Genomic DNA, 72089 nt, shown 5'->3' on the forward strand with positions numbered 1-72089 from the left:
AGATGTTAAGTAGCCTACACATTATTTATTTGAATGTAGGCTATTTAAATCTACAATATTCATTTTTTTAAATACATAAAACTGGAATTTATTTTTAGCCAATTGTTTTTTTTTGTCAAATCCCCCCCAATCTTTTAGTCTTTAAATTGATGTAAAGCCTCACTTAAAGTCAAATGCACAAGTAACACACCTAAAGTGTTATCTCCTTTACAACAAAAACATACCAAAGTGTTTTTAAAGAGCAAGCACTTAATAGTCTTGGTTTGGTAAACATACAATATTTAAAAAATGGTAAATGGACTGGACTCGCAGCACTTTTCTAGTCTTCTGACCATGAAAACACACTTTGCATGTAGCATATAACTTTCCCCACAGATTTATTGAGATTTTTTTTGTTGCCCATATTAACCCTTCCATGGATGAATTATAATATCAGGTAACCCGTTTTAAATGCAATTTGCAATTTTAGGACATGCAAGGTGACATTATTTTATCTTAAATTCATAATTCTGAAGAAGTTACAGAAATTTCCACCAGAGTGGACATGATGCAACCCTAAAATGCAAAAAAGACTTTATTTATTTTGGAGTGCATTAACTTTTCATCTCATCATTTTGACTTTTTATCTCATCATTTTGACTTTTTATCTCATCATTTTGACTTTTTATCAACGCAATGCAACGCGGTCTGCACGAACTCGTCTGCGTTGTTACAAAATCTTGGAGGTGCGCGGCTGGGTGCTCAGACCCTCCGCAGACCCTCCTCTCGCCGACCATGCGCAATATCGCCGCGCCGACCGTGAGAAGCATGAAACCTGATTCAATGAGTCGTAATGTGCAGCACATGGCTAATTTACATAACGTTATTTTCCCGTGAAAACACTGTGGGAAGATTCGAAGTCTGGCTAGCAAGCCAGCCTTTCTGTTAAACATCCTGTCTGATAATATTTACTGTTTGGTAGCCATAGGTAGGCTACAGATGTTGAGAGAAATGTGTGCTAGCTGAAGGTAACTTCATACAGCTTTCTGGTTCATTATTATCTCAGGCAACATTGACAAGTGACAGTTGGTCAACACATGTAATAAGAGAGGGAATATAAACTTAATGAGAATCAGCTGGAGCAAAACATTAGGTTCATATATTGATAATGTTGCATATTTAATGATAGAAGATACAATATTGTCATACTTGATGACTGTATTATGTTCTCTCAGACTCTTGCTCTGAGAGCTACTTGCATAGTGACTGCCCTTCACATCACCCCTTAGTGGAACATGGTAAGCCCTGTTCTGCAAATTCATCCCATTTATAAAAAGGGACTGAATGTTGGAAGCATGTGTGTTTCATGTTTCACTGAAGCTTTATCAAACAGTTAGATCAGAACATAGATATCGACAAGCACTTGTGTTTTTCTTATTGTTTGCACTGCTTCTTTAGTCTGAATGCTAAAAATCGTCTGTAAATTAACACTTTAGAGTTGATATTTAAAAAAAATCATTCCCGGGGGACCCGGGGGACCATGCCCCCGGGAAGATTTGAGTTTGCACCCCTGTATAAATATTACAAGCATTAGTTGCAACTTTAGAATAGTCATTCACATATTGTTTATGAATGGTTTACAAACCATGTATAAAACAATTGTTAGTTTTATAAACATCAATTCCAACTTTATAATAACCATCCAAATAATGTTTATAGGTGCTCTACACATTATTTATTAACCATTTACAAAGTATTATAATCTTCAGTTCCAACTTTACAATAACCATCCAGATAATGCTTGTAGATGGTTTATAAACCAATTATTAATCATTGATAAAATATTCATTATCTATCTAAAACATATTTATAGATGCTTTACAAAGTATCAGTAAGGGATTATAATCTTCAGTTCCAACTTTATAATAACCATCCAAATAATGTTAATAGATGCTTTATAAAATATTTACAAACCATGAACAAATATCTGATCCATGTGTCTCTGTAATGTTTATAGATGTTTTATAAACCATCTCTTAAAGGTTTATAAATCATTTGGTCATCATTAACAAACACTTTATAAAGTGTATGAAATGTTATAATGTGTGCATCAATAAACTGTTAACATAACAGAAATTATAGCATTACAAATCATTAGCAAACATTATTAACTATCATTTCATTGTTTGTTAACAGTAAATAACTATTAACTAATGGTTAATTTACTATCTATTTACCCTTATTTACCCTTTATAGATGATGGTTATTATAAAGTGTTACCCTGATTTTAACTGTAAGAATGCAGACATTAATACATTACATTTGGTTATTATGCATTTGTCATGATGCAGAAATAATGTATTATTATTGTTGTCACACTAAACTTCATTAGTCTCTGAGATACCTCGACGTGTTCTCTCATATTCTGATACTTTAATCTCTGTTATTGCAGAGCTGAAATATTAAGGATTTATTTATCAGATTTCTCTGATAACTCTCATAGGTTCTTCCACACCCACTCACATTCACACCTACTGGCAATTAAGAGTCCCCAATTAACCTAACGAGCATGTCTTTGGACTGCGGTAGGAAGCCGGAGTACCCGGAAAGAACCCCCGGGGATTCAACCCTGGAACCTTCTTTCTTTTTAAATATCTCTTTATTAATTTGACAAGTATCTTGATCCAATAATCATTAAGGACATTTTTTTTTTTTGGGTAACATGTCACATACCCCCCCTCCCCACCCATACATATACACACGCAGACATGCACACACACACATAGACACATAAATTACTATGGTTAGATAATCCCTGGAGCCCAAAGGCCAGTCTAAATTGAGTCCAGATTTTTAAAGTGAAAGTGACGATTGGATTACCCGTAAATTGGGTTGGTCGTATGGGAAGTTTTGATGTTAGCATAGCCAAGAGTGAGGAAGAGGGGCAGGATTTGGCTTCAAGTTCACACCAGTTTAATGTTGGTTCCTGGACGCAGAGTGAAATTTTATGAATATTAGTTGCCCAGTAATAGTTCCTTAAATCAGGTAGTGCCAATCCACCTGCAGATATCTGCCTTTGTAGGAACTCTCTCCTGATCCTGGGGGTCTTGCCTTTCCAAAGGAAGGAGGTAATTAGTTTATCTATTGCACAAAAAAAAGGATTTAGGCAAGAAGACTGGAAGACATTGGAAGAGATACAGAAAACACATTCATTTTTACACAGTTAACCCTTCCAGAAAGGGATAATTGTAAGCTGTTCCACCTTCCCAAGTCCTTTTTGAGCTGATCAATTAAGGGAGGAAAATTCCTTTTGTAAAGGTCTGGTAGTTTTCGACAAATATTCACGTAGTATGTAAGTAAGTATTTAAAACTGATTTCTAGACATCTTAAAGGGGAGGTGCCTATCAGGGATCTGAAAGGCTAGATTGTTTACAGGGAAGTATTTGCTTTTGGAAAAGTTAAGTTTATAACCTGAGAAAGATCCAAACCTATTTAGTGGCTTGATTGTCTGGGGAATCGTAGATATCGGATCAGAGATAAACAATAATAAATAATCCGCATAAAGAGAACGTGTGTGTTCCGAGCCACATCTAAGGATACCTTGACTAAAACTGGCGGATTTAAGTGCAATCCATAGGGGTTCTATCGCAGTTGCGAACAACAACGGGCTCAGAGGACACCCTTGGCGCGAACCTCTGCTGAGTTTAAAATATTGAGACTTCAGCCCATTAGTGCTTACGGAGGCCTTAGGTGATGAATATAAAAGCGTTATCCAGGATATAAATTTGGACCCGATGCAAAATCTCTTAAGCACCTCGAACAGGTACCCCCACTCCACTCTATCAAATGCTTTTTCCGCATCCAGAGAAACCACCACTTCAGCTGTCTCACTTGATGCTGGAGAGGAAAGAATATTGAGAAGTCGGCGAATGTTAGAGAAGGAGTGTCGGTTTTTTCATGAACACGGTTTGGTCTGGTGATATGATGGAACCTTCTTTCTGTGAGACAACAGCACTACACAGCATCACCGTTCAGCCCCAAGACAATAATGAGTCTGTTAAAGCAGCAAGTTTGGTACCTGTAATTTGCTCGTCTTGCCACTAGATGGAGACAGTGAGCCAAAACCTCGCTGCTCAGTGATCTGTTCATTCATTGCATGTTTTAGGATTGGAAGAGATTTTAAGCAAATGTGCAGAAACACAAAGCAGCAAAAGAGCTAAAAGCACAGTAATCAATCTTTTTCTCTGTTTGTTTTTCAGCTTGGAAAAATGGAACTAGATCTGGATCAAGTCAAAGGCTTAAAGGCTTTAAGGCTGATAACTGCAATAAGCACATTTCCTCGTCATTCGGGCTGCAGTGGATTGTTTCAGTAATGCATTTCTAAACAATAGGTCGGTTGAAATCGGACCCTTGAGCAAAATTTACCATAAGGCATTCAACCAGATGTCCTTTTTAAATTTTAGAACAATTCTAACACTGCATAAACATCAAAACAGGATTACATCCAAGTCAGCTTTCAAGAACGACTTTACTGTTTACTATTGTCTTAGGTTTAATCTTTATTGACTGTTTGTCTTTCAGAGGCTTGAGTGTTTGGGTTCATGTCTTATGTATATCCCTTTTGTCATTTTACTGTACCATCTTTTGTAATTATATCAAAGTAAATGTGCTTTAATCTTTTAAATTTTGATTGCTACGTCTCTTTTAACCACTAAGACACTCGAGAGGCCATGTATTCATCAGGCCATCTTTACAAATAATAATTGGCTGTATATTTATTCGTCTTTGTAAACAACATAAAAAAAAGTTTTTAGACAGCGAGTGATGAGTAAGTAAGAAATGCACACAATAAAAGCATAAAAAATGCTTTTTACAGTTACACAAATTTGTGAAAAAAATAAAAAGAGCAGCAACAACGTTGTTTTCTTTGTGTGTTTTTCAGGATGGATTCGCCTGGATTCAATCCAGGCCATGATAAATTTTTTTGTTAGTTCTGCATGTTGGTCCTAGTGGGACTTGATATGTTATGGTGGTATTTAATGTAGTTGTTTTGTTTGGTTGAGGAATGTAATAAACTTATATTAAAACAATGTAAAATATATTTTTCTTTCTATTCTTGTGTTATTTTTATATCTCTCAAGAATTGACAGTTTTGTAATGTTTCTAGTTGTAACACTACTCGTAAATACAGTAAAACAGAAACATCACTGATAAGTGAAGATCTGCACTGGCATCCTCCTGCTGTGTGCCCCGCCCACATATCATCCACCTGTCTTCCTATTGGTTAAAAGTCAGAGGCAAACTCCCTGAACTTAAATGCTATTGGATAACGTCGGTGTCAATCACGCGCCATGCAAATCAACGAATAGATGCGGAACAGGGAGCAGACAGAAGAGCATAGCGGGCATTCATAGATAGAGGGGGCGGACGCGCGTTGCCCTTCATCATTTCAGCACAATTTTTATACTCTTGCGGGTCCTGTTGTGTTATTTTATCGCATTGGAATAGGGACTAAACTGAAAAGCTGTGAAAATGGCGCAGCCAGACAGCAAGAAGATCTTCTTTGAGAACCTGTCGGGAGCGGGGAAAGCTATCGCGGTTCTGACGAGCGGAGGAGATGCTCAAGGTAAACAATGTTCTCAGTGTATGAGTGAGGACAGGCCCGTAGAGGGCGAAAATACCCCCTCTCCAGCTACTGGATCATGTCCTGCCACTGAGGGGATGAGGGGTTTCTTATAACAAAGTGTTTAACAGCGGGCAGAATGTATTTAAACGTGTAAGGTCGTGACAGTACGTTGAAGCCCACCAGCTAGCATGCTAACCTGATGCTAACTAGCTAGCGGCAGCATCCTTCAGTGTCATTGATCTGAAGGCAGATGTTTCAAAGAGACCGCAAGGTCGAGCTGTGGCATCTTTTTCCTGCGTAGAGGACAGAAAGTTTCAGCTTTTTTTCCATTACAACGAACACTTTTAGCCACGAGTTTAATCTCCCTTTAAGTAACTTTGATGAAAAAGTGACAGTCTGCATTGCGGGTTTTCACCGTGCAGCTGGTCGTCCACAGTTCAGCATCTTAACATGTTATTATTAATGATATACAAGTGGAGGTTGTGGTAGCAGTGAGAGGGGGTCAGAGGTGGATGTCTTGTATCCTGTGTACGTGATGAGCCGCATACAGCTCTCTGCTCCGGCTCTCCCGATCAGTACTGCGTGACGTCACGGAGGAAACCCTGGTGACGTGTTCACCGGCTCGTCTCTTCATTTGACCGACACACTACTTCACGTACAACACACACCCACCACCAACATGCCAGAGGACCACATTTCATTACCATTAAGTGCTTCATTGATTAAATGGTTTTGCTTCTGCAGAGTTGAGGAGTATTTTTTCCACAAATAAACGTAATAAAAATGTTAAAACACAAATTATTTTCACCTATAAAACCACTCAAACTAAGATGTTTGAAATATATCCTTTTCTTCATTGAATATTTGTCTATTAAACTGTAGAAAAATCTCTTGTTTTTATTTTGTTGATGTTAAACAGTTTGACTGCAGTCTCTTTTCAGAACTGCAGTTTATATACTAAGCAATTTTAATCTGTGTTCAATATGCCAAAAATACAGGAATGTTAAAATCAGGGCTGGAAATTAACTTTTTCGCCTTCCTGCCACTGACGGGTGGATTCAAAAATCTACTGGTCATTCTTTTTTTTCTTAAAAATACTGACATGCTCTTTGCAGGATTGGAAATTACCACCTGCCAAATACAGGTTTTGTTTGCGGTGACGGGTATATTTGCTCAGCTGACCAGTTCTGTTACCAGTCATGGTGGCAGGTAAATAAAAGTAACTCAACAGGAAGGGTTTGTGACGACAGTCAACGTAAACTGAATCCTGGTCTCCTGCTTGTTCCACTCTGACGTTATGAGCAGAGTCAGGCAGTCCTAAACGAGGCCCCTCCTCATGTCAGTGTTTACAGTGATAAGCTATGAGACTGAGAACCTACACACACAGTGATAGGCTGTGTGCTTAAAGTGCTTTACTCTGAGTCTCTTCAATCGAGTGTAGCATGGATTAGCATCTCTAATAAAAGTGGCAGGTAAAGAAAATGAGTGATAAATTCAGGTTGCAACATTGTGATGTTGTAGCATGTCCCCCCTTTTATGCAAACTGCATACAAAGTTAAAATATGTTCTTGGTGAGGGCAGCTGCTTCAGTGTTCACCGCAGTAAAAAAATTATGCAAACAGAAACTGCAGGAAGTGAGTCGTAATATTATAAAGTACAGGTGTTACTAATGATATTGACAGCTGTTTCCAAGGCTATGTCCGATATCACACACTACTCACTTTATGGTGCATTACATACACCAGTTTGCCGTGAGCATTATCATACCCTATATTTAGTGCACTCATTGTATCCCACAATGCATTGTGAAAATCAGTGGTAGCCAAAGGCTGATTTCCATCTGTAATCCTTTGGCAGGTTGGTGGTACACACATACAGATTTACATAAAACCACAATAAGCAAAAACTGAACATTAGCCGACAGAGACACTTATATATGAGCCTAAAAAGGGGCTGTGCATTGTTCAACACAAACCAGGATGAAGTGACCTTCAGACCATCATGCATTGCAGACCATCAAGCTTTTTGCTGGCGGAAAGTGGCGCTGGACTGCTCTCAGACGGACGAGAGGGGCAGCGTCAACACAGGAACACAGAAAAGTTTTTATTTGGGGGTAATTTTTACTGAAACCTATAAGCTGTTTTCATGAAGATTTAAGGATTTTGAACAAAGTTAGTTTTACCTCTCGATGATGAGAGGCACCGGGCCATCGTCTGTAAACACAAATCAAACTGTTTTCATGCAGAAACATTCAGGACTGACAGGTTGACAGAGGTCCTAAAAGTTTTAAAATGCATTTAAAGCTGAATTCTCGTGTGCGTGGGCCCGCCCAGGTACCCTCCATGTGTGGGAAACACTGGTGTGCGATTTCAGACACAACCCAAGCGTCCTGTTAGCTGTTTACTCGTCCCTAACTAAATCATACAAAATAGAAGCAGCTAAATGGAATTCAACCATCTTTAAGTTTATTGACTACACCTGTGTTTTCCCCTCTGTGACATGTCAAAAGGTCTAACACAAACATCCTGCAGGTTGTCGTTAACATGCATCCTCTAATTTCTGCAGTCTCTGTTAACATGAAGTTTGACTGTGATAAATGTAATTGCTACTTTCCAGAAAGCGTATGTACACTAATGCTCTCTGTGACTCACAAGAAATTAATTGGTATTCGACAGGTTCCTTTGTGGCACACACATGAACACACACACACACAGAGGAAAAAAAACACATGGAGTTGGCCCCAGAGAAAGTAATGAGGCTGTGGCATGCATGACAGGAGCTGAATGTCTGTGTCAGAGGGTATTGTGTAGCCTTGGCTTAGTCTTTTCACTACCTCTCCACGGGAAAGTGTCAGTCCTGCAGAAAGAGAGGGACGAACCTGATGACTTTCCACTAAAAAGTAGAACAAGAAACATAAAGGATGCATGTCTTTGATATTTTCTCGATGTTCTGTCTGACCCTCTCACTCTAAACTGGCTTTGTTGCCTCTGTTGGTGATAAAACCAGGCTGTTCATTTAAAGACAGTTATGTAGCCAGACAAAAGGGCCATGGGCTGTTTGTACTCGACAGTATGTTAAATAATCGGCCACTTTCAAAAGGCTATGAGTGCCCATGTTTGAAGAAATCTCAACTTAAAGGAGTTTTTACTTTCCAGTACGGTTAACCGTCTGAGTTCAGCTGTCTTTTTCACTTTCACTGCTTTCTTCTCAGCCGTGTCAGGTCCCTAAAATCTGTCTCGCTACATAACAGCACAGCTCGGCTACCACTAGAGCTTGCAGCAGTTTTTTTTGCAGAGAAAAAAGAAACTCATTCCTTTCTCTTGTTTACATCTCTTCTAGACAGCCAAGTTCCTGTCAGCCCTGTCTGTGTAAAGCGTTACCTATTATCCCTGCTGTCTGGGCTTTAGCTTTCCTGCCATTGACATTCAAGTCACAGAGCAGTGCACTATTGGTTACTGAGTTCACATGGACTAACCACAAAGTAACTGGGAGGCTGCGGGAGGAGCTGGGAGAGCTTTTGACTAAACATGGCAGTGTGTTGGGCTGAGCTCTGGGTAGAAAGAAAGTTTGTTGATAGACAGTATAAACACAGATATGCTGCACATTCAAGACCAATAAATTAGAGAGAGGAAATTAAAGTTTTACAGGGATAGAGATTAAATAAATATCCATGCAAATCAGGATTTTTACAACAATTTGCTACAGTTGAAGAGCATTTCCCCATCTTCAATGCACAACTTTTTTTTTATCCCCCTACTCACTGCAAAGCTGTATGAAAGCATGTTTTATCAAAATTTTCTGAATCTTTTCTCTCTTTTTTTTCCAGGGATGAATGCTGCTGTCCGTGCTGTAGTTCGAATGGGTTTATATGTGGGAGCAAAAGTTTATTTCATTCATGAGGTGAGCCCAAACTTTGTGTTAAAGGTTGAAACGACACAAGATTTTCAAACCACCAGAATCTCACAAAGCTTCAATTGAAAGTTGATCGTGCCAGGTCACTTACAGAATATTGTCGAGGTGTCCTTGAGCAAGGCACCGAACCCTCTGGCGTGCCTCATGCGTAGACGGAGAGTGTAAACTAGAATTTCCCTCCTGGATTAATAAAGTAAAAGTTAAATGACGAGATCCCCCTCTGTGCCGCCTTCAGAGGTAGTAACAGAGGCGTTACAGGGGAGCGACTAGATCGGCAGAGCCAGCGGGGGAGGACAGCGCTGTGTGTGTGTGCATGTCTGACTGTGTGTGGCGTAATTATGGTGGAGCTTTGTTACGGCGGGGTTGCAGAAAAGGGCTTCAAGTATTGAATTTGAATTGAATTTATTTATTTTAATAGGGACAATGCACTTTAACATAATTTCATACAAAGCATGAAACTGATGTGCTGCATAAAGAGTATATAGCTATTGCTAATTTCCAACTCGTGTCCCCAGTTGGGCCTTTGTGTAAACAGACAGGTTAAAATGTACAACATTTGGTTACATAAAACATACAGTAGTGGCAGCGGAGGAGATTTCTGTCCGATACAAGCAGTTAATGGCAGACTTTAATTTAGAGTCTTCATCCTCTTCGTCAGTAAACAGATGTAAAAATGGCGGTTCTATAGTTCTGGTTCTGTAAACAGAGGGATGTTTATTTTTCACACAGCAGATGTTAAAGGAGCTCAGGCAACGGCCGAGCTCTGCATGCTCATCCTCTTCTCCCTGCACATCTGTGACATGAACCTCCTCACGCAGTGCGATGTTACATAACTGACTTGAGGCTTTAGCAGAAGCCTCGTACTGTACGAAACATGCCACCCACTCAGGTGCTTAGGGTGTTCTTCTTCACACTTCCGCAGGACACGATGAGGATGAACAGAGTTTAAGAGTCTGTATTAAACCCTTTAATAATACAAGAACATATCTGATTGTAGCTTTAACTTGATTGGAAATCTCCGGTGTTTATTTACAAACAACTATGATTTTTTTTCATCAGGGATATCAGGGTATGGTGGACGGTGGAGAGAACATAAAGGAAGCCACATGGGAAAGTGTCTCCAGCATGCTCCAAGTGGTGAGTTATTATTAAGGGCTGCATTCCACACATCTAATGCAATTACTGTACGGGTGTCACTCAACCATGGATTTACTTTCACGAGCTCTGCATTACAAATAACTTGAAATTAAAAGTCATGGAAGTGAGTACGAGTTGCAGGAGGCATAATGAGGAACATACGAGTCATGCAGTAAACAGATAAGGCTGTTTTGTGGTTCCTGTCCTAACATCCCTGTGGCCACAGTGTGTTTATCAGCTGTGTTTACACATTATCCCCAAGCCAGACGCTGAACAGAAAACTGCTGCAAGGTATAAATATATGCAGAGTTATTTTGGGTACTATGCTAATGTATGTTCCTTACTCCTTCTTCATCCTGGAGAATCTTCTTTATTTAAATGCATCCTCTGGATTTTTGAGTAAGGACAAAAGACGTGTTGAATAGTGAAGTCGGCTTTTTAGGGGTGTGATGAAAGCTATGACCACAGCATCTCCAAAATCAATAATTCCTCAGCAATTTGCTGCTAGTCTAACACAGGTACAGATGGAAAAGCAGCTTCAGTAATCATGATAAAGTCTGTTTGGCAGCATATACAGGATGTGCTTCAAGTCATAGTTAAGCAAAATGTCCTCGGACTCTGCCTTCACAACCAAGTATTTCTCATTCCACTGATTCAGCTCCTGCAGCCTCCTTTGAGAAGTAAGAGAGAGAGAGAAGCGATGAGACACATTAGCAATAAGAAAAAAAAGTCCCATGTCAATTGGGCTTAAGAAATGTTGACACCTGTCATCTTCAGGGTGGAACTGTTATCGGCAGTGCCCGCTGTAAAGAGTTTCGCAGCCACGAGGGACGCCTGAAGGCAGCTCACAACCTGGTGCAGCACGGCATCACCAACCTGTGTGTGATTGGAGGAGATGGAAGTCTGACGGGAGCAAATCTCTTCAGGGAGGAGTGGAGTGGGCTGCTGACGGAGCTGGTGGAGCAAGGTGCCGTCTCTAATCTTATTCTTTTAATTTATGGTGCGCTGACTCTGGTTAAAACTCTGCAAACTCAGCGTGTGGTGCTGTGTGGTTAGTCTAAATCTGTTTCCACACTTACTGTTTGTAGGTTAGATATTTCACACATCCCACGTACTCTGTCTCTATTAGACCATCATGCTTCAGGCTGAGGTCACTAACTCTGCGGTTTGTAAATGATGTCATGCTGTGTTACCAGATGTTGACGCCTTTTTTTTCTGCAACCCGCAGATTCTCCTCGTTTCCATTTCAGACTCAGTGTTTCTTAGTTTGTCCCCTGAGCTCAGCACTTCCTCTTGCTGCTCATTTTGTTATATTTTCCCAAGAAGAAACCTTGAGTCGCCGTCTAAAATGTATCGTTAACATTTTTTCTTTGCATTACTTCTGCATCCTTTCAGGCTTGATCGAAGCCGATGCCGTTCAGAAGTATTCGGCCCTCCACATCGTGGGGATGGTCGGCTCTATTGATAACGACTTCTGTGGAACTGACATGACAATCGGCACCGACTCGGCTCTGCACAGAATCATCGAGGTGGTGGACGCAATCATGACAACTGCACAGAGGTGAGGGGGGAATTCATATTTTTTCTGTAATTTTTATACGTTTTGTCACTTTCTTCCAACTTTTTATTTCCAGGCAAAGGAACAGTAAAGACTTCAGACTATTTCCACATTCTCAGGTCGGTTTCACATTAGTGGCCCGGGTCCTGATCCGGGTTCACTTGACCCCAAATTCCGGTTATTTGATCAGTGTGATTAATGTGTACTTGAGTACGGTCCCAAGCGATGTGAACGCAACCGTACTCAAACAAGGAAGTTGAGCGCAGTACTTGCGGGGGGAGGGAGCAACCATATGGTTTGGATTTGCACACCAAACATATCAACCAGTTAAGGCTAGCAGCTCAATTTATTATCTTTCAAATCAGAACTGTATTAAGAAAACAGGCTCAAAATGGATCTTATGTCTGGATGGCCTTGAGGCCTGCTGTCAGTCATCAACACTGCAGATTTTAGCACAGACGTCATACACTACAAATGACGAGATCCACACAGTTTTCTGCAGAGTTATTTTTATAATCCAAAAAAAGAAAGATGAAACGATTGCAGGGATTAGATTGATAAAATGGTCTCTACAGTGCTCTTATGATTGGATGTTATTTCAGGGGGACTTTGTTTTTGCTGGATTTGGCCTCAAACCATTTGGCATTAATGTGAATGGAGTTATATAAACTGCACAAAATAATCCAGCTTTTCAAATGCTACATATCTCAAAAACTGTTTAGTGCAGTCTGGTTTATCGATGCCTTTTGCCCCAGGATAGTTTGTTTGTTTTTACCTTCAGAGATATTAAAACAACTTCAAAGTCTTAATTTAAAAAGTGCTGATACTCGGCTTGAACTCTCCGCTAATTCATATTTTTCTGTTCTTATTTTTCAGCCACCAGAGAACATTTGTGTTAGAGGTCATGGGCAGGCACTGTGGGTAAGAAGGATTCAGATATACTTTGATAAACTCTTATAAAAACAAAATTCCTGAGGCAGAGATTTCTAAGAACTCTGTTTATGCAAACATGCATGTTTTGTCTGGGTGTTTTTATCTCAGCTACCTGGCCTTGGTGAGCGCCTTGGCTTGTGGGGCAGACTGGGTGCTGATCCCTGAGATGCCCCCAGAGGACGGCTGGGAGGACAAGATGTGTCAGAAACTGTCTGCGGTAACGTGATCTCATTTGTTCCCCGAAAGAAAACCCAGTGAACCCGTACTGTACTCGAGTCAACGCTAATATGACACCTGCTGTGTTTCCTGTTTCCTTTGACAATAATGTTTTGATTCTGCACAGCTTTTTTCTGTTTTACCCCAAAAGGTCTGAATCCTGATTACTTTATCAGAGAGGATTGATATGAAGGAATGTGTCAGCTGTTTCATCATGTTTTTTTTCCTGTTTTGGAAACACATCGTTGTTTTATGATTCAGACCCGCTCCAGGGGCACAAGGCTGAACATAATCATAGTTGCAGAAGGAGCCATTGATAGGCATGGGAATCCTATTACTTCTAGTATTGTCAAGGAAGTGAGTACCTGAGTGCAAAGAAAGGGGAAACCAGAAGCATGGAGACCCGACGGAGCCACTAAAAGATTCTCTGCCATGAAAGATAGCTTTAAAATAAAATGTTAAAGGGACATTTTGACATTTTTCAACCTGGGCCATTTTCTTACAACACATTTTTACTTCTTAAGGTTTCAGAGGTTCTCAAAATGTACTAATTAGTTTACCTGAGAGAGGGAACTTTATGACGTTTAATCCATCGGTAGGGTACCTGAGAGAGCATTAAAGTAAGTTTTACCTAAAGGGGCTGGGCGCCCGTTAGGGCATTAGGGAAGTTTTACCCAAGAGGGAGCACCTGAGTTGGCAAGTTTCAATGTTTTATCCATCGGTAGGGCTCCTGAGAGAGCAAGTTATGATATTTTACCAAACAGGAGGGCACCTAAGAGGGCATTGAATTACGTTTCACCCATCGGGGGGCACCTGAGTTGGCAAGTTTCGATGTTTAATCCATCGGTAGGACACCTGAGGGGGCATTAAGTGAAGTTTCACCCATGGGGGAGGGCACCTGAATGGGCACTTAATGACGTTTTACCCATCTGGAGAACAATGCAGAGGGGACTTTATCTTTTTTTATCTACTCCTTTCTATGATGGGGAGTCCATAAGAGCAGCATTTCTTCAGGGTATACCACTGAACTCAAGACATGTAAGAAGATGGCCCAGGTTTAAAATGAGTGGAATAAAGGTTTAGTATGAGCGGACATTGATCCATCCTGCTCCAGTCAAGGTAATCATTAAGCCTTATGATGTCTCCACAACATTACAGTGAAGACGAGTAATAAGGTCGTTAGGATATAGCTTATTACAAAATGTAAACACCAGCTGCTTTCATTATGAACCAATCTGTCCTCAGCTCTCGGGCCGTCGGCGCCGTCTGGCTCCCGTGCTTCTGAGAGCCCATGTCACAGCCACAGTCTCAGTTTTTCTGTCATGTTGTTTCTCCACCACCCCTCCTTGTAGAACCGAGCAGGGATGAAAAGGCTGAATATCATTATTGTAGCCGAAGGGGCGATTGATGGTAGCAACAAGCCCATTTCCACTGACTATATCAAGAATGTGAGTACAGAGTGTAAACATGTGGCAAGTTCGAGCTCTGACTCCCTCCTGTTTGACCTCTACTACTGTACTGCTGCCCTGGTGTGGCTTTGACTTCTGTCGCTGTGTTTCTGGAGTGCTCTGTCAGAATCACTCTCTAGTTTGGTAAGAATGCTGTCACCATACTCCTGAGCAGACACCGTTACTAAACCTCACACCCAGACATTTCATGAAAAACTACCTCACACAACCTTGTACTTCATGTTTTGATAATGTCACACATTTTATTTTCACATATCATAGTCTGCCCTCACACTCTTTATTTTCACATATCATAGTGTGCCCTGACCCTGCACTAACCGTCCTTCATTTGAGGACCAACTTATGATGAGTTTTATCTCTTCAAGTATCTTTATTTAAACTTTCAGCTTGGGATCTTCTGTGACGTTCAGTTTTAAGCTCCCTGCTAACATGACTGAAAAATTAGAATGGCTTGCATGTGCTTTGCTGTTTCCCCTTCTCTTCAGCTTTTCTTCTGTATTTGGTGTTTCTGTGTTTAATGTGTCTGTCCTCCTCTGTGTGTTCTTATGCATTATTTAAAATGTAGTTTCATAGTGTAGTTTGTTTGCAGAGATTTCTTTACTCTTACACGTATGACTGATTTGCATGAGGTGAATTTGTGTCATTTAACACGAGGGATGAAAGGTGTAGAGATTCTGCACGACAATGTCTTTACGATACGGACGATACCATCTACCAATCTGATACTAATCATACGATCAGTGCATACTAGGGATGCAACAATACAGTCAGCCCACGGTTTCATGCGTACCTCGGTTTTTTTGGTCACGGTTCTGAGAGCCTGTGCTGTTTGTTTTTTCATTTTTTAAGAGTTTTAGGTAAATTTTACAGGAACAGAAAGAGATTTCATGGAATTTCACACAGAAACTGTAAAGTGTTGATATTTCATTGTGTATGGTAGCTTTGTTTCAAACGCTGCTTCTCCGTTCACTCTCACCCCGTCTGCATCATGCAGGGATCAGCTGGTGGCTGAGCGACAGCCTGCTAACTCTGTGTTTCCATTTGAGTTGGCGACACATGTAAAACGATGTTTGCAGACTGTCGATTTTTCCGTTTTCTCTTCCTAGACGCTGAAACCGAAACGTCCCCACACCACTGATTTGTTATATGTCGGTGTTTCGTCATACTACTGCCTTCTCCTCACCGCTCGTTTTGTGTGTAGTGCTGTCGGCTCCCCAAACTTTAGCGCATTGTGATTGGATAATAACTCGGTGGGAGGGGTTTCCCTATTCCAGCGTATGGACTCACAGGCGCACACATACAGTCCAATTCAGAGAAAAATACTTTGCATGGAAGCTCGAACGGAAAACAGCAATTTACACGTGTATTGAACTGTGGACGCTGCACCCAACAACTAAATACAAGAATGAGAATTGTTGCATTCCTAGTGCAAACAGCAATTTTGCATTTTATGTCGTATCCAAGTCATTTCCAACACAAGTATCCAGACCTGAAAAGCCATAGAGGATTGATTCTCTAATCCACTTCTTTGACTTTTTTAAAAGCATAAAAGTAAACAGGTTTTCCTAAATTTCTTTGCACATAGAAGTGTGTTTATAAACCATGGATATATTTCTGAATTCATGTAAAACATGATTTATCAGCGTGCTTACATAATCCAAATTGGTGGATTGTAACCTTCGGATCATACCTCTAGATTCTTGCCCGTGCAGGTCGTGTCACATTGTCAGTAGATTGTCCTGTTAAAACAACTTTTCAAAATATATCATGAGAATAATTCCTAACACGGCTACATTTTATCCTCCTAGCTTGTTGTCAAATGTTTGGGTTTCGACACACGAGTGACAATCCTGGGACACGTGCAGAGAGGAGGGACCCCTTCTGCTTTTGACCGCATCCTGGTAGGTGCAACATTTTCTGTATTTATTTGAGAATTAGACAAAAACATTTCTTTTAATGAAAACACCAATGCATCTCGTAATATCTTTGGCTTTTGCACTCATTGGGCGAGCGGGGCTGCAAACCCGTTTGTTAGTGTGGTTTGGCCTCTGCAGCTGCCATGACAACACCTGCTTGTTACAACCAACAACCTCTGCTCTTCAGCTGCTGAAGCTCACGATATTACTGCGATTCATTTTTCAAAGTACCGATGTGAATCTTTTTTTGATTTTTAACTGCGTCACGATTAATCTTTACATCCCTAATAATATGTGGTGTTTGGTGTGAAAGATGTCACCGGATGATTGATGGTTACCTCTATATAAGGTAGGAACCTTTGTGTCTGGTCGGTGTTTCACCCGGAAGGTAAAACAGTTTTCTGACCGCTAAGCAGTTGCTGCAAGAGTTCCAAGCAGGTGTTTTCTTGGAAAGGAGTTATGGACATGTGGAGCCAATGAAAGTAAAATTATGTTTTACTAAAACTGCTTGTTGCACTCAGAATAATTTTAAACTATAAAATTCTCTAGATATCATTTTATCGGTCTTCCTTTGACTCAGTTATGACCTTTGTCACTTTTCCAACAGAGGAAGTGTGCAAACTTCCTGTTTAATCCTGTGTGTATGTGTTAGTGTGTGTGTGTGTCTGTGTGTGGTCCCAGGTTTTAGGTTAAGCACATTAACAGATTTGTGGCTCAGCATTTGGAGCGTTGTAACACAGACGGTGTCGACAAATCTCCTCGTGTTCGCCACAAAGCAACAAAAATGGAAGCAGAGAGGAAAGATAAAATGGAGCATTTACTAAAAACTTTCTGTCTTTTGTGTAAAAGAAATCTCAGGGCAAATATCCCCCCTCAGTTACAAGAACGAAAAGTGTTAATCTGGAAAGCAATAGTGAAAGGATGCAAATGACCAACCAATCATACAAAGAGTTTTTTCTCACCCAAACAACAACTTCCTTTTTCACTTCCGTTCTACTCGTGAGTCTCATGGTGTCGGGAAGCTCTTTGTTACTGACATTGCAAATCTAAGACAATCCATCGGAACAAAGGCCGCAACAAGCTGCACAAAGCGATGAAAACAATGTCACTCGATGGTCCATATTTAAAATAGCATGTCGCACCTTAATCTGTGCATTAACAGGAGGGGCGTGCCGGTGTGTGTCTCTCTCTCAGATTACCTGCAGAGTATGCGTCAGACACTACTCGCTGCACGTATGCAAGGAGCTGGTGCTGAAGTTTATTGACATCCAATGGTGAACTTATATGGTAAAAAAATGCAAAAATGGTAACCAAATATACTTGTGTGACTCACTTCACAGTGCATGTGTCCACCTGGCGTTTTCTTTTTTTTTTTTTTTTTGTGGAAAAATATAGGGGTGGGTCTGCGCTCAGGAGTGCCTGGATGAAGCGCTTGTGCACTGTAATAAAGCGATGCACATGCATCTTGTCTCTATGACAATGGCTGCTGTATGACCAATCCTTCTCCATTCCTTTTTACAGTATGTTTTATATTTGAGATAATTTTTTTTTTGGAGCATCAAAACCGAGGATGCTTCTCTACCTACTTTGTCAGGATGTTGAGCTTAATCGTTTAATAATCCGATCAGACACGGAGCGAGGAGGATGGTGGCTAAAATACGGGGAATATCATAGATTTTGAAAAGAGCGCTGTCGACGTCACCAGGGCCTTTTTTTTAAAAGTTGAAAGATTTTCAACTCGGAGGTGCTCAGAGCGGCCTCACAAAAAAGCGGAGTGCTCCCCCTCATAAAAAAAAAGAAGCTGGGTGCTGCGGCTGTTCTCCGGGCGGCCGCCTGCTGTTGCAAATGCTCTTTTCTCATTAAAAACAACTGAAACAAAGAGGCTGGCGCTCAGAAGAAAAAATGCTAGGTGGACACGGAGCCTTACTCATTTTCTCTTCATTATATTAAGACTGGCTTATAAAAGAGAAGAAAAGGATATTAAGAAAATACTTTTACACTTTACTAATCCGTTTCTATGCCAACAGATGTTTACATAAAAACTTTGAATGACTCGCAGTGTGTCCTAGTCTTTGTTCTGTTTATCTTCAGGAATAAATGGCTGCTGTTCAGTGGTATCGGGTTACAAATAAATCACTAAAGTGCTTCTGGTCACTTTCTTTTCTTAATATGTGAGGAGATTAAAAAAAAAAGGATGAGATGTTTGAAATAAGAGGCAGGAGCAAATGTGGATGTGATACTGAGAATGACGCAGTTTTCTCTGTCTGCTCACACAGGCCAGTCGTATGGGCGTAGAGGCCGTCCTCGCTCTCCTGGAGACCACGGCCAACACGCCAGCCTGCGTCGTCTCCCTGTGCGGAAACCAATCGGTGCGGCTGCCTCTGATGGAGTGTGTGCAGATGGTAGGCACTGGACTGGGCTGGAAACAGGCCAACACATTCATCCCACACACACACACACACACACACACACACACACACACACACACACACACACACACACACACACACACACACACACACACACACACACACACACACACACACACACACACACACACACACACACACACACACACACACACACACACACACACACACACACACACACACACACACACACACACACACACACACACACACACACACACACACACACACACACACACACACACACACACACACACACACACACACACACGCCTGGAAGCTAGGTGGTGAGAGCGGGAAACTACAGAGCCAGATAAAACAACCTGTAAAATGACTGAAATCAGAGTCAATGTGCTCAGGCTGTAAGAGCTTAAGTAATGATGACAAACATCACAGCTCATCGGGCCTGGAGAGCGCTAATGTTCAAATGAGAGCTTTATTGTTTGAGAGGCAGTTGTGTCTGGTTAATGATTATCTGAAGCATTTGGCAGCGTTGGCGATGACTGCCTGCAGCATGGTGATGTAAGAGCGGCCCATCTCCATAGAAACGCACACAGAAGCTTTATTGTTGGACTCGCGTGGTTGGATCTGACAGATCTCCTGAACAGTGAATGAACTGTTCTGAAGAAGGCTGTACAAGGGGCTTTATCTCATCCGCAGCCTTGTTCACACTCGCACAAAACTCATACAAAGCGCACAAAAGTTTTCAGTGAGCTGCATGTGTGAACACAAACATGTACATTATCCAGAGTTTCTCCTCCAGCCTCCTAGTTTATGAAGGAAGTCAGAGTGAGCTGATGTGAGAACGCAGCAGGATATAATCAGGAGAATTCACCTGGAGCCAGTGGGAGGGGGGTGGTGACCTTTATTCCCTGTGATCACTGAACGACCACAGACTGTCTGCACGTCACCTCTACCATCTCCGTGCTCTAATGAACCTGCTGCTGCATGTTTCCTGTTCTCCAATATGTTCTTCTCCACTCTTTAGTTCACATTGAGATTCTCTTCAACTACACGTAGCATTGATAGAAAGACACATATTCTCATTATAGCGTTGTGTAGCGGACTCTGCATCCCCGTCTGCCACTTCTGCGTCATTGGTTTTACATCATGTCTTACTTCAGGAGACCCTCTGACCCCGTTCCCATCCGACAGGGATAGTCTCCCGCTGTGAGATGCATGTGTGAACAACCAGGTCAGGAGGATTTCAGGAGCAGTCCTCCTGAAAATCTCCAGAAACCTTCCAGAGTGCATGTGTGAAAACGGATTAGTGTGCATATTCAAACTCCTGGTACACAAGTGTCACCCAAAAGTCTCTCCACTAACTGCAGCTCGTAAAAAAATGCTGTGGCTTAGCGTTTATCTGGGCCCAAAGATTGTGAACACATCCGTCCTATTTCAGCTTCTTTATATTGGCTTCCTCTTAGCAACCACTATTTAATTGTTTACCCTCATGTCTCGTCTCCAGCTGTGGTCCTCTTCAGACTAAATGTGCTGCCTAAGATCCTCGTGCAAAGATCTGTTATTAATGTGGTTCTCAACTCGTCTAGCCTCAGGACCCACCACCACCACCTCCTCCATGAAAAACTGCGAACCAAACTTTGATATTTTTCATGTATAAATCCGATTTATTTAGCGTTAAGTTTTGACCTCAGAGGATACATAAATTGTGACAGAAGCAAGAAACTGAACAAAACAAAGACGTTTAAAAAGCGTTCAGACTTTTTGACACATACCAAGACACACAGGAAACGGCTCAACGACCCACTTTTGGGTCCCGACCCACCTCCTGGGAACCACAGCTTTAAAGATCTTTTACTTTGAAATGTTCTACACACACATACACACACGTATAAAGCTGCGTTAATTCAATTTTTGGATGCTTACTCATTCACTTTTGTTTGTTCTTTTTGATTCATATTAAAAATGACTCCTGTATTAATTCCTTTGTTAAATGACAACTTTTTTTCATGCATGCCTCTCTCCTGTTTTCCTCAGACTCAGGAGGTCCAGAAGGCCATGGATGAGAAGAGGTTTGAGGAGGCGGTGAAGCTTCGGGGCAGGTATGAACCACTGCAAGTCCTTTAACATCAAAAACCATCTCTCCTTATTTTAGAGGATCGGCATTAGTTTGACTCAAGGCAGGAGTTGTTGGAAAAAGTGGATCATGGTGCTGCTTTAGATCACCATCAGTCTGTAGTTTACACACAGGACTTTTCCAGCAACTCTCAAATGATTCAAACCATAGCTTTCCGTTTTGACTTTACTCTGTGACTTGTCATGGCAGTGAAAACACACCGTGTTGTTACTTCAACAACCTCGCATGTTCCCATGTTTCATTGCAGGAGTTTTGAAAACAACCTGAGGACGTACAAACTGCTGGCTCATCGTAAACCAGAATGTGAACTACCAACGGTGAGTCACCACACTTATTCCCTTTGGCACGTCTCACAGTGACAGTGGGCGGTTGTCTTTCCACACAGGAGCAGTCTGCGCCATGCCCAGAGAGCTGGTTGGTCAATGAGTTGGCCTCCCAAAGGCCTCGAGATGCTGAATTTTTTATAACACTATTCAAAGGATCTGCCTACAAATAATGACTCAGCTTTCTGAAAACATGAGTCATGACGCTGCTGTAACTTTGAGGTTAAACAAGGCTCACTAACTAGACTTTAACGTGGAGTTTTATGACTACTGTATTTCACATGTGAGCATTTCTTGATTTGATAGCAAAACTGACCAAATTGCTAAACGTTTACACGTTGGGCTGACTGTTTTTTTAATCTGTGGAGTCTGGTGGCACTGCACTGAAGGGACAGCTATGTTTTGGTGTTTTTGTGCTCATGACAAACACTTCCTACCTTCCTGCATTTTATTTGCTGAGCAGCCTGTAATTCAAGTGAAAGGCTCCACATGGAGCTCAGTGTGCACCGCTTGGCTGTGCGGTAATATTAGCTGACACCTGGCCCCCCCGCTGAGGGATGACTTGTTCAACCTTGCCAGGAGCTGTAGCAGCCTGCTGCAGAGACGGCTCGTACTGAAGATCAGTGAAGTGTAGAGGCTGCACGGCAGGCAGACCTCATGCTGTGCAGCTCGCCTCAGGGGTCTGCTCCCCCTGCATCTGGGATAATGACCACTGTAGACCCAGCGTGAAGCCGAGAGCCGACCAGTGTATTTATTGATTTACTCTGCAGAGCTTGATCAACTATCCGCCAACAACTGCAACATACTCTCTGTATGAAGTGTCATCATAAGACATTTAAAGTCTCGTTTCATGTCTGTTTTATACCTGCAGAGCAACTTCAACGTCGCTGTGTTGAACGTCGGAGCCCCTGCAGCGGGGATGAACGCTGCGGTTCGATCAGCTGTCAGGGTGGGAATCTCCGAGGGGCACAAGATGTTTGCTGTCAGTGACGGCTTTGAGGGATTCTACAAAGGACAGGTGGGTACTACATCCCTGATATACAGGTACATGAGCTAAAACTGACTGTGCTAAATCCCTCCTCTCAACAGCAAGCATCCAATCACAGGACATACTGGCTGCTGCATTGTTGTCAGAGAAGCCAGCACTTCAACATAGCATGTTTCCTTAATGTCTGATCATGTAGTAAGATCACTTTATCATTTAATTCACTACACATCTTACTGATTGGACATTCACTTTAGCTCAATAAACAAACTAGTTCAAGTTTTATCTTGTGATTCTACCATCAACACTAAGGAGGTTTAATTTTTAAAATAAAAATGTACTCATCAAATGTTCTCCCAAAAAGTAAACAACACACATTGTTAATAACTTAAGTAAGTTTAATCAATGACGGGAGAATTATCCTAGCTTGATGAGAGTCTGACACGATCGCTATAATCAGGTGAACTCTGGGCACAATCTGTCCAGATTAATGTAAACCCCTTCCCCACACTGTCAGTCCTCCTCTCAAGGAACTATCCGCAGTACCACTATGAACCAGAAGAGGGCAACAGAGTGCACAGACTGTAATAGAGCTTCCTATAATAAAGCATTGAAAGATTCTGACCTGAACCTAATGTGAAGATAGTCTCACATGTTGAGTAAAGAATAAAATCAGACAATAGATTTTAATATATTTCAGTATCAAAGTTAGACCTGTTCTGTTCAGTAATATGAGATGCCTTTTCTCCTCCTGGTATGACTGGTTAAACTGGTTTCCTCTCCCGTATCCTCATCTGACCTGTTCCCAGTGGAACACAGTAAATCCCTTCATTCAAAGAGCGGCGTTTAACAAAAGAGCGGACCATTTATCTTCATGAAAACGTCTCCAGCATCACTGGTTAGTAAAACACCCTGAGAGTCCCGGCTGGATGTGAAGTCGGGCTGCGCCAACTGACCCTGAGAAGATTAGAGCAGCAGGTGTAATGGATTTCTATACTCTGGTGTTCTCTGCAGCACACCTCTGAGGTCTCTCTGGTCCCGTTCATCCGTTAAATGTAAGAGAGTGTGTCTGGAAAATTAACTCTCCTGCTAACAAGCTCAGACCGAAGGAGGAGGTGTCAGATACTGAACTTCAGAGGGTCAGGGAGAGCGAAGGTGTGACGTCAAAGAAGCAACAACACAGAAACACTGAATGTCAGAGTTAAGTTAGCATGAAGATTATTATTTTTTTTAAAGATTAATTTTTGTGCCTTTATGGAAAGATAGGACAGTGGATAGAGTTGGAAATCAGGAAGAGAGAGAGAGGAGAATGACATGCGGGAAAGGAGCCACAGGCTGGACTCGAACCTGGGCCGCCCGCTATGAGGACTATAGCCTCCGTACATGGGGCGCGCGCACTAACCACTGCGCCACCATCGCCCCAGCATGAACTATTTAAGTTAGTGTTGGTTCTCGTTTTAAGTAGTACAATAAGTATTTAAATTGTTGTTTTTGTCTTCCCCTCAGATAAAGGAGATCAAGTGGGCTGATGTCGGAGGATGGACGGGACAAGGTGGATCCCTGTTGGGAACCAAAAGGTGAAGTCAGCGACCGTTCGGCCTTCCCGGCTGGTAAAGACGCCGGCTGAGCCAATAGTTTTAGCAGATAAGAAAAACATACAATAACAAGACAAATCAGTTAAAGTTCACCATAAAATCCGGTGTATAAGACGCACTTTTAATTCCTATTTTTTCATGGAAAAAGAGCGCTGCTTCTTGCACATCGGGGCGACCAATATCTACCTGAATAATATCATTACCACGAGTACGAGACCCACCTTGGTCCCACCTTTCCAAGCGGTGTCTGTATGGTTGATTGGTCCGCACCAAGGTTTGATTGACAGATTTCACACCAGCGCAAACGAAGCGCTCTAACTGGGCAAACTGACTCAAGTTCATTTGGACCGAACCAAAGAGGTTAGGTGTGAAATCGCTCTCAGATATTTTAGTTGAAAGGGACGGATGTGACCGGCTCAAATTTGACGAGAACAGAGGAGGACCCAGACATTCCTGCTGAACCTGTAAACACTCAAACACCTTTTTGTTATGCACAGACACTTTGTACACTACGGCATTATGTCCTCTCTTTACACTAACACTCATCGAGCTCTTCCACTTTCTCCCTCCAGAACACTTCCTGCGAAGCATGTTGACAAAATTGCTGAGCAGATGAGACAGCACAATATTAACGCGCTGCTAATTGTCGGAGGATTTGAGGTACGTTTCATATTCTTCTTCTTCTTGTCTTTGATCGACACTTAATTTGAGAATTCATACCAGTAATTCTAATGCCTTACCTCGTAATGATCAAATATTATTAAAGTTAAATTTGAATTGTTTAAGCATTTTGTATTAATTAATTGACTGATATCTTGATGTACTGTGCAGCATAAGACAGTGAACATTGTGATTGGCTCATTTCCATCAAACTGTTCACATTATGTCAACACACTGACATCTGGCTCTGCTACCGAAGTCCAAAGAGGCAATGAGAAAAAAATATGGTGATTATCTTAAGCCTCGTTTCCACCAAGCGATCCTGTTCAGTTTGATTCGGTATGGTGGCGTTTCAACTAAATGTTGGGAATGGTACCAAAAAAACTGATCCATACAATCCTACTTTTTTGCTTCTCTTCTGTTGGGGTGCCAAGTGTACCGATCCGACCCTGAAAGGGCGGAGCTAGACACACAGCGGTCCGTTGATTGGTCCAAAGAATTGTCACTTCCTGTGCGACAGCTGTAATACAGGGGAAAGACAAAACACACCATGCTTAAATATCCTGTCGATTTGGAGAGAGTAATTTCAAGGCTGTTTTTTTTGCGACTACAAAAAAAGAGTAGCACCAGAAAATGATCCTGACAGCGTTTTTTTTCGACATGTTAAAAAAACTGCTTCACCTGATTTCACAGCTTATTAATGAATAAACTTGTGAAAAACAGGCTAAAAAAGATTGAAACACTTTTTTGAAGAGATGCACTGATTGGGAAAATCCGGGCAGACACTGATACCGATGTTTGAAATAACAATTTAGCCGATACATCTTTTGGTGTCAGACTCCCACAATGCCGACGTTTTCTCTCATGTTTGACGTGAAAACAAGTCAGATGTTATTCAACAGGTGACTTCATCTGCCCGATAAAAAAACTCTTCTCTGAATCAGTCGTCAGGTGAACTAGATTTCAGCATATCGGCTCAGGCCATATTATTTGCAGACCGTGCTGATGTCTGTCAACAGGGCAGATACCGACGTTCACCTGCTTCACAGACTAAAAATAATTTAAATAAGGGGCCGTAAATAAATCATATATACAGGAGAGAGGAAATATTTGATCTCTTAAAAATGGATTATCAGAACATTTTTTTCTCACTTGTTTCTTCGGGCTTCTGTCCTTCATACATAATCATGCTTCAGTCATGTCTCTGAAAAAAATTAAGAAATTTAAGTCAAAGTTTGTTCACTGTTGATTTTCTGTGATTTTAAGATAATAACGAGAAAAACAGAAGTCACAAGACTTTAGACTTTTTGATTATTTAACCTCTGATTTGATAAATGATGTGATTTGGAAACAGAGAGCACCTGCTTTTTTCCAGCCATTTCACGCAATCCCGTTTAGACGCTCACTGGCTTTATTTTCCTGTGATGTATGCAAGTAAACAAGTGTGTTAGTGTGTGTGAGAGAGTGAGAGAGTGAGTGAGTGAGTGAGTGAGTGAGTGAGAGAGAGAGAGAGAGATATAACGTTGTACAATGTGGAGTGGTACCTGTCTGTTTCGCTGCTGTCCGTTGTGATAGACCTGGCTCCTTCCCTTGGCACCCTTCACTTTTGTCCCCCTCCCCCCGCCCCTCCTTTCTGGCAAGTAGCACCTCTCAACCAAACCCTCCATCCAAATGCTCCCCCCCCGCAGACACTAAAGCCCTTGGCTCTGCCCTGCAGGCCTTCCTGTCACTGCTGGAATTGTTAACGGCGCGCGGGAAATATGACGAGTTCTGTGTGCCCATGGTCATGGTCCCAGCCACTGTCTCCAACAATGTGCCGGGCTCAGACCTCAGCATTGGCGCTGACACGGCTCTGAACGCCATCACTACTGTAAGTGATGGGGCGGGCAACCAGAGTACATACTCCTAGCAACACAAACCCTGATATAAAGCACGCACACACAAAACACTCCGAGAACCAGCCGGCCAATCATGTTTCAAGAACAAGACAGTCATTTCACTGTCAGGGAACTAGTGGAGTTGACTTGAACAAAAAAAAAAGCAAACATGTAAAGGTATAGCTCCACGTCAGAGTAGCGTCCCTCCTTTCCCTCTCAGGTAAGTGAGCGACAACATGGAGGCATGCTGTGAGCTGCACGAGTGCCGTGACCGCCATGTTTGCTCTGCCTGCCCTAACTCCTCCCTGACTGTGTGTTTGAATTCACCCTCATTATTAACAACCAGACGACTGATTAACAGCATGCAGGTGTCACAGTATGTATGCACTTACAGAACATCTAACATCTTTTAGTACAATAACATACACTCTTAACGCTCCGTAGTTCGGATTGAAGGAGCTCAACTAACTTCAAAATCTTTTGACTTTCTGTGTGGGGAGAAAGTATTTAGTATAATTAATCCAGCCTCCTTTTGTTCACTTAAAAGCATCATGATAATAACTCAAAGTGAACACTAACTTAGAGGGTCCAACCTGAACCTGAACCTCGGCCTTATTTCATCATATTTTGGGGTCTGACCGGCAAAAAGGTGCAAACATGTTCAGAGCATGTCATGGAAGCATTCTGGCCTCCAGTTTCTCCTCCTTTTTTGTTTTTTCTGCCGAAAAGTTCTAATTGTACATTACCATCAAGTGCATGATGGGAAATAATCTCAAAATTGTAAGATCCCTGTCAGATATCCAGTCTCTGCTAAAACTCAGTCTGTGACTAAAAACTCTCTGAGCTGCTGACACGTTGTCTTTAGATGTGAGATGGTCAGACGTCATTCTGTTTTTCAACAATCTGAGTCTGCCTGTGGTGAACCAGACTCCTTTAGTGGACTCAGTTGGATTGGGTTTATTTTCTGTTGCAATCTCATCCCGTCCATTGTAGTAACAGTTTTTGTACCTATCTGTCACTCAGACCCCCAAAAATGTAAATATAGGGCCTAAAGAAGTAAGAAGAGAAACATTTCTAAGCCTGACTCTTGGCTTTGCCGCCATCGTCATCATTCCTCATCCTCCTCATTTGTATGCAGACTTGATCAGTGCTCGTCTCGCCATCATTAAACCTTCCACAGCAGACCGACCAACATGCTGTGGTCTCTGCAGCGTCACTGCATTTTGCTGCCGAGGCTCACAAACACTCAGACCTCTGTCCTTTCTCTTTCTTTGTTTGTCTGTTCCATCATTCTTCTTCTTTGTTTGTCCTTCCTACTTCATGTGGCTCAACTCTGCCACCATCTTGTCTTCCTCCATGTCTCTTTTCACTCATCCATCCTCCTGCCAAAGGGAAGCCATTGCCGCTATCACACGGAAAGAGCCGGAATGGCAGGATACGCTCCAACAAACGGAGAGAGATTCACGTCTCTCTCTCTCGGTGTCCTGGCCTTTCTGTGGCTCTAATACATTTTTTCATATACTGCCGCTTCAGGCGTTTGAGAGTCTGCTGCAGCTGTATGATGCTCGTGCAACCTATGAGGAGCTTTGCATCCCGATGTGTATGCTGCCTGCCACCATAAGTAACAATGTGCCGGGCACAGATCTAAGTATCGGGGCCGACACGGCCCTCAATGCCATCGTGGAGGTAAGGCAGTCGACTCGCCGACTTTGACCCCTTTGAATAAGATGCACGCACACAAACACATGAAGGGTTAATGGTCCAATGCTCACACTCAACTGTTATGTTAAAAACATGAGGTCACTGTCAGGGTATAACCCTAAATGTTTATTTCTTTACACCACTGCTCCAGAGATGCTAACAGGTTGCATAATGGGACATTTATGAGACGATTTTGATCACAGACACAAAATAATCAAAGGCCGTCTCAGGGAATTAAGAAGTAATTACTTATTAAGTCTGATTGATTTCCTTTTCGTAAACATTTTCACGATGACTTCCTGGTCTAAGTTACTAGTTTTAAGTTTTCTTCAGAACAGCATGATGTAAATTATTGTCCCATTTAGAGTCATCGTGATGATAATGTTTCAGAGCAGGATTAACATGATGACACGAAAAACAGCATCAGGGTCACCTTTTTGTACAGAATAAAGTCACAGCTCCAAAAAACAAACCTCAAGACTAAACCGCTACTCCGGTCATTTAGTATAATCAACATGAGCTTGACCTGTACAAGGAACTACAAGTAAGTTTTGTAGTCAAGACACCAACCAAGACGAGACATGCCGGAGACCAGAGTGCTCCGAGACCAGTAGGGAACAAGACCGTGTCAACCACAAGACCAAGACACATTCACCTGACAAGTCCAGATAAACTTTAAAAAATATATTTATATCTTGAGATAAGATGTTTGCCTGTATTTGTCAGGTGAGTTTAACTTTAGAGATCTTTTGAGTACAAATTAGATGATTTGAGTTTTTCCAGGTACCTCTACTGCCATCCCCCCCCTCATGTGTGAAGGCGGCTTGTCCCTCACTTAGTCCCTAACACGGGAAGGCTGAAGCCGTAACCCAGGGGGTCAAACTACAAATGAAGTAAATTGTTCTTTTAGAAACCAGCTTTTTCCTTCTAATGACGTGGAAAAATAGCCTCTCAGTGGTGGTCTGAGACGAGACAGAGACCTTCAAAGTGGTCTCATGACGGGTCTTGAGTACTACAACTGTACAAGTCAGAAGATCTCCGGCTTTGATTGTGACCGTTCTTCCTGTAGTCCGTCTTCTGTAGATCCCCTAACGTCGTCCAGCCACAATACTAAATCACACACACACACACACACACACACACACACACACACACACACACACACACACACACACACACACACACACACACACACACACACACACACACACACACACACACACACACACACACACACACACACACACACACACACACACACACACACACACACACACACACACACACACACACACACACACACACACACACACACACACACACACACACACACACACACACACACACACACACACACACACACACACACACACACACACACACACACACACACTGACTGAGCACCGGACTGTCACAAAGTGTTTCTGTCACGTCATGTAGAAAATATAGTTTTAACAACATGTAACATTTATGTTTGAAATGATTCATGAACTCTCTGATGTGTTCTTGTGACCTCATGCAGGACTCCAGTCTGCCCAGTTAAAGCAGCATGTTGGCCCAGAGTGGTTTAAATGTAGGGAGTTCACTCTCGTGCAGATTAAGATGTGAACATGTTTTTAAAAAAAATATATATACAACGATATGACCTTCAATCGACTGAGTCAGAGGAGTACCATAACGTGATTTTACTGTGACGGAAACATTAAGAGGAAAATATTAAATGAGAAATAAGGGGCACATAAAGTAAAAATGGGAGTATATAAAGGAGGGCCCGACCGATAAGATATTCTTTTGGCCGATATTGGGGGGAGAGAAATCAGATACCGATATATCGGCTGATATCTTTCTCAGATCTAACTGTTGTATAATTGAAAGCTAATCACAAAAAGAGCTGAGACTTAACGACCTGCTCTGATTGGATGATTTTTAGAGGCTGTTAAATGACTTTTGGTGGCGAACACTTCCCCCTGATATATTATTTATGGTTGTGGGCGATCCAGACAGATATTTGCCGTTTAAATTTGTTTTTTTGTGTCTTTAAAAGTTTAATAATTATGTATCTTAATTATATTTGTATGTGAAACTGTCTCGGTCAGGACACTTAACAGGTATTTTTAATCTCGACATGTTTTATTCCTCTGGTTGAATAAAGGTTAAATAAATAAAGAAAATAAGTATCCCTTTATTGCGCTCCGTAGACTCCATATTAGAATCTGATGTGACTCTGTGGGTATGTTAGCCTGCGTTAGCTTATGTTGTAATAATCACTTGATGTGTACTGACGTTGTGAGCTTGTGTGCATGTGTCAGACTTGTGACCGCATCAAGCAGTCAGCCAGCGGGACAAAGAGACGCGTGTTCATCATTGAGACTATGGGAGGTTACTGTGGTTACCTGGCCAGCGTGGGAGGCCTGGCTGCTGGAGCCGACGCTGCTTACATCTACGAGGAGCCGTTCGACATCAAGGACCTGCAGGTAGGTCTCCAATCATCTCTGAGAGACGTCCAACATGCAGCCAGAGTCCTAACTCGACTCCCTGTCAACCTGACATTCCTCTCTTCAACCACTAGAGGGCTCTCAGGCTCACTTCTGTCTGCCGTCCTACAAGTAACGCTTACTGTTTATTCCCACAGGCTAATGTGGAGCATTTGACTGAGAAAATGAAGACGAGCATTCAGAGAGGACTGGTCCTAAGGTAACAGACTGATCCTTCACATTTAGAGGTTTTTGAAGTCTCGGTCGTAGTTTTTCAGAGATTGACGGTATGAAAACCACATGGATCTGTAAGATTGTTTCAGCCTCGGAGTTCTTCCACTTACAGGCCAGGTTTGATTTTTGTTTCCGATATACAAACATTTGAACCAGTAAAGCCAAACGTCTCTCTTCAAAGAACCCAGACACCACTGACAAGTTGCAGGTCTGCTGCTGCCGACCTGATAGGCCACCTTGTTGGATAACTGTGTTCCTTTAATTGTTTAATGTGTACCTTCCATCCAACAGAGTATTTATTCAAGACAATGCCAATCCAAAAAAGTCAAACTAAAGCAACAATCTGCAACTTTTCCTTAAAAAAATATTTGTTTTGAAGTCGATCTGGTCGCATGCACACATACAGCTTACTCTGAAAATATCAGCAGTTTTCTGCAAGTGTGAAAGCCCTAATGGTAAACCGACCTAATGCTGATGTCATGATTTTAACATCTTCAGTTCAGCTCATCTCGATGTCACTAAAAACGACGTTGGTGTTTATTTTACACCACACGTTAGGAACGATAGTGTAGACTTTAAAGGCTTTATATGTGATTTTTTGATCCAGCAGATGTCGCCCTTGAGCACCAGCATGAAACCAAAACAACTTGCGGTGTATTGTTGTGTTAGCATGCTAATGCTAGCGATCTTTATTATGCTCGTATCTTCACACTGCATGTAAATTTACCTGAAATGAGCGTGATCTAGAAACACAGTCAAGCAGTGAGTACAGTATGTTATTCTTCTTTTCTCTAGTCCCTCAATTAAACAACTTTTATACACGAGGGGAGGAGTCAGCCGGCCGTCCTGGCGATGTAAACAAAGTGAAGATAGGACTCTGAAAACTCTGAAAACATCACAGACAGTGGGACTCGGGTGTTACACCCATTGTAGACAGTCATGACTCACAGAGTTATTTTCAGAGGATATACTTGATTTATATTATATTTAAGTGTGAAAAATCACATAGTTTTTAACTGTTTTCCATTTCTTCATTCGTGTGTTTAGGAACGAGAACTGTAACGAGAACTACACGACAGACTTCATCTACCAGCTGTACTCTGAGGAGGGGAGGGGGGTGTTCGACTCCAGGAAGAACGTGCTGGGACACATGCAGCAGGTACGCACACACACGTTTCCTTCTGTAGCAGCATCAGGGGGATCAATTTGTCCAGACTGAGGAAGGTTTGTTCAACTATTTTCTATATTTGTATCATAAATATGCATGACCCGGTTTTACAAGGAGCGCCTTTGTTGTATTTTGTCTGCGCGTGTCTCGAGAATATCGCTGATAAAAGTGGATCAAACAAATCTTTGATGATCCCAGAGGGGAGATTGGGTTGCATCTGCATCGAGTAATGGGGAAACACAAAAAGCATTTAATGAAAGTTTTGTGATTTTTAAGATTTTCTAAACTTAGCTGCTTCAACAACTTCAAGACATTCATCGTTTTAAATATGAATGAAGAGAAGTAGAGTGTGGTGGGGGTCCCAGTGGCTCGGGGTTTGAATCTGGAGAATATTCATCTCATTGTTTCCTGTTTCTTGACTGAGGCTGTAACATCTCTAAAAGAGAAAAACATTTCCACCACACTGAAGGCTAATTCACAGAAGGATTGGCTCCAGCAGCTGCCAAACCTGAGCAGATGAAACAAAAATAAAATGGTGAATTTTTCAAAGCAGGAAAGTGCAAAAAAAAAACCTGCAGCACCAATCAAACAGTGTTTGCTTCTCCAGCGCTGTTTGAATATGAGTGCATTAAATCATATAAAAATGAACATCCTCATTATTGCATCAAACATGCAGATCACAAACATGCAGCTTTGAGTCTTCTAAGAGATATTACAAAGTGAGTAGAGCAGACGGAGTAGAGACGCCCAGCAGGACAGGGATGAGTGTGTGGTTTTCTCTGGTTGACCTGCTCTCGTCTGCTTACTCTTTAGAGTTAGTGTCTTTATAAAGAGTGAAGCTAAGAACATCAGTGTTACGAGATATATTTCATCGGCCTCCTCCTTCAGCTGGACAAAAGCTAAATGTGCTGAGCTGCCAAACTGTGTTTTTTTGTGTTTGGGATAAATTATTAAAAGAATATCTCTGGGGGGGGGGGGGGGGGGAGGAGGTGATGGACATTCAAGATGCTAAAAACAAGCTGCTCCCTTACTGCCAATTTCCACAAAGTCTGTGTGCGCTGCGTTCTGTCAGAGCCTGGGTTTTGCTCAATCGGACAGTGCACGCCCTGCCCCACTGGGTCCTTTAATGGAGCGTGAGAGTTGACATGATCAGCTGTACACACATCACAGGAGAACTACAAGATCACGCAAAACAAAAAACATGTGGAAACAACATGTTGCTTTGACTTTCCGAGGATGATTTGTTGTCCATTTGGAGAATGTTTTGACGTCATGTTGAAAAAGTGAAGAAATATACGATCGTGAGTCTGTATATTGGGTTTTATTTTGAAATTGACCGGACGCTCTGTGTGTTATCTTGTCTGACTTCCTGTCCGGGTTGTCAAATTCTGTCCATCTTGACGCGTACCTGCAGCGTGCTCTATCGAAAATAGACTCGCAGAGTATTTGAAACAGTCAGTTTCGCTGCTGGCACGCTCAGGAGACGGGCCGTGACGCTCGCTGTGGAAACGCAATCAGTGACTAGAGGGGCAGCGAACGGCGCTGACGGTGTATGTGGAAATTGGCAGTCAGTGTATGCAGATCTTTGAACACTCAAAGTTAACATGGAGAAAATGTTAAAAAAAAAACATTTTCAAAACGTTTTAGAAATCTTAAGACGAATACTCTGAAACAACGGGGCTGAGTCAGTCACCACAATTAACAGAAAACTCTCAATGAAATGAAAGATTAACAAATCGAGATCGGTCCATCTACTAAAAATGACTCACTGATTGTTTCTGAAGGGAGGAGCGCCATCTCCGTTCGACCGGAACTTTGGGACCAAGATCTCTGCCAAGGCGATGCAGTGGGTGACCAAGAAGCTGACGGAGACGTTCAGACAGGGTGAGCTTTATTCCAACAGCTGTTTATAGAGCCTGTGGTAGTTTATCCCCTGCCCCCCCCTGCAGAGGTGTGAAGCCCACCTTTACCCTGATCCGTCATGGAGTCACTCCGTCTGAAGCGCTGAAGTGGTTTAGTTATTCATCGATCGTTTACATTAATCAATATATGAATTAACAGGAAATACAGAAAAGACTAACAGCTGTGTGAAACTACTCCTGAGTCTGTCTTAAAGCACACTGCATGTGTTTGAACACTAAGATACAAGTTGAAACTCCTCTTTGTTTTTTTTGTCTATTTCCCAAAACACATGGATGACATAAGATGAAGGTAAATCTTTTATTTCACGCTGGCTCCATGACCATCTACATCTTTGTGTTTTAGCTCCACGTCCTTCTCTGTCTGTGTCACCACTCTGCCATTCCTCACAGACACACACAGCCTGTCTCGTCTCCTCTGTTTGGCAAAGACGCTACATGTCCTCATTTACAGATTTATCAGCAGCCGTCATGCTACATTATTTCCGGTTCATGACTCATGTTTGACAGCTGGATTGGAAATACTGGAGCATTAGCTGAAAGAATAAACTCACACGTTTCTGTTTCCTGCTTCGCCCCACATCTCTTTGTGTGTCTCTGTTATTTATGTTGCCTTCTAGTCATCACAAGTTCTGTTTCATCCTTCTTTGATTGCACAACTCTCCTTTAAGTTCATGCAAAGAGTTTCTTAACAATCCTCAAAGAGAAAGGTCATCCTCCTCCTCCACCTCCTCCTCCTCCTGCTGCAGACTGTCTGTTCTACGTGACTTTATGTTTGCAACTAGAAAAACAGGAGAGCCAAAGTGAGTTCCCGTGTTTCCACCTCTTGACTGCTGACGTGTTTCTGTGCAGGTCGCGTGTTTGCGAACACCGAGGACACCTGCTGTCTACTGGGGATGCGGCGCAGGGCTCTGGTCTTCCAGCCCGTTGTGCAACTCAAAGAGAGCACTGACTTTGTGTACGTATGAAAGTCTCTGACGACACGATGAATAATTGATGCATTCACATCTTGAATCATTTGTAAATATCTGATTTTTACCACCTGTGACCATCAAAAAGCAAATGTCCAACCAGTAAGATGTGTAGAGAGTGAAATGATAAAGGTATCTTACTATATGATCAGACATTAAGGAAACATGCTATGTTGAAGTGCTGGCTTCTCTGACAACAATGCAGCAGTCAGTATGTCCTCCTTCTAACTTTAGATTCTGCTCCTGAATGCTCTGGATTTGTTTGGACCAGAGAAGGTAGGCGCTTTTAAGACGACCCCCACACGGCCGTTTTGGACGCCCCTCGGTTTGTCAGATATGAGAGCAGTTATCAGGTCAACAGGTGTTGCAGAGATGGAAGCGGTCAAGAGAAGTGGTTCAGATAGAAGTGATTGTACCCGACCTAAAAAGCCTCTGCATGTTTCTAATAAGCTCCACGAGCAGAAACGTGCTCAAACTAGGATCAATATTGGAGATGCTTTTGAAAAATGGAGAGAGGTTAGAACACAGAAAGGTTTACAGACCCATGCAGAGCTGGATAAACACTGAAGCTTCAGTGTCCACCACATGGTGACCTGTGTGAGCATGGACTCTAGAGAGGAGGGGGGGGGGGGGGGGGACAGCTCTCTACAATGTTTAGAAATTGGACTGCAGTACTCATTTTAAACACTAGGTGTCAGAGTTACATACTGCTCCTTTAACACTAAATCTCTGTTCAGTCAGGATTATTAGAACGAAGAAACAGCCTGTGGTTCAGAAAATGTTTGAAATTGGGCGCTGCCAGCAGAACGAAAGGCCCTGGTTCACCATCTGCAGGAACTTTTAACTTAACACAGAACGGACATGGCAGATGATGTGTGTCTGCAGGTTAAACCACTACTGTGCTTAAAGACATGTTTAGGTTCTGCCGTTCTGAGTCTCCCTCGTCTCTCTGCAGTCACAGGATCCCTAAGGAGCAGTGGTGGCTGAAGTTGCGTCCCCTCATGAAGATCCTGGCTAAATACAAGACGAGCTATGACGTGTCAGACTCCGGGCAGCTCGAGCACGTCGTGCGCAACCGGCCCAGAGAGTCGGACGCTTCGGTAGCCATGTGAAGGCCGCCACAAACATACGGTGGCCTTTAAAGTCCAGTCGGTGTGTCAGACTGAAGATCCATGAGGCGTCGATCTGAGCTCCAGTAACAACAACCTGTGTTCATTCTCTGTTTGTGTCTTTTCCTTCGATGTCACTCGTCTCTTTTGTTTTGACAGAATCATGACTGTAACCTAGCCTCTGCAGTGTTTCTAATATCAAACACACACACACACACGTCCTCTCTGCGTGTCCTCGTCGCCCTGGATGTTTTAGTGTCACTGTTGTTTTAAAAATTGCACTTTTTTTCTCTGTCTGCGGCTACTTAGGCGAGCTCCGAGCGCGGAGCTGCACGAGGACAGAATAGACACTGCGTCTGCTGTAAAACCAGTGTGTGTGTTTCTGCCTAGAACCGGTGTGAGGTTCAGCATATTTATGTGACACTGATGCAATACAGTCATACTGCTGCTGTGCTTTCCACTGAAACTAATATTTATCTTTTGAACTCTGTTTATTTTGCTCGTGAACATGGATATATTCTATTAAGTGTAGACACAGCTGTAGCTGTCTGTCAAGTTGCACCAACACGCTAGAAATGTAAGAGACGTTATGTTTCCCACAGAATAAAATCAGACTTGAGAAGTAGACCCCGATGAAAAGTGTCTCTGGATTCATTTAATTATTTCATTTAGAACGGAGAGTTTCCTTTTGTGTTTCTCTTTGAGGAGAGTTAAAAACTCTAACTTTCATATTTGGATAAAACTGTCCACACCTGGATTTAAGATTCATAGCACTTTTCAACCCAGGTAACAAAGTGCGAAACAACAGACAACACAAGATTAATATCACAGGGTAAAACCTTTTTGGTAAAATAGTGTCTTGAGTGGAGAAATAAAAAGTTGGTCTGACTCTGCAGGTCTGATCTCCTCTGATTTAGTACCTGGTTTAGGGTTCCACAGTCTGGGGTCCCTGACAGTAAAGACCTGACCCCCTTTAGTTTTCAGCCTGGACCCTTGGAACAGCCAGCAGAGCTCCACCAGAGGATCCTGGTTCATAAGGGGTTAAAAGCTCAGAAATGATGATTACACTAAATTCAGGTGACATCTAAAGTCCACACCATAACAACTCAACTGCTGAGCAACAAAAGAAGCAAAATGACTCAAAGAAACTGGAGTTCACTACGAGGAAGAAAGACAAACGAAGACAGAGACAAGAGAACCACAAAGAAAACATCTATAAGTTTAACTATTTCAAAGGTACAAAAAGAGATCAGCTCACAACCAAGAAACACAAAATTATTTCTGAAACAAGCCAAGTTCGTCAAGAGACAAGAAAACAACCCTAAAGTAAACGAGGGATAAAAGAGTCGGTCAAAGAAAGCACAAACAACTTTACTAAGAGATTTAAAACTACAGAAAAGAGAGCTAACGTAAAGAGAGACAAGAGGACTACAAAGAGAGATAGAACTACATAGACAAGAGGACTACAAAGAGAGAGATAGAACTACAAAGAGAGACAAGAGGACTACAAAGAGAGAGACAGAACTACAAAGATGCAAAAGGAGACAAGCAGAAGATGTAAAAAAAACAAACGTCACAGAAACACAGTCAAGCTATAAACACACAAAATGAATTACAAAACAGCCGAGTTCTCAGAGGAACAAAACAACCAGGGCCCGACTGATATGAGATTTTAGGGCTTATATCGATATTAGGATGGAATAAAATCTGTTGAACAAGCCAGGGTGTAACCTGGGATTGGCTCCAGCCCCATGCAGCCCCGAACAGGTAAAAGGCGGCATAGATAACAGATGGTAGATTAGAGTTTTTGCAGAGTGGAGGCTGAAATAGTGAAGAAAACTTCCATAAATGTTTCCTCTGACTCCTCCATGATCCACAGACGTCTGGTAAGAAGAAGAGGTGCAGAAACACAATAAACAAACGCACCTCCTCCAGATAAAATCAGGAGGAGCTCAGAAGTGATTTAAAAAACAAAGACTCTAACCATCCTCACGCTGCACAGCTGACGGCGTTCATCATGCTTCACCATTGGGCCAGCAGATGGCGACAGAGCACCATGTCCTCCCTGCAGCCCGGGTTCATCGGGTACATTATGACACGACTCCCTCCATCAGCTCTGTCCACTTCTGCTCCTCACAATGACACTATATGGTGGCTTAAATCTTCCAAAGTAGATTAACTGTGTGGGGTGCTGTGTGTGTGTGTGTGTGTGTGTGGGGCCATAATTAGGAATTAATCTTATCATTTAAAGGACAATTTCAATTTCCCATGGGTGTATTAATTGTGTGTACATGTAATTGGGCCGCTTTCCCGTCGTAAATGGACCTTTTTTCTGTCTTCTCTGCGAGTAATTACATGCGTATATGACCGGGCTGAGACATCGCTCGGCTACAGCGCAGCGACGTGAAATGTAATTTGAAGAAAGAAGCTACCTGAATCACCTTTACTCCCCACAGAGCCTCCTGGAATAATTATCATCCTTAACTTAAAGCAGCGTGGTTAATTCAGCCTCACACCCACGCCTCCCCCCCCCCCCCCCCCCAGGACCTCAATCTGCACCTCCTGGTTCAGCGTTCATGTTGCCGGCCTCTTCTCCTCTGTGCATGAAATTAGTAAATCCGATAATTTGGGTTGATTTAAGAATGCAAATGGAGACGGTGGGGTCACATGCCCATAGATAATCAATACTAATTACCATTTAATTCCCCCCCCCCACCTCCTGTTCTACGAGAATCACATGCGAGTCTGATCTCATTGGACTGATTAAAGGTTACAAATGAAGGGTCCTCACTCCCCGATTCTCATCAAAGGCCAGCCGCATGCTCGCTAACTTTGTCTTCATTTAATTCTACATTGTCTTCAGACAAGGCCCCAATTATAAGCTCGCAGTGAATCTCCAAAATAGCCCGCGCACATTGACCTTTTTAGATTAAAAGCACATTCCCTCTCACTCTCATGCAGCTCCATACAGTCCAATCTTCTCCACTAATGAAGCACGCTGGTCTGGATTTCTAGTCGCTGTAATAACAACTGAGAAAAAGCAGCGTGGACGTGCATCTTGTCTGTAATATCTCTGCACTGTTTCTCTTTAAGGTGCATCATTTATCACAGAGTAATACAGAAATGACTTCTAATGAATATCCAGATTTTCATCGTTGCTCTTCTTTCAGCGGACACGAGACATCAGGAGGCTGCGAGCTGAGCTGCAGCTAACTTATTCATTTCTTTAGGTACTGACTTTTTAAAGGAAGTAGACAAAGCCACCTTCAAATCACGCGTTAGTTTGTAGAATTAGGTTGTTAGGAGTTGAGACGAGAGTGGATACAGGTTAGTTTATCTCTTTGCTGGTTGACAGGTCGCTGTGGTAGTGTCTTAGACAACTTTATTTATCCCAGAGGGCAATTCGATTCCACAGTCCACCCAATGCATACATTTACAAACAAACAAACAGCAGCAGGAGATTAATCCGAGACAAGCAAATCAGTACTGACAAAGGTGAGCGGTTGCACACTGATACCGTGTGTTCTCCCTGGGTAATGACACCCACAAGCAGCATACCCAGATTTATCCTCTAGTTGACTCTAACCCTCACATTTAAACAATTCCAGACCAATTTCTAAACTTTGCATTTTGGCAAAGATATTTGAAAAAATCATTAGTGAACAACTGAAGGATTTTTTGGATGCCAATAATGTGTTATCTAAGTATCAGTCAAGTTTTAGAAAAAAAATATAGCACTGTTACAGCTGCTCTTAAGGTTTTAACTGACATTATTAAACAATTGATTGTAAGCAATTTTGTGTAGCTCTCTTTATCGATTTATCAAAGGCCTTTGATACAGTTGATCACAGATTATTGATCAAAATCCTCCATCAAATTGGTTTATCAAAGCCAGCAGCCTCTTGGTTTGGCAACTATCTGTCAAACAGAACGCAATGCGTGCAAATGGCAGGATCCACCTCTTCCTTTTTAGAAATCTCAAAAGGGGTGCCCCAAGGTTCGATACTAGGACCTATTTTATTTTCCATTTATATCAATAACATGTGTGAAAATTTGTCAAATGCCATGTATCACTTTTATGCTGATAACACTATCATCTATTGTTGCTCAGCATCTGTTGCACAAGCTTTTGAGTTTTTGCAGTCAGCTTTCAATGTTGTCCAGTCTCGTTTGAGGGAACTAAGGTTGGTCATAAACACTGATAAAACAAAGCTCGAGAAACAACAAATGTCCCTTTGGTTTTAACTTCTCAAGGAAATGATATCGAGCTTGTCAAAAGCTAAGTACTTGGGATTTATTCTTGAGTGTGATCTGTCTTTTAAATCACATATTGCCAATTTGGCCTCTAAACTTAAGGTAAAGTTAGGATTTTATTACAGAAATAAATCCTGCTTTTCCCTCAGAGCAAGGAAACTTCTTGTTTCATCAACCTTTCTTCCTTTGTTGGATTATGGAGATGTACTGTATATGGCCGCCTCGGCCAAATGTTTACAGTCATTGGACACCGTGTATCACTGTGCGATGAGATTTGTGACTGGTTGTAGATGCTTCACTCATCACTGTGACCTGTACACTAACTCACATTGGCCATCTTTGAAGGTGCGCAGGAATATACACTGGCTGAAGCTTATTTATAAAGCTCTTCTTGGTTTGGTGCCTTCTTATTTATGTTCAGACCTTCAAAGAACCAGAAGCCACTATGCCTTGCGTTCCTGTGATGTCTTTAAACTGTCTGTGCCTCATGTTGAGCTCGGGAAAAGAGCGTTTAGTTTTGCTGCTCCCACCGCATGGAACTTTCTCCAAAATGAATTGAAAATGGCGGATCTCATTTCGCTTGAAGCCTTTGGCTCAATCTTAAAAGATAAAAAACGCGAGACAATTGGACAGTGCCTGTGTTTCTGAATTGTAATCCGTGATCAAGACTCTGCACTTTATCTGTAAATCAATTTTCACATTGTAAATCATTGTTCTCTCCTAATTTATTGTTTGTAAACTGTCTCTTTATCATGTAATGCTTTTTATGACGTGTGCTGCTGCCCTCTTGGTCAGGTCGCCCTTGTGAAAGAGATCTTGATCTCAATGGATTATTTACCTGGTTAAATAAAGGTTAAATAAAAAAAATGTCCCCGAGAACCACTGTAGTCTCATTTAGCCACTTGTTAGCAACCGCCTTTTTATTTTTAAGGACGCATAAAAACTTCAAAATTCACAAGTGGGGGTATTACCTAACGTAGTTTATGTGGTCTAACAAAACACCAACATCTCTTCAGCTTGTGTTAACCACAGACCTTATTTCAGGCGTCTAACCACAAACCCATTCAAAATCCCTGTTGACTTTTAGACGTTAGACCCCATGGCGCTAAAATGCTAACTTACTTCCGGGTTTTAGGACTCCTTCCAGTGGCGCTCTATACTAACCTCTTCATGAAGAATCAATGGGCCGACCCAAATTTCTAAGATTTTCAACCAATCAGATTTATTGAATCTAAAATTGTGCAGTTTGGACTTCAGAAGGTACAAAGAATGTGACTGATCAAACAGAACAAAACTTCAAATTGGAATACCAAGCCTTTTAGACTAAACACTTTTTCAGATACACGTTCAGTACCAACTGAAAAAGGCTCTGGGACCCACTGTTGGCTCCCGACCCATCAGTTGAGAACCACTACATTAGCCCCGCAATGACTAAATCTGCCCCTGCCCACACACACAGTGCTGCACTCCCCATCTGGCTCGGCCTATCCGGTCTCGCCCCTGTACCGCCTCTGTTACTATACCTCTGAACAGAGGGCGGGTCACTTGGTCCCCCCATTACTTTTCTGCAACATTCATATTGAAGGTTAAATGTCACAGAGACGTAATCATCAAGCCTTGAAACGGCAGCCTGCTTCTGTATGCAGCTGTGTCATGCTGCGTTCAAGTCACATCACAGAAACAGTCATTTCAAGCTTCAAACGTGTCACGTATTCTTTCTCCAAAGGTTAAATTAAAGGAAAGCAGTTTTTCCTGGATGTGCTGAAAACAACCTCATAAAAGATAATGTGCTATTGAAACTTTGTGAAATGATCCAATTCGCAGTAAATGAGTTGAACCCTCAGCTTTTGATATTTGTGTTTATCTGTTGAAGAACCAAAGAAGACAACTGTCACTTTAACACTAATTATAACACTGTGTCTTTAATGCTTCAACATTATTATCCAATCAGACTTTAAAACCAGAAACATACAAACACAGCTCCACCCTGTATGACTGAACACAGACAAACCAGGAAACAGACGCTCTCTCTCTCCGTGAACACACACACACACACACACACACACACACACACACACACACACACACACACACACACACACACACACACACACACACACACACACACACACACACACACACACACACACACACACACGATAACTTTCACTGTGAGAAATAAAAGAGACGACTTCCACAGAGAGACGACAACTTCAGGTGGGATTACTGGGAATACTGGAATACTGCCACTTCAACCAGTTACTGACTGAACTCTGTAAGAAGCTTCAGAAAAACAAGAGTCAAAGTAAGTAACAGGAGACTCTGTGGAGGAGGAACCTCAGCAGTCTGACCTGTTTGTGCTGTTTGAACTGTCCATACCTGTCGGGAGTTTTGCTTCACTCAGAGAAAAATGGCTTCTTGTTCAGAGGAGGATCTGTGCTGTTCTGTCTGCTGTGACATCTTCAGACATCCTGTCCTCCTGTCATGTAGCCACAACTTCTGTAAAGCCTGTCTGCAGAGATGGTGGAGAGAGAAGCAGGCCCAGGAGTGTCCAGTCTGTAGGAAAAGATCTTTAAGGTCAGAACCACCTATTAACTTGGCATTAAAGAACATGTGTGAGGCCTTCTTACTGCAGAGAGATCAGATAGCTTCATCAGACTCTGAGGATCTCTGCAGTCTGCACTCTGAGAAACTCAGACTGTTCTGTCTGGATCATCAGCAGCCAGCGTGTCTTGTCTGCAGAGACTCTAAACAACACACCAACCACACATTCAGACCCATCGATGAAGCTGCACAAGATCTCAGGGACAAGCTCCAGGAATCACTGAAGCCCTTAAAGGACAAACTGAAGGGATTTCATAAAGTCAAAAAGGTCTGTGATGAAACAGGAAAACACATCAAGGCCCAGGCTGCAAACACAGAGAGACAGATAAAGGAGCAGTTTAAGAAGCTTCACCAGTTTCTAGAAGAGGAAGAGGAGGCCAGAATCTCTGCACTGAAGGAGGAAGAGAAGCAGAAGAGTCAGAGGATGAAGGAGGAGATGGAGGCTCTGAGCAGAGAGATAGCAGCTCTTTCACAAACAGTCAGAGCCACAGAGGACGAGCTGAGAGCTGAAGACACCTCATTCCTGAAAAACGACAAGGCTGCAGTGGAAAGAGTCCAGCAGCGCCCCCTGCTGGAGGATCCACAGCTGCCCTCAGGAGCTCTGATAGATGTGGCCAAACACCTGGGCAACCTGAGCTTCCACATCTGGAACAAGATGAACGACATGGTCTCCTACAGTCCTGTGATTCTGGACCCAAACACTGCTAGTTCAGACCTCATCCTGTCTGGAGATCTGACCTGTGTGAGAGGAGGAGAGGAGCAGCAGCTTCCTGATGATCCAGAGAGGATTGATTGTTACTGCTCTGTTCTGAGCTCTGAGGGCTTCAACTCAGGGACTCACAGCTGGGACGTCGATGTTGGACAGAACACAAACTGGGAAGTTGCTGTGTGTGAGGAGTCAGCAGACAGGAAGAGAGACTTAAACTCTGGATTATGGAGAATACAGTTTTATGAGGATGAATACATAGCATACACCCCATCACGTGAACACACTTATCTGTCAGTGAGAGGACGACCTCAGAGGATCAGAGTGAATCTGGACTGGGACAGAGGAAAGCTGTCATTCTCTGATCCTGACACTAACACACACATACACACCTTCACACACACTTTCACTGAAAAGCTGTTTCCATACATTTGGAGTGGAGATTCACGTCCTCTGAAGATAATACCACTGAACGTCTCTGTAACAGTGAAACATTGATGCAATGCTTTTGTATTTTGTGGTAAAGGCTGAAAACTATTTCAGACATCAGTTGTCCTCTTCCAAACAGAATCTGAATGAATACATTGATTGTAAAGAACAAGATATGTAGGCTACAGGGAATGATCTTTGAAAATCATTTTTAAAAAAAGGCTAAATTATAAACCCATATGTCAGTTATATGTGCTGATTTCAATCCATTTATGGCAGAAATACAGAAATAAGATGCCAGAAATGTGTTCATCCATCGGGGAGAGATATATGATTACACCCTGAGGAGTTCTCATCATTTTAAACCTTTATATTTTTTATGTGTTTGATTGTTCTCTAACTTTTTCTATCACAGAAATCAGCAACATAAAGCCTTTCTGACTCTGTTACTGTTTTCATCTGAAAGCTGTCCACTTTCTGTGGAAGGTGTTTTCAGGTCTGTCCTTGAAAAACTGAACGTTCATCACGGTTCATAAGCGTCATAGTTTGCTAGCTCAGTGAGGGGAAACGATGACATGAAACTCAGCGGCCACATTCACACTGACACACGACAACACCTGGCAGGTTATGTTGTGTCTTTAGGAAATCTTTGTCTATTGATTTGCTGTGTGAGGAAGAGGACTGATGGGGAATAACACACATAACAGTTTTTTATTAACAACCTGATAGATTCATGGATTCAGCCCGCTCCTTCTTATTTCATGTTCATTTAATTCTGTTGCTGAATCGGCTTCATTTGTTGTTCAGTGGAGGAATCAATATGTGTTTTAGCTGTTTTCTTCATTTTATATTTACTATGAGATAAATTGTATGATGATGTAAATAGACTTTTGAAAGTGATGTCTGGATGTAGTGGGGCTATAAACCTCATAATTCTTGGAAGATCAAATCTAAATGGACTCCTTCCAAACCCTGCTTCCGTCATTTTATCGTTGAACTCAAACAGAACTGCAGCTCATTTGAGTATGTGGCGGCCTGCAAAGCTGCAAAGTCTTTATCGTGTTTGAAAGAAATTAATTTAGCTTGAAATCTTGAAGAACTCATAAATTATGAGCATCAGAGACACAATGGTTTGTTCAAAGTTTATACTTTATTTTTGTACATTTTACAGAAATAGTTATAACTGTTGTATGATTGATTGTAAACCTCTTGGGTGTGAATAAAATGGTGGATTAAAACAATAATTTAGTGGGTTTTTATTTAACTGATTTAAATGATAAAGGTATCTTACTATATGATCAGACATTAAGGAAACATGCTATGTTGAAGTGCTGGCTTCTCTGACAACAATGCAGCAGTCAGTATGTCCTCCTTCTAACTTTAGATTCTGCTCCTGAATGCTCTGGATTTGTTTGGACCAGAGAAGGTAGACGCTTTTAAGGCACGCCCACACGGCCGTTTTGGACGCCCCTCGGTTTACCAGATATGAGAGCAGTTATCAGGTCAACAGGTGTTGCAGCGATGGAAGCGGTCAAGAGAAGTGGTTCAGATAGAAGTGATTGTACCCGACCTAAAAAGCCTCTGCATGTTTCTAATAAGCTCCACGAGCAGAAACGTGCTCAAACTAGGATCAATATTGGAGATGATTTTGAAAAATGGAGAGAGGTTAGAACACAGAAAGGTTTACAGACCGATGCAGAGCTGGATAAACACTGAAGCTTCAGAGTCCACCACATGGTGACCTGTGTGAGCATCGACTCTAGAGAGGAGGGGGGGGGGGGGGGGACAGCTCTCTAATGTTTTGAATTTAGACTGCAGTACCCATTTTAAACACTAGGGTCAGAGTTATCCCCTAAAGGGACATAGGCAGAAAAAATAAAAATATATGTTTCTCGTGTGCACCAGAAACTAACCGGTGCTCACGTGAAAGTTTTGCGTGCGCACGAAAATGTGCATAAATGTAATTTTTGTGATTTTTTTTAATCATTAAATATGGTAATTAAATAAGTAATAACTATACTATAACATGTTGTAGTGCCATCAAAAGTGTATCCCTTGCGCCAAAACAGATGGCAAGACTTTAACATCCGTTTTAAATGTCTTTCTGAGACAATATAACAGTGACGTGCACAAGCAAAGCAGTTCTGTCCTTGTACTTAAGTCCAAGGTTAAAATATAGCTCAAATAAGTCCTGTACTGTCATTTTTATCACAAGAACACAGAAGGCTAAGACTGGCTGATTTCCATTGTGCACCTGATATCTGATGCGCACGAGAAGGTTTCTGGTGCCCACGAGAAACCTTTCTTGTGAGTAGGGCTGCAAACGAGTACTCGAGTAAATGGGTACTCGTTCATTGAATAGTAATCGGTTACAAAAAAATTGTAATCGATAATCGTTTTGTAGTCCACAATATTTCGTAAATATGACGTTAAAAAAACGGACATTGTTGTTTCATCGTGGGTTTTAGAATAGGCCTAATTCAAAACAGAGTAAAAGGACACACTCAAACAGAAATAAAACTTAAGGTGCACGAGTGCAAAAAGAAAACAAAGACATCTCCGATGAAGGCTTTGTGCCGAAACACGTCCGTTGTTGATTCGTATGCTGCTGCTCTGCCCAGATCATACATAGCCAACTTACTGCTTGGAGAGCGCAGCGGCACCCGAGGCACACACCTGGGGCAAAAGCGCCCACACACAGTGTGACACTTAACCTTTTATAATCAGCGTTAAACACACGACAGATTCTTTTGGAAGATCAACCTACAGGCTATCGTTAAATCATCATGAATGAACCAAACCCAAAATGAATCTCTTTCTTCTGGCTATCATTAATAAAACTCAAATATTATCACAATACATCTTGTAATCATTGGTTAAATCCCCGAAGTAATTTAAACCCACACGGTGCATTATGGGAATTAAAAGTTTAAATTACAAAAAAAATATCCCTTTAATTTACCCCTTCATCAATCCAAAATAAACTAAAAGTCCCAAACAAACGAAATATGAAATACGTTCCACGAAAGTTCAGTTTAAATTGTCTTTTTATTTTATTTTAAATCCACAGAAAAATAAGGAAGCCAGCCGCCGACGGGGATTTCGTTCATCCAAAAAAACTCAGTTCGTCCAAAAAGTAAGAAAAATAATCCAACAAAATGAGGCAATTGATCGCTGATATAGCCTATCAGAAGAAAAAAAGAAGCAGAAAAAAGAAACGATCTCAGCAGGATTCCTGGATGATAAATAGGCTGCTCCTGTGAGTCTTTGTTTCAGCCTAAAAAAAGACGCAGGAAAACATTCCAGGGAAATGTATCATTTTCAACTAAAATTAACCCTGTGAGCAGTGTTGCCAAGCAATAAGAGCTATAGCTAGGCTATAACGGATTACACTACCAGCGAAATCATGGCTGACAGCAAAAAAAGCATCGCATGGAAATACTTTGACCTGGATGATGGAGAAGATAAGGTGAAGTGTAAATTGTGTCAGCAGGAGTTAAAGTATCAGAAAAATACTTCATCGATGTTAAACCATCTGAAATGGAGGCATCCTGCCAAAATGAGCGATGCGGCAACAGGACCTGCTGGCCTGAGGCAGGGAACACTGGATGGCTTTACAAAAAGAAATGCGACAAGGGAAGGAGCGTTAAAATCACTTCCCTGATTTCAGAAATGGTTGCTCTAGATATGCAGCTGTTTTCGATAGTTAATGATGAAGGCTTCGTTGCGCTTATTTCATATTTGGAGCCGGGCTACACACTCCCTTGTCGTCCAACGTTAACGGCTCGAGTGGAGAAGCTTTACCACGACTGCGCGTCAGTTATCAAACGTGATCTGTTGTCTGCCCAATATTTGGCACTCACTACCGACTGTTGGACATCAGTAAACACACTTTCCTACATCACAGTAACAAGCCATCACATTGACGAGGACTGGAATATGAAGGAGTTCGTATTGGCAACAACGAACACCGAGGAGAGGCACACAGCGGAAAATTTAAAACGGGAGCTGGACGAAGTTGTTTCTGGGTGGCTGCTGGAGGGCAAAGTCATCGCTGTAGTGCACGACAACGCCGCCAATAGTGTCAAGGCCAACAAGGGTTGTGACTGGGAGTCTGTCAGCTGCTTGGCCCACACGCTCCAGCTGGCCATCAATGATGGGTTCAAGAATGTTCCCAACATAGAGCGTGTCATGGCAGCGGCTAGTCGTCTTGTGGCACACTTTCACCACAGCGCCCTAGCAATGATTGCTCTGCATCAAAAGCAGGATCAGATGGCCCTGCCAAAGCATTGCCTTATCCAGTGTTGTAAAACCCGCTGGAGCTCTTTGTATGAGATGTTTGTACGGCTTGTTGAGCAGAGGTGGGCAATTGTTGCTGTCCTCTCCGACCGCAATTTTACTAGCCATAACAATGCGCGCACACTGGAGCTCTGGGAGGAATACTGGAGGGATATTGTAGAAATTACCCCAGTGCTCAAGTCCCTGCAGGTGGCAACAACTGGCATATGTGGCGAGAAGACAGTGTCAATTTCAATTGCCTACCCGGTGGTGTGTGGCTTGATCAACACTCATCTCCAGCCGTCAAAGGAGCACAGCAACACCGTCGCTAGATTTGTCAAGGCCGTGAAGATTTCACTAGGGACCCGATTCAAGCCATGGGACACAGACTGGATCACGCCCTGCTATTGTGGCATCTATGCTTGACCCCAGACACAAAAAGCTGAGGTTCCTCGGGAGTGAAGTTCGAGATGCAGCAAATACCCACATGGAAGCTCTTTATAAAGAGCACAGTGCAGACGGAAATGAAGAACAGACCCAGAAAAGAGCAAAGATGAGTAGCACAGCAATGTCCTTTCTCCTTGGGGCAACGTACGAGGAGGAGACAGATAGAAGTGAGCTGGAGGCCTATCTTGTGCAACCATCTGCCCACTACGACTCCGATCCCCTTGTGTGGTGGAAGGCCCACGAAGAGGAGTACCCCACCATCGCCAGACTGGCCAGAATATACCTCTGTATTCCAGCGACATCAGTTGCATCCGAGAGGGTCTTCTCTTCCACCGGCCTTCTGGTGAGCAAGCTGCGCTCCAGACTGGATCCTGAGAACGTTTATATGCTGGTGTTCCTGAACAAGAACCTGCCCAGGTAAGCTCATTATTAAAGCTTCATTATTAGGCCAGAATAAACCTATTATTATTATTATTCTTGACCTTTATTTATAATTAAAAGCATATTCCCTTTTCTGTCTCAGCATCCATAGAGCTGACCGGAGTCGCAAGGGGCCAGAGTGAAGCTCCGAAAGGACAAGACTGTGCTTTTTTTTCCTTTTCTCCCTAACTACCAAAAGGGACTGGTTTTAATTATTTTGTTTATATGGGAGTGAGTTTTAATAGCCTTGTTATTCGTTCATTCAAAACGTTTTTTCATCTTTCATCATTCATTATTATTATCGCTGTCAGCGATAGGCTCCAGCGTTTATTTTTTTCTGTTGTGAATGACATCGTGGGTAATGGTATATATTTTTATTAAGGCACTACAGTGTTCAAGGGACTAGTGTTGGTGGTTTTATAATTACATTTTGCCTAATTATTATTCTTATTCATTCGAGCTGCTCTAAGTTGCAATATTGTTTTATTGGCCTTGTTATTCATTAAATTAATTGTTATTATTTCTGATTCTGATTCTGATTCTTCGTAATATACCAACGTGTTCATTTATCAGATACCCTCATTCAAATGTGTATTCATTGTGTTGCTTGCTGAAATGTGAATTAAATTAAGGCAAATACCGACCGCTCCCTCTGTCTGCGATACCTTTATTTTTTATACCAAAATGGCCAACTGTTGTACTAATGTGTATATTTTTGCTTGGTTGCTTTTGTCAACATAAACAGGTAGGAGGAGCACGTTTTTAATGTTATTCTCTACTGTGCTGCTGATAGTGTTTATAGTCAGAAGAGTGACGTGTGTGACGATGAAATTGTTGCGGTTTGTGCATGGTACAGGGCAACCCCCCCTTAAATCAGGCATAATTTAAACCATCAGCTTCTTAAAACATTTAAACTTACTACTAACTAAAAGTTCTGATAGGCCTATAACTCACAGCAGGTCGGAGCTTTTGTCTCTGAGTCTCTGTGATGTTTTCAACATTATCAAATAAACCAAAGATGTTTGATCATTCTGGACAAAGCAGCACAATTAGATGTTTTCCTATATTTTGGAATTTTAGATGATTATTCTTTTAATAACTACAAAATGGAACAACCTTATAGGGAGACAGAGCTCATAGCAGATGGACGAGCGAGATTGAGCGAGTGTGTCATTACGCACAGAGGAGAAAGATGAAACAGACAGACACTTAAATTGTTCACCTGTTCTATTGTAACTTCATTTCCCAGAGTAAAGTGTGCTCTACACTGTAGACTGTAGTCTTTGTTAACAGAATGTTTCTGTCAAAACAGCTTCAACGTCCGATGAGTGCGCATTGATGTCTGCACGTCCGCTCGCCACACTCACTGCTCTTAATTATAATAAAGTGTTAAAACGGTCATAACACGTCTGTGTGAATTTTTATTTGAGGTTTGCTGTCTGTTGAAGTAAGAAATGTCATATTTGAATGTTAATACAAAGGCATCTTACTAACAATTATTAAAATCCTGAAGATTCAAATGAATCAATAGATACAGTCGGCATGGCGTCATAGTTGGGGGCGGGGCCTCCAGTGGGGGGAAAAGAATCACAGAAAAAAAAAGAACTACAAAACAATTACGCGAGTACTCGCTTTAACAATGGGAGGAGTAATCGATTAGAGAAAATTTTGCATTTCTGCACCCCTACTTGTGAGCACCAGAAACTTTCTCGTGCGCACGCAAAACTCTCACGTGAGCACGCGAAACTTTCACGTGAGCACCAGAAACTTTCACGTGAGCACCAGAAACTTTCACGTGAGCACGAGAAACTTTCACGTGAGCACCAGAAACTTTCACGTGAGCACGAGAAACTTTCTCGTGAGCACCAGAAACTTTCACGTGAGCACGAGAAACTTTCACGTGAGCACCAGAAACTTTCACGTGAGCACGAGAAACTTTCACATGAGCACCAGAAACTTTCACGTGAGCACGAGAAACTTTCTCGTGCGCACCGGTTAGTTTCTGGTGCGCACGAGAAACATATATTTTTATTTTTTCTGCCTATGTCCCTTTAGGGGCTCCGTAGAGTTACATATTGCTTCTTTAAGCATTGAAAATGTTAGCTTTCTGTGGAGCCTCCTGTTGCTAAAGACATTAGCTAACAGAATAGCCATGCTAGCTTGACTCAGCTAAACTCACCTCACAGTGTATCAACTCCACATGCCAGATCCCTTCTGCTCACATCTCGGCTCCTGATGACGTCACCATTGGTGCAAGGTGCCCGTTGTGAGGATGTTTATTCTTCTCTTTTCATCCATATCTAAATACAAGCAATGGATTACACCAGCAGCAGGCAACCAGTGACAAACATGAACATGAAGCGTCGTCTGCAGATTTGAAATGATGAGAGGAGAGTCAAGTCGACACATTGGCCAAATGGCAGCAAAAGCAACTGGTAAAGAAAATCATTGACTTTGTTGATGCACACATTGAGGGTTTTTAATCACTTTCCTTCAGTCGTGCAGATCTACAACAACACTCGATTAATCCATGAAATCAATTCATTGGATGAATTATGAACTCTTTCTTTCACCTGCGCAGCCCTCAGAAATCTCTGGATAGGTGCAGACTCTTAACAGAGCTAGTCCTCCTGACTCAGTCAGTACGTTTACACGGTCAGAAAATAAATCTATGTATTGTGCCACTAAACAGGACTTTTACAGTCCATGTGAATATGTTAGTCCTCCTGACTCAGTCAGTAATGAATCAAACTTCTCAAAGTCAGGTTCACACAGTGTGATACTGTGGATGGAGATCGATTTACTCTCGCATGTTTACACCGTCATCGGACCCAAACTGGTTTAGACGTTCTGAGCATGCTCCACAGTTCCTGGGCCAGGCTTTGACCCAGAAGCCGAACTGCATAAGAGCGTAGCATAGCAGAAGTCGCGTTGTAGTCAGCTATGGACGTATCTTTGATCTGTCACGTTTTGTACCATCTGAGGTCCAAACTGGACAATGTTTTCATGAACTAAATCTGATTTGTTGAAACATGTCAGAAATTCAGGGTCAAGATTATTCATTAAGGAGTCGGAGGTGGGTCCTGGGACCAGATCAGTTCAGAACCACTGAGCTCGAGGAATGGTGAGCATTCCATTTACATTTGAAAGAGTAGAGCATGTACGTAATGAACAGAGCTGTGGAGATGTCCACGTCTCTTCAGCGTTCCACATACAACCACCACTTTGCTGTTTGCTAACGTGCAAGCCAGATCAACTGGATGAAGGTCTAACAGTAACTAGCTGAAAGGAGGCATCTCACCACCTACTGTAGAGGAGTCAGTGATTCTCCCTCGGAGCATGTGTACTGGGACAAGGACAGGGTTCTAATGAAACAGCCTAATCAAGCTGTAACTGTTGCTCGTCCTTACTGTGCACTTAAACGTACAGTGTGTGTGGTGTGGACATGCAGACAGCTTTTCTTTAACACCGCTGAGTACTGTCACTGTTTATTTCATCTAGCTCGCTCTGCATGGATCACATGCAGAAACAACAAACCCTGTGTGAAAACCTTTTTTTAATCTCACCAGGGTTCAGAGCTCCTCGGTGGTTGACAAAGAGGAGGCGGTTAACTGAAATGTAGAAACAACACCCCTCCCAACAGCACCATCACAATGGTACGCTTTTGTTTAGCAAACATTGTTTTTATTAATCCATTTGTCAGTTTGTAAGTAGTGCCTAATGTCGATATTCGATATGACTCGATATTTATCATATTAAAGTTTATAAATTTAGCCTATAAAATTGAATCGCCACTGTATAAAAAGAAAATATCACTGGCCCGACCACTGTAACCGCTGGCCCAACATTATGATTCGAAAAATAACAGTCACCAATTTACTCTTGAACCATTCTGATGCTGAAGTCAATTACAACTGTTATTTAATTAATTGAGCTCTAATTATAAAAATATTGTGTATTTTTCTTATATTTATGTGCTCATGTTTATTCACCATGCTGGTAACTGTAACAGTCTACTTAATCTGATATTAATATGAGGCTGTGATAGAGCTGGAATCTCTCCTTCTTTCTTCTCTGTGAGAAACTCTTCATCCTTAGATCTTTACTTTAGGAGCTCTCTTAAGGGCTAAGATGCTTTGTGAATAACTTTTATCTTTACCATCTAGTCTTTAACTTTAACGTGTTCCAGCTCCTCCAGCTGTCTGTCACTGTGGCTCAAACTTTCCCCCGTTCTGTTTTCGTCCTGCTGTCACTCTCGACTCTTGCGGTGATTTTTTTTCTTTGAATGCTGATTTTAGCTCGGCTTTTGTCGGGATCCGATGGTTTTAAAACCGTTTTACCAAACGTGTGTTTTGGTAGAGAAAGCCTGTGCTAAAATCTGTGTGCGAGTGTACAACTCGAGTGTAGTGAGCGCGCTCGCGGGAGTAACAGCAGTGAAGCCGCCAGCTGAACGTGCAATCAGCTAGACTCTGTCAATCATTCATCCGGGCCAGCGGCACACTTATAATATCGAGCCCTGCGTTATTGTAACAGATGTGGTCAGGGGGGTGAAGAAAACCAGACTTTGACTGTTTTCCAGCTTTTATTTTCTGCAGAAGACAAAAGAACATTCAATTTGCCTTCTGGACATTTGTTTTCTGCACCTCTGCTCCTACACATGCAAAATAAATATTATTTCAACTGAGAATATCTGCGGTGCTACGTCAATCACGTGACACAGGCGCTGTAGGATATTACACAATTCGCAACAAAACCGCTACATTCAAACAGTCTCCAAAGTGATATAAAACTCTCAAAACCTAAACAAAATGACTGATTAACATTGTATTACTATCAGTTTATAAAATAAACCGAACATTACAACTTAAATCACTTATTTTCCACAGTAAATAAGGTAATGATGCAGCAACGTTTTTACATACAACTTACCCTCAGCAATGCAAAACGGCACTGTGAGGGACAGACGGAAGGAGCTACGGAAACCCAGGAGGTACAGAAGCCGCAAGGTGCCAAAAAGGTAATTCTCAAAGGAAACATAAATTTGATAAAATAACAGTAAATATACATAACTCGTTAAGATAAAATTCACAAATTCTTAACAGAAATAAATTATAAATGAAATCTCAAATATAAATTGTAAACTGTACTCAAAAATAGTGCATTTTAACTCCGTTACACCCACCCCCACTGAATTTTAGCGAAATGAGGCACCAACCGCACAGCATGCATCGAAAATACAATCGAACTAGACTGACAAATAGGGTCAGACTTATTACCAAGAAAACCAACATCAAATGTATCCCATAAGGATGAAGGGGTATGAGAGCAGCGCTTATCTCTCAACCCAACAACTGGAAACAGGGTGCCTTCTACACCCCGCAAGACCCCAAGAAACAGTGCAGTGCAGGCTAAAAAAAAACGCTAATAATAAGGAAGGTGGAAGAAGAATATTACACAAACAAACCCCCCCCCCCCCCCAAAAAAAAAGAAGTTAGTGCAAGGCATAGGCCTAGACAGCAAATGCCTGAAACATAGATTCACAAACATCTTTAACATCGAACCTATCCTGAACAACATCTTGTCTGGACATGGTTTGTATCAGTCTGTTTACAGGTTTAATTAGTCGACCAAATCGTGACCTGACCTGTGTCTGTGCAATGGAACGATTATTGTGTGCTTTTGAAATCTGGTCAACAGCGTACAAAGTGTTAGTCTTGTCAGTCTGCGTCATAGTATCAGCATTGTCAGGCTGACTTGCATGTGTGGAAGAGTCCTCAGCAGCTGTAAAGCCAGAACCATAAGTCGCAGGCTGATTTGTCTGATGACACACAAGGGAGACTGAAGTACTCTGAGGGTCAGAGGTCACACACGTCAAGTCAGTAAAGTCCACCTGTGATAAACTTGGCTCAGAAAGTTGGGTTATCCACTCGATTGTTCTCCTCTCAGAATCCACAGGCTCAGGATCAGTCATGGGACCCCGTCTGGTCACAGTCACAGGTGAGTTTCTGCCACTCTTTTCCTCAAGGTCTTCACTATCCACACAATGAGTCCCGCTCTCACCCTCAAACATGGTGTCTCCTGCCTCTCCATCAATGTCAGTCTCCTGGACAGAAGAGCCTGTGAGAGGCGTGGATGAAGTCAGATCAGACAATCCACTTGAGCACTCAATAGGAAGGAAGTTGACTGGCATCAACAGGTTCCTATGGATCACCTTCTCTAGTCCAGTGACTGTGTCACAAATCCTGTATGTATGTATCTCAACATTAATGTCCACTACAGTGTAGATGGTAGATTCCCACCGATCAGCAAGCTTCTTTTTACCTCTCTCCTTCCTGTTGGCCAAGAGAACCCTGTCACCGATGACAATGTTGGACCCTTTTACTCTCCTGTTGTACAAACGAGCATGTCTGCTCTGCTCTTTCACAGCATGGTCCTGGGCAAGATCCATCGCCTCTTTCAGATCATTCTTGAGACATGCCACATACTTATCATAGCCTGTGACAGCAGAGTCGTGAAGGACAGAACGGAAGAGGACATCAACAGGTAAGCGAGGAACGCGGCCAAACATGAGGTAAAAGGGGGGGAAGCCCGTCGTCTCATGGGCAGTACAATTGTGCAAGCGTCGTGGCCAGTCAGTCTTTTCTTCAGGAGATAAAGCACAGATCATGCCCCCTAGAGTCTGATTAAACCGTTCCACACTACTGTTCCCCATCGGGTGATAAGGAGTTGTGTGGGACTTCCTGACGCCTGAGACCCTCATTAGCTCACTTATCAAGTGGCTCTCAAAGTTTGCACCTTGGTCACTATGAATCCTTTCGGGGAATCCAAAGACACAGAAATAGCGATCCCAGAGAACTCTCGCTACCTGCTTAGCTGTCTGATCTCTACATGGAAAGGCCTGAGCCATTCGTGTGAAATGGTCTGTTATAACCAAGACATCGACAAACTTGTTTTTGGAGTCTTCTGCCGACCAAAAGTCAATACAGACCAGCTCAAGCGGCCTGCTCGATGTTATGGACTCAAGGGGTGCTCGCCCCTCAGGCTCAACAGTCTTGCTTACAATGCATCTTTGACAATGTCGAACGTAGTCTCTCACATCTCTGTCAAGGTTCAACCAGAAAAACCTCTGCCTAGTCAAGCTGAGGCTCTTGGACTGAGCTTGATGACCAGCTCCACCGTGAACTCCACGTAAAACCTCAGTCATGAGTGAGTCGGGAACAACATACTGGAGACGCTTTGCTTTCATTTTCTGGTCTTTTGAAACCCTGTACAGGACACCATTACTCACAGTCAGTTTCTCCCAGTGCTTCAGGTATCTTGTGACAGCGACTGACTCCCTAAACCGTTCTCTTCTAGAAGGTCTCCGACGTCTCTCAACGTACGACAGAACACGAGAGAGAGTTCCATCCTCCAGCTGCTCTAGGACCAGCATCCCACTCAATGTGCGACTGAAACACAGCAGCCACTTCCTCCCTTGCTACAGAATGAGCACACATGAGAAGTGAACCACATGTAGACTGTACAATGTCACTCACAGGAGAGGATTTATCGTGAGCACTGGACGAACGGAAGGCATTTTGAACAGAAACACTTGACACATCTTTGACTTCAGCAAGAAGACCTGCATATGCTTCGGCAAGCAGTCTGTGGCCGACATTTTCCTTGACAAATGGCACACGGCTCAGGGCGTCAGCTACAACGTTTAGCCGACCAGGGACGTACTTTATATCAAAGTCATAACTCGCCAACTTGGCTACCCAGCGTTGCTCACAACAGTCTAGCTTCGGCTTAGTCAGGATGTGAGTCAACGGGTTGTTGTCCGTCCAAACTGTGAATTTATGACCCTTCAGCCAGTGACTAAACTTGTCACAGACTGACCATTTTAAAGCAAGAAACTCAAGGCGGTGTGCTGGGTAGTTTTTCTGGGACTGAGATAATGACTTGCTGGCAAAAGCAATGGGTCTAGCTCGTGTGTCACCTTCCTGGACCTGAGATAAAACAGCACCTATGCCATCTAGAGATGCATCAGTCGACAGCAAGAAGGGACGTGTGAAGTCAGGATGAGCGAGGGCAACACTGTTAACCAGCAAAGCCTTCAGGTTTTCAAAAGCCTGATCCTGCTCAGGTGTCCAGTCAGATGCACGCAATTTCCTGCTTGACACTTTCTTCTTGTTCCGTTTACTTTTCTTCCTTTCACCCTTCAGCAGATCAAACAGCGGCTTGGCAGTGGCAGAGTAGCGAGGCACAAAGTGTTGATAGTAATTTATCATCCCTAAAAACGACCTTATTCGCTTCTGAGACGGGGTCACACCATCAGGCTCCATGAGGTCAAGGCTTGTCATGTTCGTGATGCTCTCGACCTTACTGGGGTCCGTTGAAACATCATTCTCATCGATTATGTGCCCAAGAAACTTGACAGACCTCCGGAGGAAGAAGCACTTTTTGGGGGCTAACTTTAGGTTATGGCCCCGCAGTCTGTCAAACACCATTTGCAGCCGCAACAAGGCAGACTTTTCATCTGGCGCGAACACCAACAAGTCATCCAAGTAGCACAACAGAGACATGTAGTTTTGATCCCCGAAAATACTGGTCATCATGCGCATAAAGCTTCCCGGGCTGTTGCAGAGACCCTGTGGCAGACGATTGTACTCGTACAGGCCCATGGGAGTGGTGAAGGCAGAGTACTTCCTGTCATCCTCGTGGAGTGGCATGTTGTAAAAGCCTGAAGTCAAATCCATCGTACTGAACAGGCAGTTGCCTCCCAGGGCTGCCAAGCAGTCCGCCTGATGAGGGAGCGGGTGAGCGTCTTTCAGGGTCCTCTTGTTCAACCAGCGAAAGTCAGTACAGATGCGAAGGTCTCCATTTTTTTTCCAGACCAGCACCAACGGAGATGCGTATTCACTGGTCGATTTTTGGATGATTTATTTTTCTTCCATCTCACTCAGTACTTGACGCAGCTTTTGGTACTGACCAGGGGGCACTCTCCTGTATGGTAGCTTGAATGGTCTGCTGTCTGACAGGTGTATTCGGTGTACAAAGCCCTTTGCCTCTCCACAGTCGAGGTGGTGGCGTGAAAAGATGTCATCATACTGCAAAACCAGATCAGCCGTTCTCTTTTTACAGTCCTCTGACACCTCACATGACTCAATGTCGACGTTACTGAGCCCCACTGAGCATAGTTTGTCTTTGGCAGAGTCTGCATCAGTAGTAGGTGGTACAGTTGACTGGGTGCAGTTGACCAGGGGGACCTCCGAGTGACTGTCAACATCCATGTCTTCAAGCGCCACACAGGAGTAAACATCAGCCAGCTTTGCATTTTGTCTCAACAGCACAGGCTTTTCAGATGTATTAATGAGCTTTAGCGGGACCCACCTGTCTCCCCAAAGAGGAGTCACAATCCTTGAGACCAGAACACCTCTGGGAGCCGAACGGGATGACGTGGGCTCAGTCATAACCGTACTGCCTGGTGACACAGCTGTGTTTTTGGGCAGTTTCCCCCAAATGAGATATTCACGGCCAGGCTCAAAGCAGGTAGCTGAGTTCCTTGTCAGGAACATCCTTGCCTTTCCAGGGGTTCAGACCAGAGAGCATAGACAGGAAACGTTCAACTTCAGGGTCTGTGGAAGAGCAGGGGCCAGACACAGTCTTCCAGTATGACTCACACAGTTTAGACTTACGTAGGATGTGTTTTATGACATTCGTCCCTAGAATCAAGTCATCGTGCTGACCAGGAACAACAAGCGTGGGAACCAGCATCTTGCAGCCATACACTTCCATCTCAATGTCGAAAGCACACTTTGGCTTAACACGAAGTCTGCCACATCCAACTAGAACCACGTCCACATCAACGTTGTTTTGGTCAGTAATTACGCCAGATTCTTTCAATTTGTTCTCAGCAGTTTCGCTGATGCTGCAGGCCATTGAACCACTGTCCATCATCCCACCCATTGTCAATGTCCCACACATTATAGCAGGTGTGTAGAAAAGGCTGTCACTGCTGCCCACGCTGTGAATGTTCTGATAAACAACAACTTCAGAGTCCTTGGATGAATTTTTCACAGATGAATAAACCGATTCAGCGTCAGATGTGTCATTTTGGGAGCTTGCGACATGACCCATACTGTCTCCCTCCGAATACAGGTCAGCTAGTTTCCCTCAGGCTGGGGCAGGGAGGAGCTACTAGCAGGGCAACTGAGTCTGGTGTGGCCAGGAGCAAGACAGGAGAAACACAATCTTTCAGACATGCAATGTGAGGTGGTTGAGTGGCCTGGGTCATTGCAAACTTTGCAAACTGTACCTCTGGAGTGCTTGTCACGAGGGGCCCGCTGGAACTTCCCACCTCAAACTGGATGAGAAATGTTGCGCTGCTGCATATTCTCCATCATCTCCTGAAACATGTCAACCATACGAGAGAGGAGCCGCTCCTCTGACTGTTGGAGATTTTGTGCCACAACTGGAACAGAGGAATGACGTGAAGCATGTTGGGATTCACCTTGAACTGGCACAGATGCTGGAGAGATGTGTGACGGTTGGAAAGCCTGACACTGGCCTCCGAAAGAGGAAGGCGGGGCACTCGGAGTGTGGCTCTGCTCAGACACTGCTAGGCCTGATGATGGTGGGCTGGCCTGCTCATGGGCGATGGCGCTTGTGTGACATTTAAGCTGCGCAGCCACAAAAGCTCTGCCTCTAGCACTCCACTCTCTCTGGTAATCATCAATCCTCAACTGAACATCCCTTGAAGACCACTCCTGAATTGGCTTGCACTTAAAGGTGAAGGATAGCTCTGGGTCAGGGCAGTGTTTGACAAACATGAGAGCCACTTCATCATTCATGTTCTCCGTCTGCTTCCATTTTCTGTGCAGGCCCTCAAGAGCCAAGTCAGCTGCCTTGTTCAGTCTTATCCAGTAGTCAACTGGATTTTCTTTGTGCTTGGGAAGAGTAGCATAAAAGTCAGCAAGAGGCAGACATGAGGGAGCATCACTGAAATAGTGGAGTAGAACGTTGTATATCAGTTCAGGTCTCTGTTTGACACTAAGTGTGGGGTCACTCCGCATGGCAATTTTTACAACATCTTTGGCCTTGCCCATCAAATGACTCATGATCTCTTCCGCCTGGTCACACACAGGGATCTCTTGCTTTCTGAGATGAGTCCTGGACTGAGAGTTTATCAGTGTTGTCACCTCTGAATGTCTGTAGTGTCTTATCAGGTCTAACATGAACTGTTACATGAGGAAGTTCATTCCTGTTAGTGTCAGAGTATGTGTTTTGGCTAGGAGATGCTGTCTGAACATCACTATTCATGTTAACAACACCAGCTGATATTAACTTTGCAACAATGGACTCACCAATCTGAGCACCTAACTGTCCTACCATGTCTGTGAGATGGTGAATGGCATCTAAGTCACTGCCAGGAGTGGAAGTATGGGGACCCTCCCTCATAAACCCACTAGCAGGAGTACACCCTAGGCTCTGACCTAAACCTGTGTCTACATGACTATGGGGTCCCCTTGAGTGACCCACAGCCCCACTGTTTGCCAACTCACTGAGCCAAGCTCCCCTACCTTTAGGCAAACTAGGACTAGAAAAGTTATCCATTATTATTATCTGCCTAGACCGAATGAATGTACTTGCGTTGTGTATTTTTACAGTAACTAAGCTGAGCAGAAAAACTAAAAGACAAATTACACAGAAAACAGTGTGTTTAACCCACTGAGGACAAACATCACAAATCACTTAGCCCCAATTCAGAGTCTCTTACAAACTTGACCACACAGTTATCTTGAAACAAGGATCAGGATGGCAGCGCAGCATCCACGGTGATGAGCATCAAGCTGATCAGACGATCCGAAAGGTCACGGCACCAGTGTAACAGATGTGGTCAGGGGGGTGAAGAAAACCAGACTTTGACTGTTTTCCAGCTTTTATTTTCTGCAGAAGACAAAAGAACATTCAATTTGCCTTCTGGACATTTGTTTTCTGCACCTCTGCTCCCTCGGCAATGCAAAACGGCACTGTCTTGAGCTCAAAACACATTTATATTACATAGAAATACATTACAATCATCATTTCAGTATTTTAACTACATGTAAATATTTATAACCAAGCGCTGCTACAAATGTCTGAAAAACTTCGGTTTTACAGTGTATATTAACAATAAATCTAATTAAAAGAACATGAGAAACAGTATACCAAATGGTAAAACAGTGACACCTAGTGGACAAAATAAACGACAACATGCGGCTGTAAAACGAAACAGAAAGTATGAAAATACAAGGAAAAACATACCTGTAGAAGACAAAAGAACATTCAATTTGCCTTCTGGACATTTGTTTTCTGCACCTCTGCTCCTACACATGCAAAATAAATATTATTTCAACTGAGAATATCTGCGGTGCTACGTCAATCACGTGACACAGGCGCTGTAGGATATTACACAATTCGCACCAAAACCGCTACATTCAAACAGTCTCCAAAGTGATATAAAACTCTCAAAACCTAAACAAAATGACTGATTAACATTGTATTACTATCAGTTTATAAAATAAACCGAACATTACAACTTAAATCACTTATTTTCCACAGTAAATAAGGTAATGATGCAGCAACGTTTTTACATACAACTTACCCTCAGCACTGCAAAACGGCACTGTGAGGGACAGACGGAAGGAGCTACGGAAACCCAGGAGGTACAGAAGCCGCAAGGTGCCAAAAAGGTAATTCTCAAAGGAAACATAAATTTGATAAAATAACAGTAAATATACATAACTCGTTAAGATAAAATTCACAAATACTTAACAGAAATAAATTATAAATGAAATCTCAAATATAAATTGTGAACTGTACTCAAAAATAGTGCATTTTAACTCCGTTACACCATGAGCCCTTTTTTTGGAAGTAATTCGGCCTCGCTCTCATCTTTCTCTTTCTCCTCCGTGTTGGTCGCTTACAAGAGCGAGGCTACTCAGCGGCAGGAGTGGAGTCTCCTCCGCCCTTTTCGTCTCCGCGCAACAAGCGCTGCTGCGGAAATCTAGCTGAGATCTCGCGGAGCAACGAAATCTCACGAAGAAAGAAAACTTTGAAGTAGTTTAAAAAATAAAATCGATGTTCCCTTTTCCATATCAAGCATTTATTAAATATCGATCGAATCGAGCTTCACGATATATCGCCCAGCACTACTCTAAGGGTGCACTCACACGAGGCGATAGCCTTCAGTGTTCTGTCTATATGTGTATGTGTTCTGACTAACGTGACTCAGAATAAGACACACAGTCAGTAAAGTAGCCGTCATGTTCTCGGTGTTCCCGTTTGTTTTTTTTGTGTGTTTTTGTCTAGAGTCCGTCTGTCTTCTAAACTAAGCTCGCTTCATGATCAAGTAAATCCACGCACGTGTTGTATTATGACGTTATGTTCAAGAGGTAACCGTGCTAAGGGTCAACTCCAGCTCTGAGATCCGAGTTCTGAGGTAAATGGAACGCATCATAAGCATGGTGACAGGACAACTGGGCCTAGTGGGACCAATCATTTACAAAATGAACACCGTGCTGCGATGAAGAAGACCTGAAACTAGAGATTGGGAAAATACTGTACATCACTACTATTGAAACCAAGTGAACGGTTACGTCTTGTCATCTTTGGTAAAGATTGCTTTTGTGTTCATTGTTGCTGTTGAATGATTTTATTGTTTGATTACTGAAGAGTCAAAGCTTCATATTCAGAGTTGTGTTCCCCTCCATATCATGCTAAAGGTTTTGTGATAACAGCAGCAATGAGAGCCAATAAATCCTCCCAGGCCCGAGATTGAAAAAGCAATATATACATTTTTTTTTTCTAAATTAATCATATGTGTGACATTCAGGATGAATATTTATGAATAAATAAATCCATGCAGAAATAAATGAACACATAATGCATTCCAGGAGAGATGAAAAAGCACAGAACAGCAGAAGTTATAGATTTCTGATACGAGTCGACGGCGGTCCCTGAAGGCAGCGTGGAGGAGAAACGTCATGCACTCTGCAAAACAAACAGGGAGCAAATCACAGGACCTGTTTTCCGGACGCCGGATGAGGGGATTTGATCCACCTCGAGCACACAGGAGAAGCTCGGGCTTAAAAACAAACCCAGACGAGTTGCACTCCAATTTAGGCTTCCCACTATCCAAAGCAGGCGAGTGTGTGAAAAACACTCCTGTGAGAGTCTCCTTCTGACAATTAAGACGGCCATGGAGGCGTGGAAAGCTGCAGATTCCATTAGCCTCTGTGCTGCTTCCCTCTCTCTGTCCACTGAGCCCTTACTTACTTATTAGCACAAGCCCCTCTCCGCATTTTGTTAAGGAAGCGATTAGTGGAAATCTACATGAAAAGGCAATTTCTTTTCTCTGCCTTCACCCTCCCTCACAGTTCATTGACATCCGACAGATCTAAAGAATGGCGTCAGGGCGCTAATGAAAGCCGCTCTGCATCATTTGGGCTGTTATTCTTCTGCTGGAAGTGACTCGTGTCTTTATTTACTCGTTTCTGTGTGACAAACGGTCAGAGTTGGTTGGATTTACATCCACGCTGGAGCCCCCCCCCCCCCCCCCCCCCCCTCTATGTAACTATAAAGGCTGCGAGCTGTGGGCTCAGAGACTGCAGCTCTGCTTTGATGTATTGGAGTTAATATCTCCCTGACATTTCTCAGGACAGATTTTCATCACTGGATTCATCTGTACTTTTGGGGCTGTGTGATAAATGAGTCAGGACATTCATTTTCCTCCTCTCGTCTCTCGCTTCTGCACAGAAGTGTGTGTGTGTGTGTGTGTGTGTGTGTGTGTGTGTGCGTAAATATGTATCCACTGTTGAGATGCAGGGGTGTGAATCTTCTCATGAGGCAGACTCTATATATGTGTGTGTGTGTGTGTGTGTGTTTCAGTGGGCCCGAGCGAGTGGCGAGCGTACTTGTGACACGGAATAGACGGCGGCGTTAATGGAAGTGACATTAATTTGACAGAGCGCTCACTAACATGCGAAGTCACTCGCAGTTCATAATAATAATATTAACTTGGCATTAACATGCAAGGCTGTCTGTTGCACCAGATGCTGAGACGTTCCTTTCTTCTTTTTCTTTTTTTAATCCCGGGGAGCGGGTGCTGCAGCAGTCTGCCTTTGTGGGCCACGAGTGCAGCGTGAAAACAGTCAGTGTCGTCTGCGTCTCAGTGATCTGTGTGCTGAGTGAAAGGTGAACACACAAGTTTTCACGATAAGATTCTCCGTTTGTTCCTCGAACCAGAAGATTTTTTTTGTTTGTGTCCAAAATCCAAAAACTCAAAAGGGTTTCTTTTTCATACAAACTCTGAACGCCTCCACGTGGAAGAATTCACAGAAAAAGAGAAGATATATGCTCATACCATTACAAAAAAATTATAAACTCAATAAAGTTAAAGGTCATATATTATTCAAAATACTCTTCTCCATGTTTCTCTAACTCTAACATGTGTCCCTAGTCTGTCTTCAAACCCGCCAATGATGAGAAAAGTCCATCCTCTCCGTCTTTAACCTGCTCCACTTTTCAGAAAATGTGTGCTCAAACAGGCCATTTGGAGATTTTCCCTTCATGACATCACAAAGGGCAGTAACCCCTCCCCCAGGTGGGTGTCACTCCCACAGCTAGGTGTTTGTTCTGCCCTCTGAGTCTGCCTTCTCACCGTAAACAATAGGACATGGAGAGAGAAAGACCGAGACACCCAAGCCCTTCCAGAGAGGGGGCGTGGTCAGACACAGCTCATTTACATATTTAAAGGTACAGACACAGAAACAGCCTGTTCTGAGCAGGGCTGAAATAGAGGGGTTTATAGACATGATCAAATACAGGATCAGAGTGGATTTAGAACAAGAAACTTCACACACATGTTTTGAGGAGCTCTGAGAATTATTTAAACTGAAGAGGAGGAGAATATGTGACCTTTGAAGCTCCTGCACACTGGGATATAAAAAGCTAAGAATAAGGTTTGTAAAATATCTTCTAATGGGTGAAGCTAACTACTACTCATGCACAAAAAGAAAGGCCTTAATTAGTCTAGTGTGTGCATTGTTGTGTTGCGGAGACACTGAATCTCCTCCTTCATAAACTCCTCCTGCATCAACTCCTCCTGCAGCAGCAGATCCTCCTGCAGCAGGTCCTCCTGCAGCAGATCCTCCTACAGCAGCAGGTCCTGCAGCAGCAGGTCCTGCACCACTCTGCACATAACTAAGAGCATGCAGGCTGTGGAGGTTACAGTTTAGGGAGCAGATTTAGACATAAAACCTGTTCACACTGCACCGAGGATACATCTTTTTCAACTTGATGAATGGCTACCATGCCCTTGAGCAGGGCCACACACATACACACACCAACACCCCCCCCCCCCCCACACACACACACACACACACACACACACACCCCCACACTCACACACAATAAGAGGTGTAGCTGGTAGAAAAGCTAAAGGCTATTTAGTCGCAGCCATTAACACTAATCAAAAACCACTTTACCTGATAAGAACTGCAGAGTTCGTCCACGAAATACAGCCGCCATCATCCCTCTCCTCTAATATTGACCCGGCTTAAACAAGGTGCCACTAACAGGAAGCATGAAGGTGATGAAGAGATCCAGGTGAGAGGGCTAATTCGAACCAGGGACCAATCTATTCTGACCCCCGATGATTAGTCTGTGACAGATTAGATCACTCAAAACACAAACTGTAGAAAAGAAACAAAAACAGTACTGCTAAATGTGTGTTAGAATAAAAAACAACATGCAGAGGAACACACACACACACACACACACACACACACACACACACACACACACACACACACACACACACACACACACACACACACAGGCGCACAGTATGGATTGGGCATCGAGCAGATCTCATGAAAGATGCAGTTATGCAGATTGTTTCAGAGTGAGTGTATGCAGAATGGGGGGGGGGGGGGGGGGGGGTGTTGTGCATCAGCCAAAAAGCCGCTGAACAGTCAGCTCCTGCAGGCGACACAAACCTTGTAGTGTCACTAAAATACAATAATGCACAGGTTAACACATTTTAAAGACCATGGAGCACTTACCCACTGCAGATACCAACCACGAGACAATAAGAGAAATGCAATGTCTTATATTAAAGATAATAATATCATTTCTGGCATTGTGACTCATGCTGTGTGGGATATAATGCCAGGACTATGATGCCAATTAAAATATATTTGTTTAAAAAAAAAAATCCAATCAGTGAGATGTGTAGTGAGTGAAATGATAAAGTGATCTTACTATCTAATCAGACATTAAGGAAACATGCTATGTTGAAGTGCTGGCTTCTCTGACAACAATGCAGCAGCCAGTATGTCCTCCTTCTAACTTTAGATTCTGCTCCTGAATGATCTGGATTTGTTTGGACCAGAGAAGGTAGGCGCTTTTAAGACAAATTGGACTGCAGTACTCATTTTAAACACTAGGTGTCAGAGTTACATACTGCTCCTTTAACACTAAATCTCTGTTCAGTCAGGATTATTAGAACGAAGAAACAGCCTGTGGTTCAGAAAATGTTTGAAATTGGGCGCTGCCAGCAGAACGAAAGGCCCTGGTTCACCATCTGCAGGAACTTTTAACTTAACACAGAACAGACATGGCAGATGATGTGTGTCTGCAGGTTAAACCACTCCTGTCCGACTGCAGAGCTGCACCTCAAACATTACAACGTCCGTGAAATGGCAGCTTCTTGTTCTTTCCTGAAATCAGTTTAAGTCAGACTAAAGTCCTCGTTTTTTCCCTGACTTATCTGTTGAAACTAAATCCAGATTTAAACGTTCATTATTTTTGGAGTATAAAGACACTTAAAAGTTTGATCATGAAGTGAGAATAAAGTGTCTTAAATATGTGTCAAACTTACTCACACTCTTGATTTAGCGACTTGGACTCATACTGAGTCTCAAAGCAGTGGAGTACAGAGGATGTTGCTCCAGCAGAACATCTGTATTTGTACTTCAGAGGAGATCTTGGAAAGACACCTCGGAGAGAAAACACCTCTCCTCTGCTGCGTTCTGTTTCTTAAAGCAGCTCCTGTTTCATCCGTCAACTCGTGTTGGCTTCACCTCCCACACAACCTGCTCAGCCTGCCCGTCTGTGTCTGCCTCGTTTTTGATGTTTTCACTCTCCTGCATGCTCTTTACCCAGGAATACTGTAATTTAGCATGCAGCGGGAACGGGCAGACGGCGTTACAGCACCCACACGCGTGCCCCAGTCTGCAGTCTGAAGGTCGTCTGGGCATCCTGAGCGCAGAGGAGAGAAGATCATGGAGCACGGAGAAGACTGAGGAGGAACTGCAGTGTCCTCCTGCAGATTTCCATCGCTTCATACATGCATAATTCAATTTAATATTTTCCCATTTTATGGCTCTAAATATTCATGACTGATAAGAGCTCAAGGCGAACTTGTGCAAAACTTCTCTGGAAACTTGCTCCCTGCGCCGTGTGTTTCTGTCCGGAGTTGTTTCTTTTTGTTTTTTACTCGTTGCCCCTTTCTCAAACAAGATCAATATCTCCACATGGCTGTTCGCCCCGCACGTTGTGTTGTGTTACACCAACGCGGCGCAAATGAAATAATGAACTCACGGCCTGACACAAAGGCAGATGAAGGCATATTTGAACATTCAGAGTGAGAGCGAGGGGGGAGAAAGAGGGAGAGAACATTCCCAAAATTAATTTTCATCTCCAGGGTTCATGCATATTTAATAGAGAGCGCTTGAATATCATAGGGTAATACTAGCCCGGCGTGCATACAGAGGCCGGGGCTGCCGAGAGAAAATAAACGACCGTGATCGTTGTCATGAGCAATAACTCTCTGTAGAGCCAGGAAACAAAATAGCCAGAAATGCTTTGATGAAGGGGGGAGGAGGAGGAGGATGGGGGGAGAGCGGGTGAGACAGAGAGAAGCTGCAGCAGAGGTTAAACACTGGCGGAGTGGCGCTCCCTTTGGATGCAGCTGCTTGGCTGCCGCTCTTTGTTTTGGAGCAGGGGAGTATGGGATGTGAGTACGGTGGGGTGGGGGTTGATGGCTGAGTGACAGTAGTTGACAAGCCCTGTGGACGGCATCCCAGGAGGCTCAGTTTTGCCCCCTCCCTCCCCCTCCCTCTCCTGCTTCCAGTGAGTAAACACATCACAGAATCAGCACATGCATCAGGAGCGTATAGTACACGAGAAACCCTTGAAAACATTCACGTTTGACGGGTCTGAATACTAAACCCTCTTTTTTTTTTTGGAGTGCACATGAGACATGAAAGCCTCGGCAATAATCAAGCACACAACATATGTTCCACATGCACATATGGTGCTGATAATATGGGGCTGTGTTTGTGTGTGTTTCTCCACCTGTGTGCTGCAGGTAGCGCAGCATGCACTCCGTCTACTCACCTGTTTAAAGTCTCCGCTCTCCTCCCGCATTCATCCCACGTGTGACCAAAAATGAGGCATGAAACAGCGTTGTCATGCTGAACAGAATTTTAATTACCGACATCCTCCTCCCCTCCGCGCGCGCGTGTGTGTGTGTGTGTGTGTGTGTGTGTGTGTGTGTGTGTGTGTGTGTGTGTGTGTGTGTGTGTGTGTGTGTGTGTGTGTGTGTGTGTGTGTGTGTGTGTGTGTGTGTGTGTGTGTGCGTGCGTGCGTGTGCTCCCGATAGGACTGAAATAACGATGGAGGGGGAAAAAAAGGAAAGAGGAGACGGTCACATTAACTCGGTGCTATCAGAGCTGCTGCTGGAGAAAAAAGACCAAATTAGAGCGCAGTATTAGCACCATGCGGAGCCATTCAGCCACCTGAATGCAATAAGAGAAAACACGTCCATCACTTTTCTAAAGCAAGGGAGGAAGACAAAGCTAGACATAAAGTCTCCCACTGGACGAATGTCAACGTCACTTCCTCAAGAAGAAGCTGCCCTTTTTAATCCTGTGTGGTGCAGAGCGAGGCCGCCGGAGATTCCGAGGTGAGGAAAGCACATCGGTTTGAACCATCTGTCATAGAAATCTGGTTTGTTTTTTTACTTTATCGACATCTTCATTCTGTTTAAGTGACAACACAATCTTTTCCTGAAGGATGTTGACACACAGGGCGTCACAGGATGTCGGTGTGATGTCACAGTTCTGTTACTGTCCAGAGTTTGCATCCACACTCCAGTTGGTGCTAAAGTTTAGGGAACATTGGTGCTGCTCCTTCGATTCACCTTTTTGTCCTGTGAGCACCTTTTGTTTTGTCTTAATTAAAGACACTATTTTTGCTTTTTTCTCAGCCTCTGGATGTGTGGATGTTTAAGCTCAGTCTCATGTGTGTTTGGGTATCCCCTCACATGCTCCTTTAAATGTTCCTCCAGTACCGACACACCTGGCACACTCAGCGCATGTTTCAAAGCAACACAACAAAGAGGTTTTTTTTTTTTAAAAGAGTATTTTTCTGGATACGTTTCTTCATCAGAAATCACGGCTTGAACATGCACAGGACAAAACGGCGAAGATGAAAAAGATGCTAAGCATGTTAAATTGACATGCAGCGCTCATGCTAACTCGCCCTGAAAGTCAAGTGAAGCTGGAGTCTCTTTGAGGAGTCTCTGGTTTCCTCTGCTGAGCGCTCACTCTTCAACTTTCTGAGATGTGAAGCCGACTTAAAGAGCGACGTTGATCTGAATAAACTCGCCTGATTAGGACGCTCTGCCTCTACCCTCCTCCTTCTGATCCCCAACCCCCACGCCGCCGTTGCCGCCACTGTGGCTCGCTCTCTGACAGCTCAGGGAGCCCCTCTAACTCATCTCACCCCCCCCCCCCCATCCGCTAAATTGAGTCGTAAAGACTTGTAAAAATAACGACGGGAGCAGCGGACAGGATGTGTTTTCATTTTTTTTCTTCTTTGCGCCCTCTCCCTCCCTCCCTCTCACCCACGAGATCCCCTTTCTCTTTCCCATGAGTCCCAGGTGGGCCGTTTGTTGATTCATTTAAAAGCCGTGACACGTTAACAAGAGCGAGGGGATATTTACAGAATCCTGACCCCTGGAGAGGCTGAATTCATCCGTTTGAAGGCAGGTGTGTGCCACATTTTCCCCCTCTTCTTCTCGGCTCGACACGAGCCAGGGGGAGGAGGAAGAGGAGGCCGATGTGAGAGGTGCAGACAGATGTGAGCATCTCAAAGCAAATATATGGATTCATGAACCTCATGAGGTTAATCTTAAGGCCTCGGCGTGAGAACACACACAATAAATCCCACTTAGGCCAGGAGCAAATCAATCTTTCATATTCTGCTTTACTCATTAACCACCTCAGCATCGATTGCAATTCCTGTAGCAGTTAACCCATGTTTAACAAAGGCAGTAAAACGACGGGGGGGGGGGGGGGGGGGGTTTGAATTCAGTCTGGAGCAAAACAATTCATTAGTCGCAATTTGGAGGGTGTGTACCTCATAAATCATACTCTGCACCAGCGTACAGTGTGCAAAAAAAAATATCTGCAAAATCCTTCTCCCCCCTGAAGCTTGAATTCCTCTCGGAGTACAATAGAGCCACAAAGTTATACAACCCTGTTAACATGCATAAAAAATGTATGCATTAAAAAATGTATCACTCCTGCAGCATTTAATCGCACACTTATTGAGAACTTGCTATGATTTCTACCCTCCCTGCAAAGTAAGAAAAAAATCCATTAAAGTTTATTGTACGGAGTGGAAATATTCCTCCAGGACAGCGTGACAAGTTTGACGCAGACGAAGGAGGACTGCTGCTACTCCGATGGTCCCCCTGTGGACTGATGGAGCGTGCTTTCTGCTGCTCAGACTGATGTCCAGACTCTCTCCTGGGATGGAGACACCACTTCCTGTATGTGTGTGTGTCTGTGTATGTCCTTGTACATGTGTACATGTCTGCCCTGCAGTCAGGTATAACTGGCACTCTCGCCTCCTTCAGGACTCGGTCATGTGTGAAGGAGGAGGGACACGCTCAGTCTGCTGCTGGTTAAAAGCTTTACGTGCTGCCCCGTGTCACTGTGCATCTCTTGTCACTCATCTGCACCGAGCAAAGTGGACATCAGACAGTCGTTTCCATCCAGACGCTGGAGGTGACGTGTTAAAGCTCTCTCCTGATGCCGTGTTGGAGGTCACATCCTGCAGACGACAGCTGTGAACGTGGCTCTCAACATACAGCTCTAAAAAATGGACTGTGAAATAAATTATTACTTTTTATACACTGTTAGAATCTATTAGGATTCACATTTGGTCAGTCAAACAACGCGTTTATTTAACCGCAATAAATCGCAGAATTTTAATTGCATTTTTTAAGACATATTTTGGAGCATTTTATTGGAGAGACAGGACAGCGGACAGAGTCAGAAATCAGGGAGACTTTCTTCAGTCCGTGTCGTCATGTATCCCGGGATGTTTGCGCAGCGGTCCTTTGCTATACACGATGAAAGAGGGCACATTTTAAATCGCTTCAGGCCGTGTGCAGCGGGTGATAGTGGCGGCTGAACACAGGGTCATGACGATGGACGTCTCTGATTTTATACCGATATGTTGGTCGCTCTGGTTGACCGCAGCGCGATTTTTAGATGAAAAATGACGGTTTAAAAGCGAGTCTTATACACCAGATATTTTTGGTATGTCCTGCAAAGCCACATT

At 43.0% G+C, this 72089-nt stretch overlaps 2 protein-coding genes and 2 long non-coding RNA genes across 7 annotated transcripts; 2 read left to right on the plus strand and 2 right to left on the minus strand.

Annotated features, from left to right (window-relative positions):
• Nucleotides 1-5353: 5353 nt before the first annotated feature.
• pfkpa (phosphofructokinase, platelet a) lies at nucleotides 5354-36916 on the plus strand. Of its 4 annotated transcripts, none has more exons than XM_061064950.1 (22): nucleotides 5354-5605; nucleotides 9432-9505; nucleotides 10577-10654; nucleotides 11432-11621; nucleotides 12050-12215; nucleotides 13089-13133; nucleotides 13254-13362; nucleotides 13623-13718; nucleotides 16639-16731; nucleotides 19023-19148; nucleotides 21174-21238; nucleotides 21521-21590; nucleotides 22468-22614; nucleotides 24088-24158; nucleotides 24749-24836; nucleotides 26554-26706; nucleotides 30724-30888; nucleotides 31047-31108; nucleotides 32170-32281; nucleotides 34075-34174; nucleotides 35062-35167; nucleotides 36136-36916. In XM_061064950.1, exons 1-22 carry the CDS (start codon nucleotides 5512-5514, stop codon nucleotides 36290-36292), a joined length of 2367 nt encoding a protein of 788 aa, XP_060920933.1. In that variant the 5' UTR covers nucleotides 5354-5511; the 3' UTR covers nucleotides 36293-36916. The 4 variants fall into 4 exon arrangements, with proteins under 4 accessions (XP_060920933.1, XP_060920932.1, XP_060920931.1 ...); XM_061064949.1 differs by lacking the exon at nucleotides 13623-13718 and adding an exon at nucleotides 14714-14809; XM_061064948.1 differs by lacking the exon at nucleotides 26554-26706 and adding an exon at nucleotides 28247-28399 and having other exon boundaries at nucleotides 5356-5605.
• A 5655-nt stretch (nucleotides 36917-42571) lies between these two features.
• Nucleotides 42572-45544, plus strand: LOC132994351 (E3 ubiquitin-protein ligase TRIM39-like). The gene has a single exon (XM_061064662.1). It carries the CDS (start codon nucleotides 42954-42956, stop codon nucleotides 44349-44351), a length of 1398 nt encoding a protein of 465 aa, XP_060920645.1. The 5' UTR covers nucleotides 42572-42953; the 3' UTR covers nucleotides 44352-45544.
• An 8452-nt stretch (nucleotides 45545-53996) lies between these two features.
• LOC132994178 (uncharacterized) lies at nucleotides 53997-54840 on the minus strand. The gene is made up of 2 exons (XR_009676626.1): nucleotides 54357-54840; nucleotides 53997-54078 (listed from the first exon to the last, which is right to left on the minus strand). It is a non-coding gene; the product is annotated as an uncharacterized LOC132994178 (long non-coding RNA).
• Nucleotides 54841-61335: 6495 nt separating this feature from the next.
• LOC132994213 (uncharacterized) lies at nucleotides 61336-62262 on the minus strand. The gene is made up of 2 exons (XR_009676633.1): nucleotides 61878-62262; nucleotides 61336-61712 (listed from the first exon to the last, which is right to left on the minus strand). It is a non-coding gene; the product is annotated as an uncharacterized LOC132994213 (long non-coding RNA).
• Nucleotides 62263-72089: the final 9827 nt, after the last annotated feature.

Source organism: Labrus mixtus, chromosome 19 (assembly GCF_963584025.1).
Source record: "Labrus mixtus chromosome 19, fLabMix1.1, whole genome shotgun sequence".
Classification (NCBI taxonomy): Eukaryota; Metazoa; Chordata; class Actinopteri; order Labriformes; family Labridae; genus Labrus; species Labrus mixtus.

Bases quoted from the DNA above. Each gene is read 5' to 3' on its own strand.
- pfkpa (XM_061064950.1), top strand. From the start codon at position 5,512: ATGGCGCAGCCAGACAGCAAGAAGATCTTCTTTGAGAACCTGTCGGGA. The intron at 19,149-21,173 runs GTAGGCACTGGA...TGTTTTCCTCAG, and splicing joins TGATGGAGTGTGTGCAGATG to ACTCAGGAGGTCCAGAAGGC. The intron at 30,889-31,046 runs GTAGGTCTCCAA...TTATTCCCACAG, and splicing joins TCGACATCAAGGACCTGCAG to GCTAATGTGGAGCATTTGAC.
- LOC132994351 (XM_061064662.1), top strand. From the start codon at position 42,954: ATGGCTTCTTGTTCAGAGGAGGATCTGTGCTGTTCTGTCTGCTGTGAC.